The sequence below is a fragment of the Eschrichtius robustus genome, chromosome 18, assembly GCF_028021215.1.
Source record: "Eschrichtius robustus isolate mEscRob2 chromosome 18, mEscRob2.pri, whole genome shotgun sequence".
Lineage (NCBI taxonomy): Eukaryota > Metazoa > Chordata > Mammalia > Artiodactyla > Eschrichtiidae > Eschrichtius > Eschrichtius robustus.
In genome coordinates, this window is record NC_090841.1 from 30,034,523 (window position 1) to 30,106,611 (window position 72,089).

The following is a 72,089-nucleotide window of genomic DNA, read 5'->3' on the forward strand; positions in this document are numbered from 1 at the left end:
TGAATCACTTAAATGCATGCAGTTTTTCTATTTCTTTATTTTGCTTTATGGATTATTTTTATTATAAAGTTAGCACAGTCCTTTAATGGCTCTTCTCAGGGCCCTCATATGTGTAAGAGAAACCTATTATGTTCTCAATAAGAAAACATATTGGAATGAACTCACCCACACTTTATATGTTTTATAAATTAGAAGCATAAAAACAAAAGTGACTGTTTCAAGACAGGCTCTAAGACACATCATTATGGGACCTGCAAATGTTACTACAAGCAATGACCTACTACGAAGAAATTCATAACTAACTAGAAAGAAGTCATGCTTTTCCTAATCAAATTTAAATAGAATCTTACTGGGATTTAGCTCATTATTATATGAAATCAGATATGCAAGGGTCAAAACATGTGCTTGAAATACAAATATGTTTAGTAAATGCTATAAAAATAATCTTTTGTTTTTCTTAATGTCTACAGACCATGTTTACACATCCTTACATAAAATTTTAAAGGCAGATATAATCCTGTTTAATTGTCCTCATTTTCCTATTTAAGAAACAAGATTTCCTAGGTAAACGAGATCACATAGCTTGCATTAGGCAAACAAATTCAAGTCTCATATCCAAGTTAGCTGTCTTTAACCACTTCATCACACAGTTTCAAAAACAAACAAACAAAAATGTATAGCAAATCTGAGACATAGCTACTATCACACAAATCACAAAAGAGATAACTTTGAGTACCACTAAAAGTGTTTGTCATCCAAGCAAAGAAATTGGGAATAATTTCTCAGGATTCTGTTCTTAAATCGTTTTCTTTTAACTTCAACATGGTGAAGCTAGCCATTCAATCATTTTCTTTTGCTCTTACATTCCATTAATATTAAGTCACATAGGGTGAAGTAAATTAAGAAATAAAGGAATGAAGGCAAAAGAACAGTTGGGACTGATATATTTTGAAGCATGTTTGTTAGCTGATGAAGACTTGGAGGTACAACACCTCTAAGTAAACTATGTTATAGTTTGTATAAGAAGAGAGAGGATGGAGGAAGCCAAAATAAAGATATTTCTTCTATCAGATATCACAGCTGGGACTAAGAATAAAGGAAGAGGACAAACCATGTAGATAAAAAGAACCATTCATTAGATTGATTTAAAATGTAGTATACTAGGTTACTGTCTCTGTCCTTTGTGCCACTGTACATGATACCATATATGGTTATTGTATGACATCTGCAACAGGTTGCATTTAAATAAATGTATAACTTCATAATTTGTATAACTTCATTCTAGAATTTGAGATGCCTTAATTTTTTTTGAAGTTTCAAGGAAAATCTTTAGGTGTCTTGATGCTATAGCTATCTAATCTTTTCCAGGAGTTCAGACAAAAATATGAAATGATACTTCCTTTCATATTTGAGCAAATTAGCCTCTCTTTGCCTTCCTTTTCCCTCTCTAGTTTCTCAAGAAGCTTTTGATATGTAATCCTCATTTTTCTATCTCTATATATTGTTGTGCCAAAAGGCCCATCGCTTTCTGGATAAAGCTCACTTCCCAGGCCCGCTCACCCAAGAAAATAATTTCAAATCCTATCTAGACAAAGATGACTCTCCCCATATTTATCTATTTCCAACTTCTTCCATGATCTCAGACTCATATACATTTAACATGGGCAAAATCTAATTCTCAATCCCCCTCCCAAACCTGCTCTGTAAGTAATGTTCCCCAATTCAATAAGTGTTACCTTCACTCATTCATTTGCTCAGGCCCCTAAACTTGGAGTCATTTTTAACTCTTCACTTTTTCTTATTCTTACTTTCCATTCAACAATACATCCTGTCTGCTCCACCTATAACATACATCATTCCACCTTTCAGTTCTTACCTCTTCTACTAATACCATTCTTGTTTGAGACACCATCATCTCTCACCTGGACCTCTAAAATAACCTAAGAGCTTGATTACCTGTTTTCATTCTTTTTCTTCTACATTATTCAGTACACAAAAACCATGGTCATTGTTTAAATATTTGTAAATAATCACCTCACATCTCTACTTAAAAGTTCTCAAAGGCTTTCTATTACAGTTAGAATAATAATCCAAATTTCTTACAGGGAAATCTCTAAAAGGCTCTTGTGACCCTCTTGACATCAATCTCACACTGTTCTTTCTCATTCCGTTTAAGCCACATTTAGCTTCTCATCAAAAACAGCATGCCTGCCCTGGACTCTATGCCTTGCACTTGGTCCCTCCATATGGAATGCTTGCTTAAAAAAAAATCCATGTTTGTCTCTCCCTCAGTTCTTTATCTGCTCAAGTTTTACCACATAAGAAAGGCCTTATCTGAACACCCAATATAATATACAAGGTTGAACCATATGAGATTGCCAATAGTCACTGGTTTTTGATTTAAGGTCTGTTCAACCCATGGTAATCTTTGCTCTCCATCTCTCTCTGTTCCCCCCCCATATGTTGTTGTTTTTTTTTTTTTTTTAAATTTTATTTATTTATTTATGGCTGTGTTGGGTCTTCGTTTCTGTGCGAGGGCTTTCTCCAGTTGCTGCGAGCAGGGGCCACTCTTCTTCGTGGTGCGCAGGCCTCTCACTATTGCGGCCTCTCTTGTTGCGGAGCACAGGCTCCAGACGCGCAGGCTCAGTAGCTGTGGCTCACGGGCCTAGTTGCTCCGTGGCATGTGGGATCCTCCCAGACCAGGGCTCGAGCCCGTGTCCCCTGCATTGGCAGGCAGATTCTCAACCACTGCGCCACCAAGGAAGCCCCCCCCCCATATGTTTTTATTGACATTGCAGCACCTAATAATTACCTGACCTTACAGTGAGTTTTCACTTGTTTATAGGTTTACCATCTGTCTTTCTTCACTAGATATGAATATAAGCTACACAAGAACAGGACTTTGTTTTATTTCTTTCAGCAGTGTTTAGCATAGGAAGCAATCAATGAACATTCACTATATCAATTCTCATTTTATAGATTGAAAGTAATAAGTAATTTAACTCTCTCCTTTTGTGGGGTAAAAATTGGAATATCTGTGATAAAAATCACTGATTTATACAATTGCAGACTTTAAACTTTATTATAATTTTCATATGTTTCATATTTGATTTTTTATTTCAGTGTTTATTGTTACATATATTGGTGTTTAAATATGAAGTTAATATTTATTCTATGAAATGTATGGAATAGAAGCATAGCAAATGTAGCTATGAAAAAATATGTGTTTCCAAATTTTCTTAGTAAATCATACTGTGTATGAAGCACACTGTCCTGGTATCTGGATGGAAAAAATAAAATCATATACTCTTCATCCAGGACAAGTAGCTTCCTAGCATTTCAAAAGCTCCATTTTAGTAGTAATATTAAATTCAAAACCCAGGATAAAAGGAGAGTGCTGAAGGTCATTTATCTAATATTTCAAAACCTTCTGAGTAAATCATAACACACATTCTCTCTTTTTTCTTTAATTTCTTAGTTTGTTTCTATATTTCCAATTTGTTCCCCATATTTTTCCCTCTTTATTTCCATGGGTCCAGTATTGGGATTTAAAATTAAAATTTAAAGTAAATATGTAATTGTGAATGAAGTTTTATATTTTCAATAGTAAGTTGAACATTTGATGATTTACTTTTTTAACCTTACATATACAACTTCCTATCACACTCCTCAATTAATTTTTTTAATTGAATTATTGCAGAGGGTTTATTTTCTGTTATTAAATTTCAGGTTCAAAAAACAAAAGAGATTACCAAGTAGTTCTAAAGGAATAACGTGCTTTGGCTTGCTTAATCTGAGACTGCATATATCACTTTAAAATGTAATGCTTTACATTTATATTTCCAATTAAAGATCAAGTGTCAGTTTTCTCCTTCTCAGTGTTAATTTCTCTCTAGTGAAATTGGTGTTTTACAAGCTTGTCTAGTAATTGTCATTGTTCCCTTTATTTTTGTAATTGACCCAAACTCTTGTCCTTTAAATCCTCTCTGTTGTACTATCTTTAAAATGGCTCTGGACAGAGAGGGTGAGAAATTGATGTGGTGTGGTTTCACCTCTTTATCTAACACTACCCCTCACTTTCCTCCATCAAAGCACTAGAAAAAGTCATGTGGGCAAATCTAACCATACTGAAAGGTATACCAAATTAAACATGTCTTCACTATTCTTCTTCAGCCCTCTTCAGACATCTGAGGACAGATAAATGAACAAATACTTGGACAAATAAGGGAAGAAATAGCTGAGCCTGAAGGATACCATACCCAAATTTCATCCAGGCATTTGGATATATAAAGTAAAAACAATATCAGAATATAACAAATTTTTTTTTAGTATTTACAGATGTTGACATTTTAATATCTTATAATGGAAAATCTCAAACATAAACAAAAACAGAGAAGATAGCAAAAAGAACCTTCATGGTAGCATCAACCAGCTTCAATAATTACCAACCATGACCAATTTTTTCCTATCTATATCTTTCAGTGATCACTTCCCTTCCCTGCTGGATAATTCTGAAACAATTCTCAAATCCCAAACATCATGGCATTTGTTTTGTATAAGTAAATTTTAACAACATATAGAGCATATACACACACATATTAACATGTACAAATGAGCAAATTTAACAAAGAGGAAAACTCTGAATTAGTGTGAATAAATATTGAATTTGCCATTTCAGAATGATTATAGATACCTAGACAATAATTGAAAGTTTGTTCTGCTCCTTGACAATATTGCTACACTTAATATATTATGAATTGAATTAATCTAGTAGTTCAGTTCTTCTGAATTTGTTGAATGGGTGATTATGTTTCTGTCTCTGCTTCTTTGCTTATCATGTGGAACAATACTAAATCATATGCAACCAAAGATGAAATAATTGAAAATCTTGATGAACATGATCACCACCAAATTTTCAAAACAAATAGCACTAAAAAGATAAATTGTAGAGGTATTAATTCACTTGTTTATTTGTATATCGTTTATCTATTCATATATATATGCATGCACACTCAGGCTCTTATACTGTGAGTCAGAGTCTGCGCTACATTATGCACTGAAGTGAGAAAGAGAAATATAAAATGTTTCTGATTTTGAGAGAGATAGTCTAATGCAAATGTACACTTACAACACAAAATAAAGAATACTACGAGGCATTTTACATGCTCTTAATAGGTAAAGAGAAATAATATATTAATATTAGAAATAATAACATTAAGATTTTATAACCATTTTGGGGGTTGTTCTTAATTATAGTTTTTGAAATCATTCTTGCTTATGATCTTGCTATAGAAGCATAACTTCTATAATTATTTTGAAGATAGGTTGCCATCAGTCTCAAGATATTTGGTTCCTGTACATCAATAAAATTTTACTTTTTTTTTTTTTTTTTTTTAAATAGGCTCCTTTCTTAAGAAGCATGTGGTGGAAAAGAGAAACTAACTTCAAAAGTAGTGACAAATTGTATATGTGAACCATAAGGGTTGGGTTAGCCAAGTAGTAGGAAATATATTCAGAAAGACAAATATTAATAGGGACATAAGTCGTAGTATTTATTTCTCATAAGTCATTATCTTATTTCTTTGTGATGTATTCCAAGTGGGTCAACCAAATAGTATAATTCTAAGGTTAAGGTTATCTTAAATAGAGGAAAAATACATTAAATTATCTTAGATAGTATATTAAAATCACACAATGTGCTTCAGTAGAGTGAATAATATGGACACTTTTATTAATTTCTACTTAAGCTTTGGCATGTTCTTGTTTTTGTCCATTACTGTCTATTGTATCTATTGTCCAACTCCCAACACACACACATAGTCACACACTACAATGCAAGTTCCAGCAGGCAGTGATTTTGATTTTGGGGGGTCACTAATGTATCTCTGGCACCTAGAAGAGCCCTTGCATTAAGTGTGTTCATTAGCGATGTCATGAGAATTGAGTGTTTTAGTCTATTCAATACACCTGCAGGACGGATAGGACAATTAGGTGGCCACAAAAGACCCACAAAACAGAAACAAACAAACAAAAATCTTCCATGTAATATGATTTAGAGATAATGAAAAATAAAAGTTTCTCTCTTGCTTTTGGATCACAAATTGAAAAAAAGAAAAACAGTTCAGAGACTTGTCAAAAGCTTTCTCCTATATCCCATGAGAGATCCCATCAGCAGCAAAATGGAAAGTCGGCAAGCCAACATAAACATAGATATTTCAAGAGAAGGAGAGAGAAAGAGACAGGGCCATGAGAGAGAAAGCTAGATATTCTTGGATACAAAGCAACAGGCAGGTGTGAATTTTCTTGACATGCATATTCAGGTGGAATGTCCAAACTGGCTTCACACTGGTGCTCAAACTGTGTTAACAAAAATGTTCCAGTTGGTTAACATGAATGCTCAAATTATCTCCAAAATTTTTTTCATCAAAAAGTTACCACAGAAAATTCTTAATTTCTAATTTTACTACTTCAATTCACTATTTGAATCTTTGATAGTATTAAGCACAAAATTTAACAATATTTAACATTTCTTTTTGACGTTAATTTTTGTTTCCCAAATTTCTAATTTGTTCTTCTGGGTATATGCCTAATCTTGTCTTCTCAGTTTCTAATTTTTTTCTTCTGTTTGTTTAAAATTAAAATTATGGCTTCATATTTTTTTTTGAAAATCCAAACTTTATTTTTAAAATGTATATATAAATAAATTTTGTTTGTAGTGAAATCCCATTCCCATTACTGATTCATTCCTGTTTTTCACGGTATTAGTTTTTATTTTTTACTACGTCAAATTTTTACTTGCAAACTCACTTTAAATTGGGAGTTTCTCTCTCCTCTCATCTCTGTCTGTCTCCTTCTGTTTATTCCCTTTCCTCTCTCTGTCAAGGCCATCTTACTTTCACTTTTTGTACACACTCTCCCCTCTCTAGCAATATTGCAGTTGCTCCCCCACACTCCCTAGACCCTAACACAGAATCAGATCCTATAAGCATGTTTATAAGTTAATGCTCTCCAGGGATATTGGTGATTCTGCAGATTCTCCATGAGGTGAATGCACAGCATGGCTCCCATAATGGTTTCCTGGCTATCTTTCTTTGCCAACTTTTTTGGACCATAGTTTTTAATGAAATCTTAACCCAAGTCAGTATATTGTTAACTTTTTCTTTTCAGCAGTCTTTTATCACAAGAAAAGCTTCACTCCTGCCTTTTCTTTCCTAATCTTACATGGATAATCGTTCCCCCCTTTTCCCAGGGGAGTCATATTGTCTGGTACCACTGCCTATTTATCAACCAGAGATCAGTACCACTCAACATTTGGTGATTTCATCTTTTAATTTTCATAAAGATATTTTGCTATATTTAAACTCAGTTATGTATTCCTGGTTTCTTCTTTTCATATATGTTTTTTTCATTCATTGCTATGTATTTGGAATAGTGGGTGTTTTCTCTGTATATATACTCTTGGGACGTGTAAGCAGGAAGCTAAACTTGTTTTGCCCAACAGAATGTTAAAATTTAACAATAATCGCAATGCATAGTGTTGGTGTGTGTATGGCAACAAATGTGAAAAAATAGACTAGCTAGTATTTCAAAACAGATAAGTGTTTTACGAACTTGTTGATGCAAATTCTTTCCTAGTTAGACTTTCCTTACGAGCTCTGTTACACTTGTTTAACTCAACCTAATGGGATTTCCAGTAGTCACAGGTGAAGGCAGACAAACAAATGCACCTGGAGAGAAATAAAGAACCATATGACAGCTGTTGAAGACAAATTTTGACCACCTGTTATAGAGTGACTACAAAAGGAAGAATAGGGATATTTGAGAATGTGGATTATGTGAGACTATCATAGTACAATATGTAATTTATAAAAAATATATATATTTAGTCATTTAGATGACCAAACTATATTTCTTATATATATTGGGTTGGCCAAAGGTTCATTCGGGTTTTTCTGTAAAACCTTACAGAAAATATTTGGTCTCAGTCCATGGTTACTGGCTCACATCTCCCAAAACTCTTGGAACTTCCTGAGTGATAAGAGCAATTAAAGCATCTTTTGTCATAATATTTGGTCTCTTGTCTTCAGTTCCTAAAATTGCTTCAGAGCCATAAAGGTAAAATTGGTGTCCTGTTATTCAGTTGGGTCTGGTGTTTATGTTAATGAGGTAACTTTCAGAAAGCACCTAAGTATGAGAGGTGGTTGACAGGAGAATCAATCATGATAGAGGGGTGGAACTTTTGGTTCCACCCCCTGATTTCCAGGGAGGGGAGATGGGGTGGAGGTTGAATCAATCGCCAATGACCAATGATTTAATAAATCATGCCTATGTAATGAAGCCTCCATAAAAACCCAAAAGGATGGGTTCTGAGAGATTCTGAGTTGATGAATACATGGAGCTCCAGGGAGATGGCATGGAACCTCTGTGCCCTTTCCCCATAACTTGCCCAATGCATCTCTTCCTTTTTCTCTTACTGAGTTATATCATTTTATAATAAATAGGTAATCTAGTAAGTAAAATATTTCTCTGCGTTCTGTGAGTGGCTCTAGCAAATGAATTGAACCCTAGGAGGGGTCATTTGAACCTCCAAGCTATAACTGGTTGGTAAGAAACACAGGTGACAACCAGGCTTGCAAATGATGTCTGAAGTGGGAGAGGGGCAGTCTTGTGGGACTGAGCTCTTAACCTGTGGGATCCAATGCTATCTCCAGGTCCATAGTGTCATAGTTGAGTTGAATTGTAGGGCACCCAACTGGCATCCAAGAACTGCTTGGTGGTGTGGGGTCTAGAACTCAAAATACATAGCAATAATTTATTAATAGAAAATAAGTTAGATAAGCAAAACAAAACAAAATTAACCTTAAGAGAATGATATTACTTTAAAATAACTTTAAAAATAATACCACCAAAGTCAAGAGGATTTTTTTTTTTTTTTTGTACCAGAAATCAATGTAGTGAAGAAAATACTCAAACCATTTGTGTTCAATTATGGGAAAAATTTTTGAGGTCGTAGAAAATTGAATATTTAATAATAATGCAAGATAAAATAATGCAAGATAAAAAAAGAAATACCTTTGGGAAAAAACAGAGCAGTACCAATACCCTGACAACTGCTAAATACATCAGCAATTGAGAGGCTGCTAGAAAATCAAAAGCAAATGGGTGTTTATTAAATAAAATATTTCTACAATGACTCATTCAGCTTTAAGTAAATTTTTGGTTTCAATGTCTTTATAGTGAAAAAATACTTTAGAAATTAATTTTAGTGTGTTTCACATATTCAGGAATTGTTTCAGTATTCCACTTTTTTATTAGAAAGAGTTTGAATATTTTGAAGACTTGAGTGAAGTGATATACAATAAATGTTGAGTGAATTCTGCCAGACTGTTAATATGAGACCCAACTGTAAAATGTGATTGAATCACACTTCTGCCTCCCAAGAAAACAGCATAATGGTATAATGGAAATTAAGAGACGTTCAGGACAAGAGAAAGAACTGAACTTGCCCATGTTGTGAGATGATTTTCTGTGAGTCTCCTGCATGTCTACATGTCTTGTGAGTAGAGTCATTCACTGTATTTGTTGTGAACTGTCTTTTCAGATATATTTGTATAACTAGCATCTTGGAAAAAAGAACTAGAGCCTCCCTGTAGAGAAAAAGGCAGGCTCATTTACTGTTCAGGATAATATAGTGTCTCTCTCCAGTTCAAAAGTCAGATATACTTGCTACTTGCTGCCTATTATAAAAGATTCAGCTTTCTTATGCTCAGGGTTCCCCTGCTACAATGTATCAGGGTATGTGCAGCCATGAGCTTTTCCTCTTCATGTTGCCTTATGCGAATTGGGGCTCCAGGAACTGGTGAAAATACTAACATTGGCTACTGTTAGTTGCAAAGTCCTTTCCTTTTACCCAGAAGTCTTTTGTACTTTGTCATCATTTATGAAACTGTGGCAGGCAAATTTCACAGTGCTTGAGAGCCAAAGTTTGTTTTAATTGCAAAATGTGGTAGCATTTGGGAGAGGTATTAGGAGAAAAGACAGAAATATTCATGATTGTACTGCATTTCTACGATCAGGCTACTTTATAATGGGGTAAAATCACCCAAACGGGAACATTTTGGTGAATTACAAATGAAACCCACCCCCATAATCAGATAGAGAATAAAATCAAGTGTACTATAGAAGGGATAACTTTCAGCCAATAGTTGGAATATTTTAGAGACATGTCAGGTGTTGATAAAGGAGATACTTTCATAGTACACCATAAATCCTGCAGGATGGTAGGACTCGTCTTTGACAAAGCTTTCCAAAACTTGCTATTGCAAATACATCTAAATTTAAAGAAGCATATTCTTGAACACAAAATATACTTCATCAACATGAAGTTATAGCCATAAAAATCAAGGAAAAGAGGAGAAATAGATAGTGTTAAAAGGTTAACTGAGGCACATTAAAAATTTGAATTAATTATTTGAGCAAACATGGGTTTGAATTGGGTAGCGCTAAACCAAAAGTTGTGAGGAGTGCTCCACCAATAAGAATTAGGCACAAGCTTTGTGTATAGAAGAGATGGAAGCAAAGCAAGTCAACTATTTGATTGGTTATGACTTACATGGTTGCCTTATTTGGGAAAACCTAGCTGGCTGTTTGTGATTGGCTTTTCTTAAGCTTCACTTTCTCAGATGTGGGTGCATTAACTCTGGCTTAGGTTTATGTTTGTTTACATAGGCTACCAAGGCATTAGGGTGACCACAGTCTAAAGGTCACTGTGTTAAAATACTTTAATGATGAATAGATAGATGATTGATAAATACTTAGATTATGTAGATTGATCTATTTTTATATTTATGTCCATCTATCCATCTATCTATTTCTCTATCCTTCAATCTGTCATATCTCCTATAAAGTGATAATTTTGGCAACCATTAAGAAAAAAGTGAAATGAGACATTTTTCTGATGATTTTTCATATTTCCCTTTGCTTAGTATCTTATTTCCAAATAATGTAATGTATAAATTGATATTAAATAACCCAAACCTAATGTTGAATACCTAAATGGAAAGAAAGAGTGGTGTTCATTGGCATATTGAACTGGCCTGAGACTCCTGCTCTAAAATAATTATTAACATTATTGTTATTTTCTATTATTGTTTAGGAAATTAACAATCTTGACTTAATTTAAGAGAAGTTGAATATGAAAATTAAACAAAAATAACAAATGAAAAGCACATGACTCCAAAAAATTTTTTTGCACAGTGAAGATTCTAATAATGTATAAGGGATAGAGAAAAAAAGAAAACAGGAGAAAAACGTAAAACATTGAAACACACTTAAAAGAAAAAATAAACCTACAAATATACATTTTTAAAGAATCAACTGCTGAAGGGAGCATAATGTAAATTGTGAATGCCAACAGATGAGTATTTTAATGTAATTTATGAAAAGGACATGGTCATTTTAAAATAAGAGATGAAAAATTATCAATTCATAAGAATGCTTGCTGTAACAGAATTGATTTGGCAGTTCTAAGATAGAAGTTAACAATTCAAGCCCTGAAGTCAGATTATTTGGATTTGAATTCCAGTTCCTTCACTAACTATGTATGTGATTTTAGGAAAGTTTCTTCCTCTGGAAATAGAAATAACAGTATGTCTAATATATATTTTATTGTTTTGCCCTCAAATATATTATTTATCCTAACACAGGTTCCATTCTTGATCACAAGATGACTGGCAAGAGTTCTGAAATTTGTATACAATACTTTCGAGATTATATCTAAAAAAAAACCTGTGAACCTGTTTGTCTTATAAAAATTTTGGCTCACTCTTGATATATTTTATTTTGCATGCTTTTAATCAATTTGGGCTGCTATAACAAAGTACCTTAGACTGGGTAGTTTATAAACAGCAGAAATTTATTTCTCTTAGTTCTGAAAGCCTGAGAGCAGGATGTCAACATGGTTGAGTTTTGGTGAGGAGCCTCTTCCTGGTTGCAGATTGTCATCTTCCTGTTGTATCTTCAGATGGCTAGCTCTCTGGCCTCTTCTCACAAGGGCACTAATTCAACTTACAAGAGCCTCACTCTAATGATCTAATTACCTCTCAAATGTCCCACCTCATAATCACATTGGAGATTAGATTTTAACATATGAATTTTTGGAGAATACAAACATTCTGTCTATAACACATGTTCACTACTGTAATATTTGTCTGTCCTGCTCAAAAGAATTTACTATTTGGCTTTCCTTGTCATAACACATAGACCTAAGGGTGAAACCTCCAAAACAAATCAGTGAGATGCCCCCAAATAACTTTTAGATTAGTAGGAGGGAGAAACTAAAGAAAAATGGATGTTGAAGAAGCAAATAACTTCATGCATGCTATAATGATATTAAAAAGTGTTCAAGGTGAGCTAATTATGCTTCCTGATCTTACAGGTTGTCATTGAGACACATAAGATGTTATTGAGTATATATAAGACTACTTACCTAAACTGCATGAACCAAATGGGTAATTGAGAAAAACTGGCAGAAACTTTTCCCTAAACGGTCATAGAAAAATAATGTATGAACTATATGCATAACTTTTAATGCAGGGACCCACTACCCATCTATGAAATATTGCCAATGAGTATGAAATTCTGACAAAACAGATTAGAAACAAAGTAGGAGAAGAATAGAAGGATGATGAAAGAGAAGGTCTGGGAAAAAGGGACAGAATTAAAATATGAGTGGAGGGGAGCAGTGTTATATCAAAGGGGGAACAAAAAGGGTATCACTGTCTCTAGAAAATTTAAAACCAAAATAAATCTGAGCACAGCTTATTAGTAGTTTTTTCTAGTACTGTGTGCTGGGACTTCTAAATAATGTCTCCCTTGGTGATCCACTGAAGGAAAAAAATTCTGTATTATTTCTCCCGATTTTCAGTCTTTTTTTTTTTTTTTTTTACCTAGTACTGAGTTAACCGATCTATAGCCAATCTGGGAGTGTATGGCCCTCAGAGATGAAGAATTATGCATCCTTCTTGAACTACTGAACCTGAGGTGTTTTCATCAGGCAGAAACAAAGCTACCTTAGCATCCTTAGAATCATTTCAGATACCACAATTTTCAAGTATTTTACTCTTCCAAAAAGTCTAAGAATAAATGAGCAACTTAAGAATACTGCTGCAACCATCTCATTTCCACAAAATGATTGAATAAAAAACAATTTCACCACCTGTTATAGCCATCCTTGCTTCTTAGCAAGATTTGATGTTATCAGGTGGAAAGGTGATAGACTAGAAAGCGAACAAAATAGGAAATATTGATTTCTTTTTAGTACACCAGTAATTTAATCAGCATGAGAGTTGTCAACCGTTTACCAACTTTAAATATTTGAGAAGATTCACTTACCAAGGGTTTGTGGCACTCAACTGTCCATTTCCTACGGGAAATTCCACCTACTTATATCATTCCATCTCTCAATGGGTAAAATAAAAAGTGCTCCTATTTTGCAAATTTAGAAATGTACTCTAACATGTGGTGCTATCCAAAAGTGTGCCTTGATGCTTATGAATTTTTCATGCTTTCAGTACTGGCAGTGGAAACAATCCTTTCTTGTATATCCTATAATGTAGCATTGGGACAGGACTCTAGTTTTCTCTCTCTCTTTTTTGAGAGTCTAGCTTAATCTTTAGCAATTCTAAGGTTAGTGGTATTGTTTCTCTTCTCTACTTGTCAATCATAAATTTATTTTTTTATCTGTTTGGGGAATTTTTCTTCCTCATGTTTCATCTCTTTTTAGAGAGTCCCAAACATTTGCTTTCCCAGGCTCCTGCCAAAAGTATTAAATTTCCAAAGAAATTCTAAAGACCTTCAACTAATGAGTTGAGAAGTTTCATCCACTGCTCTTCCTCATAATGCCATGAAAATCTTCTCTGTATTCAAAGTATTTTGAATTTGCCTGACTTCCTTTAATACCTGTTATTTTTTATGTACTTTCTCTTAAAGTCTTTATACAATTTTCCAACATGTTTCCTCGTAGCATGTGCCAGGCTTACTTTTTTTTTAACAATAACTTAGTTGTAGTAAAATTCACCAGCAGGAGAGTACACGGGGAACGCATTCCTGAAGAGTTTTCTCACTCACTGTGTCAATGACATATTGGGTCTGAGGCATATAAATTAGGGAGCTTCATGTCTGATTATTACATGGCCAATTCCAGGGTTGTTGCTACCCTTCACTTCTCCTGCTTTTAAGGAGGCATTTTATTAAATAGCCCATGAAGAGAGGAGGCACTTTCCTTTCTTAGTATTGACTCTTCTTACTTAAGCCTTCATCTACTCCAAAAGAGACATTGATACTACACTGCTAGTTACTCTTCGGTGGTGGTTTGGATTAAATAACATCAATCTCAGTGTACTGACCTATCTCATTTACATTGTAAGCCCTGTGTCACCTGCCCATCACCATCAGACCCTTGAATGATGGCTTTAGTTACCAGTGGTCATAGATATGTGAAAACACTATTAAATACAGCAGCATTAAAAGTCCAACTGGGTTTTATGTTTACAATGTGAATATTTTTTCTGTCTCATTCACAGGCCTTGGTGCTTTTTGTTTTATATCCTCTCAATTCTCTATCTCTCCTCAAAGCATTTTCAGTTTCATGAAGATAGTCATTAGCAACCAAGGAATATATATTTTCCTCTGCTGAATCATCCCATTTTTCAATTCTCTGGGAGATTAACCGTGGTATCCAGACTCCACTGGTCTTTATACCTAGCTATATTCAATTATTTGCTTCCCAAATCATTAGCAATTTGATGCCTTAATAAATCAACCTGTTTCCAGGTTTGAAAAGTTGAATCAACTCAACCACACCTTTGCTGGAATGTTTCTGTCACCTGAAAAAATAGAAAGTTTGACTTTTTTTCTCATTTTAACCAAGTGATGGGAAGTAATATTGAATTTGAATGAATACAAAAATTTTGAGAAGTGATGCAAATAGATTCTGAGTTATTAGTATACCAATAAGTATATAAACTATCAGCTAATTTTATAAATACCTCAAAACAACTATTTTGAATAAGGCTTTCTGACCCATCATCTGGCATTTGTTTTCAGATAATACTGTTATCATTGAAGCACAGCTATCACCTATTGAAAAGGTATTGATAAGTTAAGATGGAATGGATTTTTTTAATAATTATGATAGAAAAGACTTCTCAAACAGTGGAGAATGCCACTTCCTTTAATCCCCACACCGTTGCTTTTGTTTATTCTATGCTTTACTTCCATCATCTCTTATTACTGACTTTCTTCACACTTTCTTCAGCAGGCTAACTATTAATCTTTCAAACTCTGATATCACATCCACTGGGGAAAAACAAACAAACAAATATATCCCCCAAAACATTGGTTACTAAACCCATGACAAAACGAGATTAGGTATCCCTACTCTTTGTTTGTTCCCGTAGTACATTGCCCCATACATGGATCTCAGCACTCATCACAATTAAGGACTTGGGTTTCTTCACTTAGTTTGCTCCCTTAAAAATCCCTTGAGCAGTCTCACTTCTGTCGCAGTATTCCTAGAACCTAACCACGTACCTCTCTTGTGGTATAAGTTCAAAGAATCTTAGTTAAATGAGTAAGTGCCCAAATTGATTTAGTCTTATGAATATTAGAAGCCGCTCAAGTATCTTGTAACAATTACAGAAATAGGAACCATCCTATGTGGTCAGTGGATAATAAAACTATGCACAACTTCTCCTACTGCTACATAAACTTAACCTGAACTTAAACTTGAATCTGCCCATTGGTGTGCCTTTCATTGTAATATGCAAAAGCTGAAAACATTAGTTTTATGTTCCAATGTGATATACAAGTTCATCAGCATATATTTTAAAAATAGCAAGGAAAACATTAAAAAGACACAGAGTTGTTTTTATATGTGTTTTAAAAACAATTTTGCATTGTAATAAAAAAAAAAAAAGAAAAACACTGAAACAATTGTCATAATTGTGAAATATCTACTGTTTTTCCAGGACAGTTGTTTTAGAAATCAAGATGAAGAGTAATCATTAGGTCCCATTTAGTTGTAGACAAGTTAATTTTATTTTATAAATATTAATTTTCTATTTACCATATTTTGTTTTACCTAACTAAATTTGGAGAAATTAAGCCATTAAGCCACAGTAACAAGAACATTAAGGAATAACAGGGGGAGAGGTAAATATGCAAGTCCTATAGGATGAGCAGTGTTGGAGCTCACAACTCTGTTTTGTAGAAGCCTTAGCCTGAGTGGGAGCAACAGGCATCTCTAAAGCTTTTGACATACATCTAATGTAACTGGCTCTCTCTGTATGATGTGGACTTGTATATCTAACCTTTTCAGGACAACTTTATATTTCCTTACTAACTGACTGTACTCACTGGCTATATATTTGTACATGCTGCTGCTTGCTCCTCTAATTTTAAACCTTTTTTACCCAGGGTTAAATTAGAACATTTAAAAGATAATGCTCTCCCCATTCACAATTAAATTAAAATTTAAATTATTCAATTATAGTAATTCTAAACAATAAGAAATATATATAAAGAAGCAAAATGATGGCAGAAGGTTGAGTTAATTATATTCTGTAGTTCACAGCACATTATTACCTAGAATATTAAAACAAGAGGATTATGTGTGTTTTGAGGATGAGTCTATATAACTTGTAAAGTTTATTAATTAATATTTAATTTTTGATATTAAACAATATAAAGTTAGTAAAGTACATTTATTAAATAAGTACTTAAGCTCCCACAGTGAATATACTTGTGACATACCAAAAACATCCAAAATATTTTTTGCACTTTCACTTTCATAAGTTTAACAATGGCACACAAGATAGTTTAGCCCATTAATCAAACATCCAGTGATCCATCATTGTTTCTCTCTCTATGCTCCATTTTTGCCTTCCCTTATAGTCTTAATTCCATACATTTCTTGACCATGTTTCTTAGGTTATAAAAATAAATCCTGTAACCTCACCCACAATAAAATTGTCACTTTGTAGTTTATCAAGCAATCTGTGAGGTGGTAATGCTGATATTCTGAATCTTTTCTCCTGAAATTTCTCTAGATTGGTTATACTTATTTTAATCTTTTAGATGTACCCCTATTCTTTTTCCTCTGGATTTTTCAGTTCTTGCTTTAAGAGATCCCCTCTTCATAATTTCCTGCCATCTGGTCACCTCTAAATAAATCATCTCAGTAAGTTCTCTGAGACTCTGAACCTCATGCTTGGTCTGATTTTCATAGGGTCCCATCAGTTTGTGGTCTAGTAACATCTAAGGCAGCTTCCCTTTGTTGCCTTCTTAAAAACAGTAAGATTCAGTGCATTTTATTTTATCTTTTATATATGTGTTTCAGGACCTTTCAGATATCATTTTCCCTTTCATATCTGAAGAGCCTCTCCTCTAAGATATAATGTATTATCTCAAGAAAAGCTTAATGTCTTTTCTTCTAACTTAATTTGTATCCCCTTTAAAATTTTGTCTTTGTTCTATCACTGTACATATTATCAACCTATTCCATGTTCCCTTTGGATTCTGTAGAAAACACAATTCCTAAAGACAGGTTATTCCAAAGAGATTTTAAAATTACCCCAAATAGAAGAAAATATGGAAGGCCCTCTCTGCTCTGCCTATCTAGGCCTGGCACAAATATCTTAAAGTCAAAATTCACAGACTTATGTTCCTTACTTCACATGGGGCTTACTTGCATTCTAAAATTTAGATATGGATAGAAAAAATAGTGAAAATTGAAAATGAATTTTCGTGCCCTTTTATGTACAGATGTACTATATACAGAAACGTTTCTTTCGCCAATAGTTGAATCATTACCGCTTACAGGGAAAATAACACCTGGATGATTCGAGATTTCCACAAAGCCCCATGCAGCTGGTGTATGCTGACTTTCTCACACTTGCTTTAGTCATGAGGAACCCAAATTCCTGTGTTTAAGTCCAGATGGCCCAGACATTGGCTGAAAGATGTCTCCACAGGCAGATGAGAATGAGGACTTTTATGGATAATTCCTTAAACAGGAAAGAAGAAAGAAGAAAAGGGCTGAACAATTATTTGTCTATTCTGCATCCAGAATCACTCATAACATTTTTTACTCTTTCTTCAGTACTAGGAATGAGTGAGGTTTCTGAGAGAGCCTGGAATTTTAACTGTGATAGGAGCCCCTCCCCAATAGAAATAGAACCACAGTATGCAAGACAACTGATTGTGGAAGGCAAGTCATAAGACGAGCAACACATCATTTCCTTCCTAAGATGACTGAGGTTGATATCTATCTCACATCTGCTTTGATTGGCAAGACAGAATTCTATCCTATTACACTCAAATGTCATACTTGTAAGAAACATCTTCTTTAGAGTTATTTTAGAACATTAGAAAACCACTTGTGATATTTTTTATTTCAAAAAGCACGGACACACGCAGCAGCAATCCTGCATTTGTTATCACATCTACATGTGCTATGTATGTTCCCTGCAGGGAATTTTCCTAGGTTGAAGATTGCAAGCTGCATCTATGTGTTTGGGACTGGAATATGCAGTTTTATTGTCATAAGTTAAGTTTCTCAAAGTCCAGAAAGTGACAGTAGCAATAAGGTAAGTCAGATTTACTTCAAATATTTTTTTAGTGATTTCTAAAACAAACAGGGGGATGTTAACATAGAAAATAACTTTGCTTAGAATATTTCAAAAAATGAACTTCATGTCATTAATTAGGTGGGAATCAGCTTATTCTCCTAATTTTATAACCAGTATATAGCTAGGGAACAGAAAGAGAGAATTGAGAGAGACAGTGAAAAAGGTAAAATATTTGATATAAGAGAATACATGTAATGGATTAAAGGGAAACAAAGTGGGGTGCTCTATGAAAAAGGAATAGAGAAAAAAAGAAGCCACTGGAAATGGTTACCTTGGGGAAAAAACAGAATGAAATATGTCTTCAATATTAATATTCTATTATAAGAAAATAAAGATTTGACTTCCTTTCCATGATTATAGGTGTCAGAACTAATTGCAAAGATTTAATTGCAAAGGGGAAAGTTTGACATCCCTTTAAAAGTCTATCATAACTCAATGGAATTTATGAAGTCTTGAAAAATTTTAGAATTTGAATATGCAAGTTGGAACTATGAATAATACTTGGGCTATTCATATATTGAACATGGACATATTTATTTGCTAAATTAATTTGTAAAGAATATTAAAAGTGAGTTCCTTGCAAAACTTCATTTGTATTAGAGTTTAATAGTATTTTTGATTAGCTTTTCATTTAAATTTAGACCCTATCCTCTTCTTTAGACACCTTCCATGTTCTTCTCCCTTCTCAGTCTTTATGAAACACGTAAACCAGCCTTAATTTACTCTCTAGATGTGTTCATTCTTCCTCTAGCTTCTAGATCCTCTTTTAAGGGAAAGTTAGTTCCTCCTTCGAGCAACAAAATTTACTCCAATTCTTTTTTTGGAAGCCTGATCTCTTTCTTCCTTGCTGGTCCACAAATACTATGTGGAAAATTACCAAATCTTATTTTCCTTTTATCATCCCTATAACTAAGATAAGTTGCTAATTAATGATATTTTCTGAATTAATTATATGTAATTCAGATGTGTTCTTCTTTGAATGTTCAAAACTAGTAATATACTTTAACATATTTTAACTTTCTGTCCATATATATATATATATATATATATATATATATATATACACACACACACATAATATGTGCCAAAGTTTCAGCAGTATACAGTTTTTATTTTATTCAGTCTTATTTATTGTAGTAAAATGACATGCAGTGACTTTACGTTTTCTCTCTTCTTATAAAATGTTGGAATATGACATTTAACCATTCATATCCGTTGGTTATTAAATATGAGGTTTTATGGTCAGGGTTAATAGACCATTCTCCAGTTGTTATTTCCAATGTTATTGAAAACAAAGTAAGGTTAGATCATAATTAAGTGTAGAACAGGCAACTAAAATCATTGACTATTGATGAATTGGGAGATTGAGATTGACATATATACACTAATATGTATAAAATGGGTAACTAATAAGAACCTGCTGTATAAAAAAATAAATAAAATTCAAAAATTCAAAAAATAATCATTGACTATGATTATATATATAAAAGACACTTTTTTAATCCTTAATTATTGTTTCACATTGAAGATTAGATTTTTATTTCCATATCTTCTAATCACTAAAATATTTTTATTTCTATTAGATATGAATTTATCTCAATTAAATATTCATCAGAGTCAATATTTGATTTACCTTTAGATTTATATTGTTTTGGAATACCCTAAATCTCTGTTCTGATAATAACAATAAAATTATTTATATAACATTATGAATTAAACAAATTATACTAGTAGGTTATAAAAATCAATGAGCCAGAACACTTTTGAGACTGGCAACATGACATGTTTCTCCAACTATAATTCATTATAGTATGCAACTGAAATTTTATGAGGTAATTTAATGTATATAAGTGAATAAGAAATGAACATTCATTAAAAAATAATAACAACAAGTCATTCTTACAGTAAAAGGAACTTAATAAATTGAATGCCAGTCAAATTTTCCAAAAGCATTATTAAGGCACAAGTATATTTAGAAAATATTTCCATGTATTTTTTTAATTAATTAATTAATTTATTTATTTATTTTTGGCTGTGTTGGGTCTTCGTATTTATGTACAAAAGCTTTCTAATTCACTCTCTTTATGTTTCAAAATGATCTTTCACATATTACTTTCTTCTTTTTGTCTATTGCTAGATGTGAACCTACAATTTTAGAGGTTTTAATACTATTGCTATAAATACCCCCATTTTAATTTCTTAAGTATTGTATAAGAAATTTTTTTCAGTTATGAGATCTTATGCTTATGGTGATTTTAAAATCAATGTCATAAAATTAATTCCTAAATATTAAATGATATTTAAAGCAAAAGCATTAGTAAGCAATATTGAAAATATTAATTGAACAACTTAATGTTAATTGTATCAATCATTTGGGGGGTATTTATTACTTTTTTTTTCTTTTTAGTTTTTACATTCTAATTTGTATTTAAATTCACCTTAAGCAATTAATAACTTTTCAGGATATTATTAAAGATACAGGGAGACAAATATCCTCTAGAAAATATAATTAATGTTTTATTACATTAAAATGGGTATAAATAAATTATTAACTTTATTCAAACTAGATGAGGAGAAATGTGAGGAGTTTGTTAATTGACATAAGTGTACCCAGGAAGAAAAAAAATGAAATTTGGAAAAGAGTAACTAGTTAAAGAAAGGTAGCTGCTGTACATAAAAATGTTATTATAAAGCTGTATTACTTCACATTATGTTAAAAGTTTTAAGTAAAAATTTAAAAATTGTATATTTACATTTAAAAGTAAGAATGGCTATTTAATTGAATGTGATAATCAAATATTTGTTAGTGTAAATAGATCATAGAGGTTCATATTCCACATGTACTTTCTAAAGTTTATGTTGATGAACACATTTTTATTTGTACACACATGGTCAAGTAGGAAATTGCATGTTATTGTTACAGAAATGTATCACAATATATGTAAAAGAGATGAATGTTTCTAGGGAAAAAATAAAAACAAAATAAAATTACTCAAGCCCTATACTTATCTTTATTCCTAAATTTATACGAATCTCATTCTTGTGAATTTTCTTCTATTTAAACTTTTTGCTTTGGCCCTGTCTTGGGATTATATATCTCTACCTATGAATGCCAGTCCACTACATTTATGCCAAGATCACTAGTTATGTTTGTGTCTTGTTGATTCAATGATGCACAGTCCAATTATCCAGTATTTGGTCACTCTTATGTAGTTAGCCTTGGTATCTTATGCAAATCATATAATCATATCTCTAAGTCTCAGTTCTTATCTGTATAACGGCCTTAATAGAGAAAATGCACGTAAAGTGATCGACTTTCTACCTGTCACATAATTTTCCACAAGTTAGTAACTTAAAGACAAAGATGATCATTTACCTCTCAACCAATAAAATACATACTATATTTTTGGTTTTGATATAATAATAGATAAAAATACAACATAAAATATAACAAAACTATACAGTATTCCATGGAAAAAACTAAATACAAGTAGCAGATCAAATAAACTTCACAGAGAAAGCAATGATGCAAATAAAGTGATAGTTGCCTTATTCTTAAACTATTTGAATTAAACCGAAGTCAAAGTGTCCTATGATCTTGTTGAATGTGTAAGGGAGTCAGCAAAAACAAAAGCAAAAAAAAAAAAACAAGAATGAAAGAAGAAAGAGTGAAATAGAATAAAAGTAGTTAATCTCTCATCTATTATATTTCATCAAGGAGACAATTGTGTCCATCTTTATATGTAGACATGACCATGCACAGCTTGGGTCAAAATAACGTTTCTGAAATTACAATCACCTAAATCTGTGACTCAGTGGGAATGGAACTCTTGGAAGTGGTTGATTTAGTTTAATCATCAGTAAATATTTAATTTAATTATCAGTAACTAAATACTTGCCTACTTAAACTTTCAGTTCATTATAACCTCAATGGACAAGCCTCATTTAAGTTGAAAGCTAAAGATAGAGAAAACATCAGTGCTTAAGAAAATCATGGCCATCATCTCAGTTTATTGGCTTTAAACCAGGGAATCAAAACTCCACACATTACCTCTTTCTATCAGTAAGGTGGAGAACAGAGGGCAGAGCATGGAAAGTTAAACATCTCTCAAGATATAATTATTATGACAGTATATGAGAAATTGAATGACTATTGCAAGTCTTGTAGTGAAATATTGACATTCTACAATTACATCATTTTAGATTTGTATAAAGTCTTAATGTATCTATTATTATTGAAGCAAAAATAATAAAATAGACTTGTTCATTGGTCATACACAGTTCATTGTGAAATAGGAAAGATGATAATATTTCATTGTTTCTTATTAAACTTTAGTCATAGTAAGAAAATGCCATAATTCTATCATTTTACTTTCAGTGTCTTTACCACAAATGACAGGATAGTGAATAATATAAAAACTATAATTTATATTCTCAGTTCTACCCAGTAACTTGGTTTTGCAGTACTTGAATTCATGGATGGTTAGTTGACTAAAGGCATAAAAATCTATGCAGTTTTAACATATATACTATTTTTTAAATAAAATAATCATGTGGATAACAATTCTTGTACTTAAGTTACAGTTGTCTTTTCCAGCCAAGAAGTTAATTTCAGTTTCTTTCAAAATCAAATATGCTATTTGTTTATTTGAATTAAAAGTAAAATGTGTAAACTAATAAATTATTTGGAAGAAATATGTTTATAAACTATGCACAACATATCTATAGCACTGGAAACATCTGCCATGCAACAGATGTGTGCCCTATTACCATTCAAATGACTTGTGATTTCTTTTAAATTAGAATATAATTCATTGAATTTAAGAGAAGGCACAGCCATCATATGGAAGTCATTAGTAAATATCATGAAGCATTGGGTTAAAGTTTATGGACAACTATAAGAAATTCTCTCACTCTTCATGTATTAGAGTCTTCAATCAATCATAGGGGATCCTTTCAGATACCTTTCAAACCTTTTTGCAAAGGTGCTTCAAGTCCTTAGGAGAGGGTTTCTATACTTCTACCGTCTCTGTCTCCTCATTTACACATTCTTTTCTTGTGCCAAGATAATGTTTAGATAGAGAAAGAAAATCTCTGTCTCCTCATTTACACATTCTTTTCTTGTGCCAAGATAATGCTTAGATAGAGAAAGAAAATTACTATACACTTTCAAAATGGCTTGGATTTTTGTTTATATGTTTGTGTATTTTGTTTATTAGAAGTCCAGTAGAGAAAAATTTAACATACCTCAGAGAAAAACACCTAATAAAGTAGAATAAAAAACGTTCTGTCAATTTTGTTTTGCAAACAAGAAAGTATATTCCAACCTTCCTTGTGAACACTTAAGAAAGAAAATAATTCAGGTTTAAGGAAAGCCACCACATCTTAATTGGTTGAATTTTGGGACAAAAAGTTATTTCTCATAGGAATGGAATATATATACACTAATGGCACTATACCTGCATTATTGTGTATATATATATATATATATATATATATATATATATATATATACACACTATATATATGTATATATGTATATACATATATATATGATAAAGGTTATCCAAAGAATGTCCCTTGATGCAAAAATGCAGCAGACAACTCTTTTAAATAACTTTTGGGAAAAGGAGTCTGATATGACCCCATCAACAGTGTCAGGGTATAAATGGAATACAATTTGTTTTATATTTTGACAAATCTATATTTATTGAAAAGCTATAGCATTCAAGATTATCAGGAATTGTAAGTTTTCCCTCTTGATGATACTATCCCAGATAAACTATAATAATAATATTATCATTATTGCAAAATGGCGAACAGGTGCTCAGTTTGGAAGGATTACCATTTCTACTTCCATTCCCACGCCCAGGAGCCCAAGTCTGGTTCATCTGCTGTTGTCATTGCTGTTACTAGCACAGGATTTTCCTAGTATCTACTCATCCTATGTCCCAAGGTGCAGACCAAGATGGCTTCAATGTTCCCCTCACCCTGACTAAAATTTAGACAGGTTTTTTTCTCAATATACGTCCCTTCCTATTCTTAGAGCGTATATTTAGAAAATTTGGAATTATAAACTCTCTCTCTGTCCCTTGAGATGTAAATCTTCTCTCAACCTGTTGCCGATTTTGCAACCCAGGAATGCCTTTCTCAAGGACCTGTGAAACATTCCTTTGAAAAGTAATCTCCTTTGGAGGGTAGGATACTAATTTTGATAAGTGCCAATTAGCAAGTTAGCAAACACAGACAGTCTAATCACATTAGCCAAGGTTCCACCTAATGTCCTCCAGTGCTTTTCCTCTGGTTTACCCAAACACTTGAAAAACCTCCCACCTCTTTTTTCAGAGGAGTTAAACTAGTTCTAGATGGAAGTTTCTTTCCCCTACTGCAGTGGTCTGAATAAAATCTGTCTTGTTCTTTTTTTTTAACAATTATCCTTTGAAATTATTCTTTGGCAGTCCTTGATTTTATGTTATAATCTTATAAGATTATCTTTCAAAACCATTTAACAGCTCGGGGAAGTTAGGATAAGGTTTGTATATGTATGGCAGACCTGGATAAAATTTCATAAAGAAAAGCTTGCTGAATTACTTTATGTCTTTATTTGAGTTTAATGGCTTTTTAAAATTTTTATTTTATTTTATTTTCAAAAGTACATTTTATGTTCATTGGCTTATTATCACAGAGGCGGAAGAGAAAAATTCTGACATTGAAATATATCTTAGTAGTAAGTTGGATGGAAGGAAATGCTATTGTCAGGGAAAAGATCTCAGTAAAGTATGTTGGAAAGGCCACTGTACTTGCATTTCTCTTTTAAATCCAAAGCCATCTTAATGAGAAATTTATATGTTAAGTCAGATAGCTGAAAAAAGAGAGTTAGACATTATCTTGAAAGTTGAGGAAAGTACAACCTCTAAGAAGAAATAATCTGCCAGCTTTCTTACACTCATGTAATTAATAGGAAAGAATAAATTGGCTGTAGGAAAATTCTTAATCTGGGAGTAATTTCATTAAATGGCAATGTTAAAAAATTATGAAACAAAATATATGGAAGTGCTTGATAAAACAAAACTTGATAGGAGATATAATAATAATGATCATAACAATGATAATATATTAATGATGATGTTGATAATAGTAATGCTGTTTATTGTTTACTAATTGCAGAAATGTGGTAATATAGGCATATACTGTCTCATTAAACCTTCATATCTGAAAACTCTTTTATCAATCTAGCTTTGGATGTAAAGGAATGTGGTGTGTAGACGACTCTGAGTGAAAATGTCTGTCTCCAGATCTCCAGAATGACATACTGTCACATAATGTCTGGAATGTTTCTGAATACAATTAAATTATTGACAGTGTTTTCTCCATGTTGTATACTAGCCTGTTCTTGACTTGGTGTAAGTAGTATTTTAATTTGTTGACATGTGAATACTATTTTGGTCCACATAAACTCTCTTCTTGTTTCTTTGAGTAATTTATGTGTTTATTAAACTCTAACATAAATTTAAAAATAACAAATGACAAAGAAAAACCTTAAAACAAAAGCATGCTGAGAACTTTTTTAGACCCATGAGGTTTCCTGCCTTATTTAATTACACATTTTAATAATAATCTGTAATTTACTTATTATTTTTGTTGTTGGGTTTTATTTTGCCTGTTGAGCAGATACAGATATCTTTGCTACTCATGCTTTAATAATGCTACAGATATTCAAATCAAGTAAGTACATTTTATTTGCATTTCTCTGATGATTAGTAATATTGAGTACCTTTTTATATACCTATTGGTCATTTGTATGTCTTCTTTGGAAAAAAATTTCTATTAAGGTCTTTTGCTAATTTTTAATTTTGTTATTTGTTTTTTTGCTATTGAGTTCTTTGTGTATTTTGGATATTGACTCCTTATCAGATTTGTGATTTGCATATATTTTCTCCCATTACATAGATTGCCTTTTCATTTTGTTGATGGTTAACTTTGCTGTGCAGAAGTGTTTTAGTTTGATATAATTCTGTTTATTTATTGTTGCTTTTGGTGTCAAGTCCAAACGATCAATTGCAGGACCAAGGTCAAGGAGCTTACCTCTTATTTTTTCTTCTAAGGTTTTTATGTTTTCAGGTATTACATTCAAGTCTTTAATCCATTTTGAGTTGATTTTTATGTATGGAGTAAGATAGGGGTACAGTTTCATTCTCTTGCATGTGGCTGCCCAGTTTTTCCATCATCATTTCTTGCAAAGACTGCCCCTTTCCCAATGTATATTCTTCATTCTTTGTCATAAATTAATAAACATATACAAATGAGTTTATTAACCATATATACATGGCATGTCTTTCTATTATGTTTCATTGATCTACACATCTGTTTTTATGCCAATACTGTACTGTTCTGATTAATATAGCTGTGACATATAATTTCACACCTGTTAGAATCTCTATCATTAAAAAATAAGAGATAACAAATACTGATGTGGATATGGAGAAAAGAAAACTCTTGAATACTGTTGGCAGGAATGTAAAATTGTAAAGTCACTATGGAAAACAGTATGGAGTTTCCTCAAGAAACTGAAACAGATCTACCATATCATCCAGAAATTGGACTTCTGAGTTTACATCCAAAGGAAATGAAATTATTATACCAATGAGATATCTGTACTCTCACCTTCATTGCAGCATTATTCACAGTAGCCCGGGTATGGAAACAAACTAAGTTTCTGTTGATGTATGAAGGAATAGAGAGAGTGTGGTAAATATATATACAATGTATTAGTATTTACCCTTACCAAAGAAGAAAATCCTATCACTTGTAACAATATGGATGAACCTGGAAGACAATATGCTAAGTGAAATAAACCAGACAGTAAAACAAATACCACAGAGTATCACTTATATGTAGAATCAAAAAGGAAAAAAAAAAAGAAAGAAAGAAAAAGTAAAAGTCAACTCATAGAAATAGAATGTAGGAAAATGGTTTCCAGGGGCTGAGGATGAAGGAAATGGGAAGAGCTAGGTAAAATGGTACAAACTTTCAGGTATAAGATGCATAAGTTCTGAGAATCTAATATATAATACGGTAACTATAGTGATGACACTATTATATAAATGAAATTTGCTAAGATAGTAGAATTTATATACTCTCTCTCTCTCTCTCTCACACACACACACACAAAAGGTAAGTATGTGAGGTGATGGATGTGTTAATTATCTGGATGTGAGGAATCTTTTCAGTATGAATACATATATTAAATCATTACATTGTACACTTTAAATGTCTTACAATTTTATTTGTCAATTTTACCTCAATAAAGTTAAAAAATAGTAAGTCCATTTTGCTTCCTAATTAAATTGAGAAATATGACATTTATCTTTATGGATGCTTTTCTATCAAAAAGATCTGGAGGGAAAAAATAGATATTTTCAAAAGAGCAGAAACATTACAAAATTCTAATTATAGTAGCCATAGTGAAATAAAATATCTAATTTTTACTTTTTATCTTTGTTTTAATGTACTATATTTAAAATTATGATATATTTTCTTTTAAAATTATTATGCAATACAATATTTTTGGTGTAAAGTTCTATGAATTTTGACACATAAATATTAATTTATGTAAATTCTAGCATAAACAAATGCTAAACAGCTTCATCTCCCCCAAAAATCTTTTGTGTTATCCCTTTTTAACAAAACCCTACCTTCATCCCTAATCCAAGACAATCACAGATCTCCAACACTATACACTTTATAGCACTATAGTTTTGTCTTTACAAGCGTATATAAATAAGATCATAAAATATGAAATAATACCATAAAATATGAAAAAAATCATATTATGAAATAATATGAATAATAATTTACACTCCTTTCCCTCAGTGTATCAGTAGTTCATCCCTTTTTCTTGTTGAGTAACATTCTATAGCATGGATGTATCACCGTTTATCCTTCAGCCATTGATGACATCTGAGTTAAGCCCACTTTTGCCAATTATGAATAGTGTTGCTATAAACAATCATGTATATAATTGTATGTATACCCAAATTTTTATTTCCCTTGGGTAAATACCCAGGAAGAGGATTGTTGGGTCATTTGATAAGTGTATATTTAACTTTACAAAAATTACCAAACTGTTTTCTGGAGAGGCTATACCATTTTGCTTTCCCACCAGCAATACATGAGAGATCCAGTTGCTTTACATCCTAAATTATGGTTTTAATTTGTTTTGATCCTAAATAGAGTTGGCTCTTATAAATAAGAGAAAACCATTGTTTACATAGAAATATATCCTTTATAGTCAGCAATTTCATTATATTTAAAAATATAGATAATATGATGAAACACAATTTTTACTTTTCTAGCTATTAAGAAAACAAAAAATGCTAGAATTAGCTTTTATGTCATTCACACATTAGATTTCAAATTCATATTTAAAAAACATAATAAATTTCCAAACTATAAAAATATAGGTGTTTTTGTAGTCTGTTAGGACATCACCACTGATCTTGTAGAAATCTATTTTATACTAACAAATTTGACAATTTGGATGAACAGAAAAGCTCCCCAAAATATGCAATTTACCAAATCTAATAATAGGATAAATAGAACATTTGAATAGTATATCTAGGACAAAAATTGAATCATTTTTTAAGTCATTTGACAAAGAAATCCCAGGCTCACCTTGCTACTGGATGCATCAGGAAATTCTTCTAACTATTTAATCTTATTTCTAAACTTAATTCAATTTTATGCAAGTCATTTAAAGAATAGAAAAATTTAAAAATCACACCCAACTTTTTTGAGACTAGCATAAATTTGATTCTGTCTAACTTTCTATTAGACAGGGAAGAACTGACAGGATTTGTTTTGGAGTAAGAGATCTGGTTTCGAACATCTCTTCTGTCACTTCCTGCTATGACTAAGATCAAGCTATTTTACCTTTTGAAAATCATGTCTCCAAATATTTATCTGATGAATAATGTGATTTTATATATATATATATATATATATATATGCATTATATGTATGGAGAGAGAGAGAAAGAAAAAAAGAGAACATATTTATTCACATAGTACTTGGAATATACTAAATGCTCTTATATGATAGCAGTTTTAATAGTAACATATTTGCTAAGTACCTCTATTTGATAATAATTATTATTACCATCATTTTTTTTCAAATACAATTATATCTAGATGCAAGAAAAGTGTTTCAAATTGTCTTTTAAAAAAAGCTCCTCCCTTTTCTTTATATGTTTAATAACAGGCATAAGATGTATGAATAAAACTTCTTTGATAAATATTTCAGTCACTTATTTGGACAGACATTTTAAGCATCTTACATCCCATTTGCTAATATTATATATTTACTATATTCTCTTATTTGAATTTTAAAAATCTATATTTGTAAATTAAGGATATATTATTTCATTCCTTAAACAATAAACTACACCAGTCCTCAAACAAATTTCATGAAGTTCTGATCATTATATGTTTTTGCTTGTCATCTTTCTCCACCCCTCCTGGAAGCTCTGTGGCAAGTATTAATGATTTTTCTCTATGGAAAGGAAATGGTAAGTAGTAGTTCTTTCTAGACCTGGAATCTATCAATATATGACACATGACTCAGATATTGTCACATGTGCTATGGTAACTATCTGAGTATAAACTGGAGATGTGCTATGGCCAAAACACCTCCATGTGTGTAAGTTTAATGAGCATTTACACTACTTAGAGTCTTTATATGCGAATCTGGGCCAGAGTGTTTCCTGTTTTGGCCAGAAAGGACGTACGGAGCACTTTAGAAGTCTTAAACCTCTCTCTGCCTTTTTCTCCTCTGTCTCCTTGAAAGCTGTAGCAAAGTTTCCTACTGGCTAAGTCCTCTGAATTCTGTGAGTCTGATATAACCACCTTATCCTTGTGCTGTCTCACATTGGTATTGTTAGCAACATTGTCTTCTAGACAGTTTTAGCTGCTCTAACAGAATACCATAGACTGGATAGATTATAAAAAACAAATATTTATTTCTCACAGATCTGGAGGCTGGGAAGTCTAAGATCACGGTACTGGCAAATTCATGTGGTGGCTGGTAAGGGCACACTTTCTGGTACATAGATGGAGCTGTGTCCTTGCATGGTTGAAGGGGGCAAGGGAACTCTCCTTGGTCTCTTTTACGAGGGCACTAATCCCATTCATGGCAGAGCCCTCTTGACCTAATCACCTTTCAAAAGTCCCACCTCCTGCTACCATCACCGTGGGGCATAGGTTTAATCATATGAATTTAGTGGGGGACACATTCAAAACATAGCACAGACCCATCAATCATAATGGCTGAGGTATTTTCTGGCAGACAAAGCAGAGGATAAAGAGAAACATGGTGAGGACTTGATTCTAGAATGACTGTTTACACAATAAAGTGGCAAAGGCTTGGAGTGGATTATAGGTGATAAGTTTATGAAGAGAACTTGGAAGAAATAGAACTAGACCAGTCAGAGATTGGTAAATGCAAGAAATGCAAGGAAGACGTTAAATAAGAAAAACATTCCAATCCCTGACATTTGTTAAGAGCCCTGGTAAAAGCTAGATTTCTAAAATAAGAGGCTATAGTAGTTCTAGAAAAATCCTTTCTCTGGAAGCCTCCTTAAATTTTGGCTGTCTGGGAAGATGGTACCTTAATTCACAAATTAACTCAATTGAAACTGATTAAAATAATCTGAAACTAACAAAACAAAATTAAACAAAACAAACAAACAAAAAAAACAAACTGTATAGGTAGGTGGAAACCATGACCAGGTAACTACAGAATGCAGAGAGTATCTTGTTATAAAGTTAAAATGTTTTTTTGAAGAAATGGTAAGCTGAAGTATGCTGAGTCATTACTGATTTAGTTTTAGCAATAACAAATAGGACCAAATTATCATATGGCTAATTCCAGATACTATTGAATGAAAAGGATTATTGAGGCTGTTGATGGGTTCCCAGGTGACTGCAAATTTTATATGCAGAAAATTTAGCGTGGTATTACAATATTACTGCTGCAGAAGGTGAAGGTGGGGATTGGGAAGATCTACAATGAAGATGAAAATTGGCCCATTTCCTTGTTGACTTAAAAGTAGATTTTTTTTTTTTTTTTCGCACATTGATGGAAAAATGGAACACAAACAGATCTAGGCTGGCTGTATTGTGGCTAATCTATCACAGTTATTTTCATGTTCATGACGAAGATAGTGTTAAAAGATTGTACATATCATGGACATGATGAAAACAGTAGAACCTGTATGCTACCATAGTTACACTTGAGAATGTCATTTCACTAAGACACCCTTACCCTCCTTCTGGAGTTCAGATTTCACAGGACTTGTCAGTAATGCTTCTGAGACTGTACTTATCCTTTTCCATTAACTTTTTTGTTTGTTTGTTCTCCCTTTCTCTGCTCTCTTTTAAAATCTTTGTTCTATGTGATAGGTTTGAAGTAGGGAAATGTACTTTTTGTGCTTTTAATATCGTTTATTTCACCAAATCAACTGGAGTCCAAAGAAAAACATCTTAGTTTTGTTTGTAATATCATAATTAATTAATGTTTACACTACCAGAAACACCTTTAGTGAGCACTTTATATTCTCTCTGGCTGTACCCACTCATTTTGTATCTTTTCTCCTACACTCAATTGTATCAGTTTGAGATGAGACTTTCATAGTGCCTTACACATGATATGCCTTTAGAAGAGTTGATGAAAGTAATGAGAAGAGGGAAATAAATACACCATAGCTTTTTAAAAAGATCACCTTATATGTGTATGTTGCAAATCTGAAGCAACCTCTTTCTGGCCTTCTTTTCCTACTCTTTTACATTCCAACAGTCCACTTGCTTTCTGGAACTGTTTTAAAGGTGAACTGTCTAATTTCTGAAATGTGAGTTGCTGTGCTCTTTTCATTTTGTGTCCCTAAGCTGTAGAAGATGGGAGTGACTATGCGTACATAGCTAGTGGTAAAAAAATACCATATTTATGGAGTTTTCAATTCTATTTCCCTAGAGATGCTCTAGAGAATTTACATTGCCAGAACTGTCAAGAACTCCAATGAGATGGTGATCCTCTATGGCTGAAAATTTGGTTGCAAATCAGTACAGTTGAAAAATGATTAGGGGGATGGTTTATTACTGTCCATGGAAAAGGGGACTGCATGATTTCTTTAATTTTGAAAAGGCTTTGGGAATTCCTTTTAATGTAACATTATCACAATTGAGAAACTAGAGTTAAGGAAGGATTTATTATATCATCAATGTCACTGACAAGGAATGCCTGGTTATTACTGCTGGAAATAATTTTCCTCTATTAATATCCCAGTGACTAGATTAAGTTTTTTTCTGTAATGATTCACAGGAGACTTATGAATGGCACATTTTAATATTAAATTAGTTGAAATGTTACATTAAAAACAAACTAATTAATCATGGAATTAAAAAGCTTTTTATACCAAGGGAAATTATTAATATCCTGTTTTGTTTTACATTTTCTTAGAGATTATTCATAGGTTAAACTACAAGTACATCACATATAGACACCCACATCTATACGCACATCTACATATACATACAGTGTAACATTTTTGTGTTCATTGGCTTGTCTTTGCTGACTGCTTTTCTTTTTTTTTTTAAAGGACTTGATCATTTTTTTTTTTTAATTTATTTATTTATGGTTGTGTTGGGTCTTCGTTTCTGTGCGAGGGCTCTCTCCAGTTGCGGCAAGCGGGGGCCACTCTTCATCGCAGTGCGCGGGCCTCTCACCATCGCGGCCTCTCTTGCTGCGGAGCACAGGCTCCAGACGCGCAGGCTCAGTAATTGTGGCTCACGGGCCCAGTTGCTCCGCGGCATGTGGGATCTTCCCAGACCAGGGCTCGAACCCGTGCACCCTGCATTGGCAGGCAGACTCTCAACCACTGCGCCACCAGGGAAGCCCCTGACTGCTTTTAATATCAGTTTATATCTGCTTTTTTTTTTATGCCATATCTATGTAAAGCCAGGCAATTGATTTTATCAGTTTGCTTTGTGAACATTGAATTAGAAAAAAAAAAAAAAGTTGCGTTAATAAAGGGTTAATGGCAATTAACCAAAATGTGGTGTTTATAAATTTACCCAAGAATGGATATTATACTGTACTGCTTCATGAACAATGCTTGGTTGGACATTTAACATTATTTTTTTCTTGTAACCCTTATTTTAATATAATTCATTGGTTAATAAATACTTAACCTCCTGTTTTATTTGTTGTTCTCATTCTTTGAGACGAATAATTTAGATAGGTGAGGATATCTTTATATGATTGTAATGAAGTCCTACTGCACAAGAATCTAATTTTAGCTTTAAGTTTTCTCTGGTTTATTTCATCATTTGTTAATTTTATAATTTAATTTTCAGAGGACCATCACTTATCCTTTATTATATAGTTTTTTGCAGGAAGTAGTTCTATAATTTTATATTCCAAACATCATGTATGTTTCATTTTGTCTTTTAAAATAATTCATATAAACTATTTCCCCTTTGGAAGCTTAATGTAGTATTCAATGAAAGCAGCAGGTTTAATTCACATCTATATATATTTTCCTGAACTTTTGACAAATTCTTAAAGATCTATGTGGAAGTTACTTATAATAGATATGAGATGATATTAACACAGGCCAAGAAAAAAAGGCTGAAGTTGTATGTGAATATACATAGAAATATACTGTCCAAGATGCAAATTATTTTATCCTAATTATTTGTAACTATGAAACATTTATTGACTGACCACTGCTGTATTTAAGATATCTTAGTGCACGTTAAAGACATAAAAATGTGGGAAAGGGATCCCTGATTACAATACAAAAATACAAAATGGTTGTATTTATTTCTATAGAAAGCAAATTTGTATTTACTTTTATTACATTAGATAATGCAAATAAAAACCAAATTTATAAGTAAGACGTCTAAATGTGGAAGTAAAGTTGAAGTTAGAGTATGTGTTCTGAGTTTATATGTGATAAAGAAACTTTGCATTATTGAATGAGGAGAGATTTAATGAACCATAATAATATATATGAAACATTTATTTCTCCTTATAATCATCCTCAAAATATGTAAAATAAAAGGAAATATATAGATACTATGGTTTAATTGAAAAAGCATCTATTTTGGAGAATGAAAGTCTGAGTTGAAAAAGTCCATGCTGTCAATTCCTTTGAGCACCATGCTTTAACATTTTGAGACTCAGCTTATGATGCTTAAAAGGTCATAATTATATTTAGCCCAATACCTTGCCATGATTAGATAGTACTTATATTCAAGCCCAGATTGCTCTTATTTTAAAAGGACAAAACTCCATAGTAGCAATGGAAATTGAATAAAATTTAATTTTCTGCTAGTTTGAGAAATATTTCTTAATTAGCACACTGATTTGAAATAAATTGTAATAAGTAACAATATTTTATTTTTAAAAAATCTGAGTCCTGTCTGGAATTATATTTGATCAGGTTCTGATGCTCCCCCAGATCTGCTACTGAAGACATTTGTCAGCCATACCGCTCTGCCAGGATGCTGTTTACTGAAGGAAAAGATTTCTCTATTGTTTCAGCAATAATGAACTCAAAGTAAACATACCAGTGGGGAATAGACATGTAAAAGATATAGCTATAAGATCAGAAAAGGAAGTCACCAAGGGAAAAAAGCCATTCTAGGGATTAGGAGTTTTTCTTTTTTTAAGTTTATCTGAAAAATCTTCATAATATCCATTCTGTCTGTGATTGCAATAGGGATGCTGTAGGGAACATTACCACAATCCATTAAAGCCAAATTAAAAGAATTTCTGATTAACCCTAGAAATTAGGCCATGGATTGTGAATGACTATCTTCTCTTCTCTTTGTTTCAGAGAGAAGGACTCGAGTTAAGTCAATGTGGACACTGAGAATAGATAAGCTGCCTGTTGATAAGTTATGGGCCTAGAGAGATGTCTTGACTCCTGCCAAGTTACTTAACATTTATGTGTCTCTATTTCTCCATCTGTTTTTTGTAAGGATTAAATGTAAAGTCTTTAGAATAGTGACACATATAAAATACACATATAGAAAAGCTTATATTCTATAGATGTTCCAAACTGTGTCTTCTAAGCCAAATAGAGCATGCAGTTGGGTTTTGCATAGTCTATACTTGTAGCACCACATAAAGCTTTTAGATTGAGTTTAATATCATCATTGATATTGGGATATTTCACTCACAAAAAAACGTATATTTTGTTGAAAAATCGGATTATATATTAATTATATGTTCATAATCTTTTTTTCCAATATAATAGTCTAGATTTAAGTAAAAGCTGTTCCCAGTCTAGACAGGGATTGACAATCTCCAGGTTTACATAGATCTAACCATTCACTGTTATCATTATACTTAGAAGATGTTTATTTATAATGTCTCCTACAACCCACTCTGTTGTTGAGTCTATGTTACCTTTTCTGGTCCCAGGTGGCATGCAAGAGTTGAGGCCTGGCACAAACATTTAACTTCAAGGCCCTTCCAATTATGCTTCAGCTATGATGCCCCCTCCCACATTTTTAACCTCTTGTTCTCTATTGTTTACAGTTTTACATGCTGGAAACTATTTTGTTTGACTATTGTACCACAGAAGGGGCTAGAAGGAAATGAGTTAACAATTCTGTCTCTGACAGGTCTAAAATATATTTTTAAATTATTTTAGAGGGAAATCCACCTGTTGTTTTTCTTTTCTATGCATTTCTTGGGAGGGAAGAAGTTTTGTTTTCATTTTCATCTTTGCAGCCTCTGCACTCTAGATTTATGCGTGGGTAATTGGTGGAGTCAATTACATCAAACTCCTCTTGGTTCTGTCTCCCTGTTCTGGTTAAGCATATGGCATGTTATGAGTAATCAAGACTGCATTCTATATTCAATCTTTTCTATCATTCATTTAGTGGAAAACTTCTCCAGGCAAGAGCAAACATTCAGTGTTTTTGCCAGACTTTGATTTTTCTATATTCTCACGGATATTTTAAAGGGAGATGGAAAATTTTCGTATTTAGAAAATAAAAAAAGACTGTCATGATGTTACTATCGGCAGAAATTATCTGTTTACCTGTCTATCTGTGCTACTCTTTCCTAACTTCTTTGAGATCTGGTCTTTGAGTCCCTAAAGCCTAGAACAGTTACTGACATACAATAGCCCTTCAGTATACATTTACTGAATGAGCTTTACCTCTGAGAATTGCACCTGCTCTGAATTGATTTAATGTCTATCTTCGCGATGCTTGTGTTAGTCTGTGAAAGCAATAAATATCTTAGATCTTCTAGATCAGTATCCCCAGGGCAATGTTTGATTTTGCTTTATAAACAAAAGTAAAAGTTAAAAGGTGTACAAGAAAACAGAGAAGGGAAAGAATAATCAATGACTCCTTTCACATAGAGGAGATTGTGTTTCCCCTGACAAAGTGGTACACAAGCTAGTCAAAGTTATCAAGTTCCTTTCCTGTAGAACATTGCATTGGTGTAATTGTCAAAATTTTAATAAGGCAATATATTCCCTGACTAGTGGTAAAATACGAACTTTTAACAATTCTTAGGAAACTGGAAATAAAATTATTTCTGAAAGAAATTGAACTAATGTAGCTCCCTTCTTAATTTCCAAGACTAAAGATATATGTTTGCAATTTGTGAACAAATAAATGTTAAACTTCTCCTGAAAAACTGAGAAAAACTTGGATAGTTAATCAGAAGATAAAACTGGAAAATTAGAAATCCAGAAAGGATGCTGTACACATTGCATTTATAACATAATTTAGCTTGCTGCTTTAAAACACTTGAAACAGTAATTCCACACTTTTATCTTTTTTAATATGTTTATTGGAGTAAAATTGCTTTACAATGTTGTGTTAGTTTCTGCTGTATCACAAAGTGAATCAGCTATACATATATATATATCCCCATATCTCCTCCTTCGTGCATCTCCCTCCCACCCTCCCTATCCCACCCCTCTAGGTGGTCACAAAGCACCGAGCTGATCTTCCTGTGCGATGTGGCTGCTTCCCACTAGGTATCTATTTTGCATTTGGTAGTGTATATAAGTCCATGCCACTCTCTCACTTCATCCCAGCCTACCCTTCCCCCTCCCCGTGTCCTCAAGTCAATTCTCTACATCTACGTCTTTATTCCTGTCCTGCCCCTAGGTTCATCAGAACCACTTAGTCTTCTTAGATTCCATATACATGTGTTAGCATACAGTATTTGTTATTCTCTTTCTGACTTACTTCACTCTGTATGACAGACTCTACATCCATCCACCTCACTACAAATAACTCAATTTCGTTTCTTTTATGGCTGAGTAATATTCCATTGCACATATGTGCCACATCATCTTTACCCATTCATCTGTGGATGGACACTTAGGTTGCTTCCATGCCCTGGCTATTGTAAATAGTGTTGCAATGAATATTGTGGTACAAGACTCTTTTTGAATTGTGGTTTGCTCCAGGTATATGCCTAGAAGTCGGATTCCTGGGTCATATGGTAGTTCTATTTTTCGTTTTTTAAGGAACCTCCATAATGTTCTCCATAGTGGCTGTATCAGTTTACATTCCCACCAACAGTGAAAAAGGATTCCTTTTCTCCACACCCTCTCCAGCATTTAATGTTTGTAGATTTTCTGATGATGCCCATTCTGAGCAGTGTGAGGTGATACCTCATTGTAGTTTTGATTAGCTTTTCTCTAATGATTAGTGATGCTGAGCATCCTTTCATGTGTTTGTTAGCAATCTGTATATCTTCTTTGGAGAAATGTCTATTTAGGTCTTCTGCCCATTTTTTGATTGGGTTTTTTGTTTTTTTTGATACTGAGCTTCATGTGCTGCTTGTATATTTTGGAGATTAATCTTTTGTCAGTTGCTTCATTTGCAAATATTTTCTCCCATTCTGAGGGTTGTCTTTTCATCTTGTTTATGGTTTCCTTTGCTGTGCAAATGCTTTAAAGTTTCATTAGGTCTCTTTGGTTAATTTATGTTTTCATTTCCATTTCTCTAGGACATGGGTCAAAAAGGATCTTGCTGTGAAGTATGACATAGAGTGTTATGTCTATGTTTTCCTCTAAGAGTTTGATAGTGTCTGGCCTTACATTTAGGTCTTTAAGCCATAGTGACTTTATTTTTGTGTATGGTGTTAGGGAGTTTTATTCTTCTACATGTAGCTGTCCAGTTTTCCCAGCACCACTTATTGAAGAGATTGTCTTTTCTCCATTGTGTATACTTGCCTCCTTTATCAAGGATAAGATGACCACATGTGTGTGAGGTTTTCTCTAAGCTTTCTACCCCGTTCCATGAACTATATTTCTCTTTTTGTGCTAGTACCATATTGTCTTGATTATTGTAGCTTTGTATTATAGTCTGAAGTCAGGGAGCCTGATTCCTCCAGCTCTGTTTTCTATCACAAGATTGCTTTGTCTATTCAGGGTGTTTTTTGTTTCCATACAAATTGTAAATGTTTTGTTCTAGTTCTATGAAAAAGGCCATTGGTAGTTTGATAGGGATTGCACTGAATCTGTAGATTGCTTTGGGTAGTATAGTCATTTTCACAATGTTGATTCTTCCAGTCCAAGAAGATGGTATACCTCTCCATCTATTTGAATCATCTTTAACTTCTTTCATCAGTGTCTTAAAGTTTTCTGCATACAGGTCTTTTGTGGCTTTAGGTGGGTTTATTCCTAGGTATTTTATTCTTTTTGTTGCAGTGGTAAATGAGAGTGTTTCCTGAATTTCTCCTTCAGATTTTTCATCATTGCTCTATAGGAATGCAAGAGATTTCTGTGCATTAACTTTGTATCCTGCTACTGTACCAAATTCTCTGATTAGCTCTAGCAGTTTTCTGGTAGTATCTTAGGATTCTCTATGTATAGTATCATGCCATGTGCAAACAGTGACAGTTTACCATCTCTTTTCCAGTTTGGATTCCTTTTATTTCTTTTTCTTCTCTGATAGCTGTGGCTATAACTTCCAAAACTTTGTTAAGTAATAGCGGTCAGAGTGGGCAACCTTGTCTTGTACCTGATCTTAGTGAAAATGGTTTCAATTTTTCCCCATTCAGAACAATGCTGGCTGTGTGTTTCTCATATATGGCTTTTATCATGTTGAGGTAAGTTCCCTCTATGCCTACTTTCTGGAAGGTTTTTATCATAAATCGGTGTTGAGTTTTGTCGAAAGCTTTTTCTGCATCTATTGAGATGATCATATGATTTTTCTCCTTCAATTTGTTAATATGGTGTATCACAATGATTCATTTGTATGTACTGAAGAATCCTTGCATTCCTGGGATAAATCCCACTTGATCATGGTGTATGATCCTTTTAATGTGCCGTTGGATTCTGTTTGTTAGTATTTTGTTTAGGATTTTTGCATCTATATTCATCAGTAACATTGGCCTGTAGTTTTCTTTTTTTCTGACATCTTTGTCTGGTTTTGGTATCACAGTGATGGTGGTCTCATAGAATGTGTTTGGGAGTATTCCTCCTTCTGCTATGTTTGGAAGAGTTTGAGAAAATTACGTGCTAGCTCTTCCCTAAATGTTTGATAGAATTTACCTGTGAATCCATCTGCTCCTGGGCATTTGTTGTTGGAAGATATTTAATGACAGTTTCAATTTCAGTGGTTGTGATTGGTCTGTCTTTATTTTCTATTTCTTCCAGGTTCAGTCTTGGAAGGTTGTACTTTTCTACGAATTTGTCCATTTCTTCCAGGTGTCCATTTTATTGGCATATAGTTGCTTTTAGTAATCTCTCATGGTCCTTTGTATTTCTGCAGTGTCAGTTGTTTCTTCTCCCTTTTCATTTCTACTTTTGTTGATTTGACTCTTCTCCCTTTTTTTCTTGATGAGTCTGGCTAATGGTTTAGCAATTTTGTTTATCTTCTCAAAGAACAAGGTTTTAGTTTTGTTGATCTTTGCTATCGTTTCCTTCATTTCTTTTTCATTTATTTCTGATCTGATCTTTATGATTTATTTCGTTCTGCTAACTGTGGCTTTTTCTTTGTTCTTCTTTCTCTAATTGCTTTAGGTGTAAATTTAGGTTGTTTATTTGAGATTATCTGGTTTCTTGAGGTAGGATTTTATTGCTACAAGCTCCCCTCTTAGAACTGCTTTTGCTACATCCCATAGGTTTTGGGCTGTCACGTTTTCATTGTCATTTGTTTCTAGGTGTTTTTTGATTTCTTCTTGATTTCTTCAGTGATCTCTTGGTTATTTAGTAGCATATTATTTAGTCTCCATGTGTTTGCATTTTTTACAGTCTTTTTCCTGTAATTGACATCTAGTCTCATAGCATTGTGGTTGGAAAAGATACTTGATTCAATTTCAATATTCTTAAATTTACCAAGTCTTGATTTGCGACCCAAGATATGGTCTATCCTGGAGAATGTTCCATGAGCACTTGCAAAGGAAGTGTATTCTGTATTTTGGATAGAATGTCCTATAAATATTAATTAAGTCCATCTTGTTTAATATGCCATTTAAAGCTTGTGTTTCCTTATTTATTTTCATTTTGGATGATCTCTGCATTGGTGAAAGTAGGGAGTTAACATCCCCTACTATTACTGTGTTACTGTCAGTTTTCCCTTTTATGGCTGTTACATTTGCTTTATATATTGAGGTGCTCCTATGTTGGGTGCATAAATATTTACATTTCTTTTATCTTCTTTGGGATTAATCCCTTGATCATTATATAGTGTACTTCTTTGTCTCTTGTAATAGTCTTTATTTTAAAGTCTATTTTGACTGATATGAGAATTGCTACCCCAGCTTTCTTTTGATTTCCATTTGCATGGAATATCTTTTTCCATCCCCTCACTTTCAGTCTGTATGTGTCCCTATGTCTGAAGTGGGTCTCTTGCAGGTAGCATATATATGGGCCTTGTTTTTGTGTCCATTCAGCCAGTCTTTGTCTTTTGGTTGGAGCATTTAATCCATTCACATTTAAGGTAACTATCAATATGTATGTTTATATCACCATTTTCTTAATTGTTTGGGGTTTGTTTTTGTAGGTCTTTTCCTTCTCTGTGTTTCCTGCCTAGAGAAGTTCTTTTAGCATTTGTAGTAAAGCTGGTTTGGTGGGGCTGAATTCTCTTGGCTTGTGCTTGTCTGTAAAGTTTTTAATTTCTCCATAGAATCTGATTGAGAACCTTGCAGTGTAGAGTAATCTTGGTTCTAGATTTTACCCTTTCATCACTTTAAATATGTCCTGACCCTCCCTTATGGCTTGTAGAGTTTCTGCTGAAAGATCAGGTGTTAACCTTATGGGGATTCCATTGCACATTATTTGTTTATTTTCTCTTGCTGCTTTTAATATTTATTCTTTGTATTTAATTTTTGATAGTTTGATTAATATGTGTATTGGCAAGTTTTTCCTGGATTTCTCCTGTAAGGGATTCTCTGATCTTCGTGGAATTGATTGACTCTTTCCTTTCCCTTATTAGGGAAGTTTTCAACCTTAATCTCTTCAAATATTTTCTCCATCCCTTGTTTCTTCTCTTCTTCTTCTGGGACCCCTATAATCTGTATGTTGGTGCATTTAATGTTCTTCCACAAGTCTCTGAGGCTGTCCTCAATTCTTTTCATTCTTTTTTCTTTATTCTGCTCTGCAATAGCTATTTCCAGTATTTTATCTTCCAGGTCACTTATCCGTTCTTCTTCCTCAGTTATTCTGCTATTGATTCCTTCTACAGAATTTTTAATTTCATTTATTGCATTGGTCATCATTGCTTTTTTTGCTCTATAGTTCTTCTAGGTCCTTGTTAAACGTTTCTTGTATTTTCTCCATTCTATTTCCAAGATTTTGGATCATCTTTACTATCATTACTCTGAATTCATTTTCGGGTAGACTGCTTATTTCCTCTTCATTTGTTTGGTCTGGTGGGGTTTTCCCTTGTTCCATCAACTGCTGTGTATTTCTCTGTCTTCTCATTTTGCTTAACTTAGTGTGTTTGGTATCTCCTTTTCACAGCCTGCAAGTTTGTAGTTCCTGTTGTTTTTGGTGTCTACCCTCAGTGGGAAAGGTTGGTTCAGTGGGTTGTGTAGGCTTTCTGGTGGAGGAGACCAGTGACTGTGTTCTGGTGGATAAGGCTGGATCTTCTCTCTGCTGGCAGGGACGTATCCGGTGGTGTGTTTTGGGGGTGTCTGTGAACTTTGCATGATTTTAGGTAACTTCCCTGATAATGAGTGTGGTTGTGTTACAGTCTTGCTAGTTTGGCATGGGGTGTCCAGCACTGGAGCGTGCTGGTCATTGAGTGGATCTGGGTCTTAGCGTTAAGATGGAGAAATCTGGGAGAGGAACTGCCAATTGATATTACATGGTGCTGCGAGGTCTGTGGTGGTCCAGTGTCCTGAACTAGCCTCTCCAACTTCAGAGGCTCAGGCCTGACACCAGGCCGGAGCACCAAGACCTTTTCAGCCACCTGGCTCAGAAGAAAAGGAAGAAAAAATAGAAAGAAAGAAAAATAAATAAAATTAAATAAACTTATTAAAATAAAAAAATTATTGAAATAAAAAAATAAAAAAAGTAATAAAAAAATGAGAGCAACCAAACCAATAAACAAATCCACCAATGATAACAAGCACTAAAAACTATACTAAGATAAACATAAAAATCAGAAACAAATCAGTCACATACAACAAGCCCCAAGACTACAGTTGCTCACAAAGCCCATAGCCTCAATTTTGGGATGATTCGGTGTCTATTCCGGCATTCCACAGTTGCAGGGTACACCAAGTTGATTGTGGCGATTTAATCTGCAGCTCCTGAGGCTGCACAGAGAAATTCCCTTTTCTCTTCTTTGTTCACACAGCTCCTAGTGTTCAGCTTTGGATTTGGTCCTGCCTCTGCATGTTAGTCGCCTTCTGGCATCTGTTCTTTGCCCAGACAACAAGGGGTTAAAGGAACAGCTGATTAGGGGGCTCTGGCTCACTCAGGCTGGGGAGAGGGAGGTGTATGGAATGCAGGGTGAGCCTGCAGCAGCAGAGGCCAGCATAACATTGCAACAGCCTGAGGTGTGCTGTGTGTCTCCCAGGGTAGTTGTCCCTGGATCAAGGGATCCTGGTAGTGGCAGGTTGCACAGCCTCCCTGGAGGAGAGGGGTCGATAGTGACCTGTGTTTGCACACAGGACTCTTGGTGGCTGCAGCAGCAGCCTTTGTGTTTCATGCCTGTCTCTAGTGTCCATGCTGATATCCACGTCTTGTGCCACATCACTGAAACTTGTTTATGTTGTGGTCTGAATCCCCTCTTCTTGCGCACCCTGAAACAATAGTCTCTTGACTCTTAGGCAGTTCCAGACGTTTTCCCAGACTCATTCCTAGTTAACTGTGATGCACTAGCCCCTTTCAGGCTGTGTTTACACAGCCAACCCCAGTCCTCTCCTTGGGATCTGAACTCTGAAATCTGAGCCTCAGCTCCCAGCCCCCACCTACCCCAGTGGGTGAGCAGACAAACCTCTCAGGTTAGTGAGTTCTGGTCGGTACCAATCCTCTGTGTGGGAATCTCTCTGCTTTTCCCTCTGCACACCTGTTGCTGAGCTCTCCTCCATGGCTCCGAAGCTTCCCCCCACTCACCCCCGTCTCCGCCAGTGAAGGGGCTTCCTAGTGTGTGGAGACTTTTCCTCTTTAGAGGAAAACCCTAGAGCTGTTATACCTCAAAAATACATCTACATATGGAACAACTCCTACAGAACACCTACTGAACGCTGGCAGAAGACCTCAGAATTCCAAAAAGGCAAGAAAATACCCACATACCTCGGTAGGGCAAAAGAAAAAAGAAAAAACAGAGACAAAATAATAGGGATGGGACTGGCACCCCTGGGAGGGAGCTGTGAAGGAGGCAAAGTTTCCACACACTAGGAAGCCCTTCACTGGCAGAGACCACAGGTGTGCAGGGGGGAACCTTTGGAGCCACACAGGAGAGCACAGTAATGGGTGCAGAGGGAAAAACGGAGAGATTCTTGCACAGAGGATCAGTGCCGACCAGCACTCACCAGCCTGAGAGGCTTGTCTGCTCACCCACCAGGGCGGGTAGGGGCTGGGAGCTGAGGCTTGGGCTTCGGAGGTCAAATCCCAGGGAGATGACTGGGGTTGGCTGCGTGAACACAGCCTGAAAGGGGCTAGTGTGCCGCAGCAAGCCAGGCAGGAGTCCAGGCTAAGGTCTGGACCTGCCTAAGAGGCAAGAGACCATTGTGATGGGGTGTGTGAGGAGAGGGAATTCAGAGCAGCACCTAAACGAGCTTCAGAAATGGGTACGAGCCATGGCTATCAGCTCGGACCACAGAGACAGGCATGAAACACTAACACTGCTGCTGCAGCCACCCAGAATCCTGTGAGCAAGCCCAGGTCACTATCTACAGCCCCCACATCCCTGGGAGCCTGTGCCACAAATACCAGGGTCCCATGATCCAAAGACAACTACCCCAGGATAATAAACAATGCACCTCAGGCTGTTGTAATGTCATGGTGGTCTCTGCTGTCACAGGCTCACCCCACATTCCAATTATAACTACCATACCCCTCCGTCCCCCAGACCTGGGCATGCAAAAACCCTGTAATCAGCTGCTGTTTTTACCCCCCTCCTGTCTAGGTGGGGAACAGATGCCTGAGGGCGACCTACATGCAGAAGTAGGACCAAAACCACAACTGAACCCAAGGAGTTGTGCAAACAAAAGAGAGAATGGGAAATTTATCCATGCAGACTCAGGAGCAGTGAATTAAATGTCCACAATCAACTTGATGTATGCTGCATCTGTGGAATGACTGAATAGACAAAGAACCATCCCAAAATTGAGGCAGTGGACATTGGGAGCACCTGTAGACTTGGGGTTTGCTGTATGCGACTGACTAGTTTCTGATGTATATGCTTGTCTTAGTTTAGTTTTTACTGCTTGTTATGATTGCTGGATTTGTTTATTGATCTGGTTTCTCTCTTCTTTTTTTTATTACTATTTAATTTTTTTTTAATTATAATAATATTTTTTTAAATTTTTAATTTAATAACTTTTATTTTCTTTCTTTCTTTCTTTCTTTCTTTCTTTCTTTCTTTCTTTCTTTCTTTCTTTCTTTCTTTCTTTTTCTTATATTTCTCACTTTTCTTCTGAGCTCTGTGGCTGACAGGGTCTTGGTGCTCCAGCTGAGTGTCAGGCCTGATCCTCTCAGGTGGGAGAGCTGAGATCAGGAAACTGGACCACAACAGACCTCCCAGTACCACGTAATATCAATCAGTGAGAGCTTTCCCAGAGACCTCCATTTTAATGCTAAGACCCAGATCCACCGAACGGCCAGCAAGCTCCAGTGCTGGATGCCCTATGCAAAACAACTAGCAAGAGAGGAGCACAACCCCATTCATTAGCAGAGAGCCTACCTAAAATCATACTAAGTTCACAGACAACTCAAAACACACCACTGGATGCGTCACTACCCACCAGAGAGAAAAGATCCAGACCCACTCACCAGAACACACGCACCAGTCCCCTCCACCAGGAAGCCTACAAAACACACTAAAACAACCTTGCTCACTGGGGGCAGACACCAAACACAATGGGAACTACAAACCTGTAGCCTGTGAAAAGGAGACACCAAGCACAGTAAGTTAAGCAAAATGAGAACACAGAGAAATACACTGCAGATGAAGGAATAAGGTAAAAACCCACCAGACCTAACAAATGAAGAGGAAATAGGCAGTCTACCTGAACAAGATTTCAGAGTAATGATAGTAAAGATGATCCAAAATCTTAGAAATAGAATGGAGAAAATACAAGAAACGTTTACAAAGACCTAGAAGAACTAAAGAGCAAAAAAACAATGATGAACAACACAATAAATGAAATTAAAATTTCCCTAGAAGGAATCAATAGCAGAATAACTGAGGCAGAATAAAGGATACGTGACCAGGAAGATAAAATAATGGAAATAACTACCACAGAGCAGAATAAAGAAAAAAGAATGAAAAGAATTGAGGAGAGTCTCAGAGACTTCTGGGACAACATTAAATGCAACAAATTCGAATTACAGGGGTCCCAGAAGATGAAGAAGTAAAGAAAGGGACAGAGAAAATATATGAAGAGATTATAGTTGAAAACTTCCCTAAAATGGGAAAGGAATTAGTCATTCAAGTCCAGGAGGCTCAGAGAATCACTTACAAGAGAAATCCAAGGAGAAACACACCAAGACACATACTAAGCAAATTATCAAAAATTAAATATAAAGAAAAAATACTAAAAGCAGCAAGAGAAAAGAAACAAATAACATACAAAGGAATCTCCATAGGTTTAACAGCTTATCTTTCAGCAGAAACTCTACAAGCCATAAGAGAGTGGCAGGAATATTTAAAGTGATGAAAGGGAAAAATCTACAACAAAGATTACCCTACCCAGCAAAGTTCTCATTCAGATTTCATGGAGAAATCAAAAGCTTTACAGACAAGTGAAAGTTAAGAGAAATCAGCACCACAAAAACAGCTTTACAACAAATTCTAAAGGAACTTCTCTAGGCAGGAAACACAAGAGAAGGAAAAGACCTACAAGAGCATACACAAAACAAATTAAGAAAATGGTAATAGGAATATACATATTGATAATTACCTTAAATATAAATGGATTAAATGCTCCAACCAAAAGGCATAGACTGGCTGAATGGACACAAAAACAAGACCCATATATATGCTGTCTACAAGATACCCACTTCAGACCTAGGGACACATACACACTGAAAATGAGGATATAGAAAAAGATATTCCACACAAATGGAAATCAAGAGAAAGCTTGAGTAGCAATTCTCATATCAGACAAAATAGAGTTTAAAATAAGACTATTACAAGAGACAAAGAAGAACACTACATAATGATCAAGGGGTCAATCCCAGAAGAAGAGATAACAATTGTAAATATATATGCGCTCAACATAGGAGCACCTCAATACATAAGGCAAATGCTAACAGCCATAAAAGGGAACACCAACAGTAATACAGTAATAGTAGGGGACGTTAACTCCCCACTTTCACAAATAAAACATTAAACTAGATGGACTTAATTGATATTTATAGGACATTCCATCCAAAACCAACAGAATACACTTTCTTCTCAAGCGCTCTTGGAACATTCTCCAGGATAGACCATATCAGTCACAAATCAAGCCTTGTTAAATTTAAGAAAATTGAAATCATATCAAGTATCTTTTCTGACCACAACACTATGAGACTAGATATCAATTCCTGGAAAAAAACTGTAAAAAATGCAAACACATGGAGACTAAACAATATGCTACTAAATAACCAAGAGATCACTGAAGAAATCGAAAAATACGCAGAAAAAATGACAATGAAAATATGATGCCCCAAAACCTATGGGAAGCAGCAAAAGCAGTTCTAAAAGGGATGTTTATAGCAATACAATCCTACTACAAAAAACAAGAAAAATATCAAATAAACAACCTAAATTTACACCTAAAGCAATTAGGGAAAGAAGAACCAAAAAAAACCCCAAAGTTAGCAGAAGGAAAGAAATCATAAAGATCAGATCAGAAATAAATGAAAACGAAATGAAGAAAACAATGGCAAAGATCAAGAAAACTAAAAGCTTGTTCTTAGAGAATATTAAAAAATTGATAAACTATTAGCCAGACTCATCAAGAAAAAAAGGGAGAAGACTCAAACAACAGAATTAGAAATGAAAAAGAAGAAGTAACAAATGACACTGCAGAAATACAAAGGATCATGAGACATTACTACAGGCAACTATATGCCAATAAAATGGACACCTGGAAGAAATGGACAAATTCTTAGAAAAGCACAACCTTCTGAGACTGAACCAGGAAGAAACAGAAAATATGAACAGACAAATCACAAGCACTGAAATTGAAACTGTGTTTAAAAATCTTCCAAAAAACAAAAGCCCATGACCAGATGGCTTCACAGGTGAATTCTATCAAACATTTAGAGAAGAGCTAACACCTATTCTTCTCAAATTCTTCCAAAATATAGCAGAGGGACAACCACTCTCAAAAACATTCTATGAGGCCACCGTCACCCTGATACCATAACTAGACAAAGATGTCACAAAGAAAGAAGAGGCCAATATCACTGATGAACATAGATGCAAAAATCCTCAACAAAATACAAGCAGCAGAACCCAACAGCACAGTAAAAGCATCATACACCATGATCAACTGGGGTTTATCCAGGAATGCAAAGATTCTTCAATATATGCAAATCAATCAATGTGATACACCAAATGAACAAACTGAAGGATAAAAACCATATGATAATCTCAATAGATGCAGAAAAAGCTTTCAACAAAAGTCAACACCCATTTATGACAAGAAACCTCCAGAAAGTAGGCTTAGAGGGAAGTTACCTCAACATAAAAAAGGTAATATATGACAAACTCACAGCCAGCATTGTTCCAAATGGGGAAAAAATGAAACCATTTCCACCAAGATCATGGACAAGACAAGGTTGCTCACTGTCACCACCATTATTTTACAGTTTTGGAAGTTTTAGCCATAGCAATCACAGAAGAAAAATAAATAAAAGGAATCCAAATTGGAAAGAAGAAGTAAAACTGTCACTGTTTGCAGATGACATGATACTACATATAGAGAATACTAAAGATGTTACCAGAAGTCTACTAGAGCTATTCAATGAAATTGGTAAAGTACCAAGATACAAAATTAATGCACAGAAATCTCTTGCATTCCTATACACTAGTGATGAAAAATCTGAAACAGAAATTCAGGAAACACTCCCATTTACCACTGCAACAAAAAGAATAAAATACCTAGGAATAAACCTGCCTAAGGAGACAAAAGACCTGTATGCAGAAAACTATAAGACACTGATGAAAGAAATTAAAGATGATACAAACAGATGGAGAGACATTTCATGTTCTTGGACTGGAGCAATCAACATTGTGAAAATGACTATACTACCCAAAGCAATATACAGATTCAATGCAATCCCTATCAAACGACCAATGGCCTTTTTCACAGAATTACATCAAAACATTTACAATTTCTATGGAAACATAAAACACCCTGAATAGCTAAAGAAATCTTGAGAAAGAAAAGCAGAGCTGGAGGAATCAGGCTCCCTGACTTCAGACTATACTACAAAGCTACAATAACCAAGACAGTATGGTACTAGCACAAAAAAAGAAATATAGATCAACAGAACAGGATAGAAAACCCAGAGAAAATCCCCTGAACATATGGACACCTTATATTTCATAAAGGAGTCGGGATTATATGATGGAGAAAATACAACCTCTTCAATAAGTGGTGCTGGGAAAACTGGACAGTTACATGAAATTAGAACACTCCCTTACACCATAAATAAAAATAAACTCAAAATTGATTAAAGACCTAAATGTAAGGCCAGACACTATCAAACTCTTAGAGGAAAACATAGGCAGAATAATCTATGACGTACATCACAACAACATCCTTTTTGACCCACCTCCTAGAGAAATGGAAATAAAAACAAAAATAAACAAATGGGACCTAATGAAATTTAAATGCTTTTGCATAGCAAAAGAAAACATAAACAAGATGAAAAGACAACACTCACAATCGGAGAAAATATTTGGAAATGAAGCAACTGACAAAGGGTTAATCTCCAAAGTATGCAAGCAGCCCCTGCAGCTTAATATCAAAAAAACAAACAACCCAATCCAAAAATGGGCAGAAGATATAGACATTTCTCCAAAGAAGATATACAGATTGCCAACAAACACATGAAAAGATGCTCAACATCACTAATTATTAGTGAAATGTAAATCAAAACTACAATGAGGTATCACCTCACACCAGTCAGAATGGCCATCATCAAAAAATCTACAAACAATAAATGCTGGAGAGGGTGTGGAGGAAAGGGAACCCTCTTGCACTGTTGGAGGGAATGTAAATTGATACAGCCACTATGGAGAACATTATGGACTTTCCTTAAAAAACTAAAAGTAGAACTACTATATGACCCAGCAATCCCACTTGTGGGTATCTACCTGGAGAAAACCATAATTTAAAAAGAGACATGTACCACAGTGTTCATTGCAGCTGTATTTCCAATAGCCAGGACATGGAAGCAATCTAAGTGTCCATCGACAGATTAATGTATAAAGATGTGGCACCTATATACAATGGAATATTACTCAGCCATAAAAAGAAACGAAATTGAGTTATTGCAGTAAGGTGGATGGACCTATAGTCTGTCATACAGAGTGAAGTAAGTCAGAAAGAGAAAAACAAATACCGTATGCTAACACATATATAAAGGATCTATTAAAAAAAAAAAAAAAAAAGGTTCTGAAGAACCTAGAGGCAGGACAAGATAAAGATGCAGAGTTAGAGAATGGACTTGAGGACATGGGTGGGGGAAGGGTAAGCTGGGATGAAGTGAGAGAGTGGCAGGGACATATATACAGTACCAAATGTAAACTAGATAGCTAGTGGGAAGCAGCTACATAGCAGAGGAAGATCAGCTCGGTGTTTGTGTCCACCTAGAGGGGTGGGATAGGGAGGGTGGGAGGGAGATGTAAGGAGGGGACATGGGGATATGTGTATATGTATAGCTGATTCACTTTGTGATACAGCGGAAACTAACATACCATTGTAAAGCAATTATACTCCAACAAAGATGTTAAAAAAAAAATCAAATCTCACTACAGAGCTACAGTAATCAAGACTATATATGTACAAGGATAGACATATAAATAAATGGAATAACACTGATTGTACAGAAATAAACCCTCATATTTATTGACAGTTAATTTTCAATAAGGTTGCCAAGACAATAAAAGGGAAAAGAATAGTCTGTCAGCAGATGATGCAGGGAAAACTGAGTATCCACATGGAAAAGAATGAAGTTGTGTCTCTTCCTTACATCAAACAACAAAATTAACTTTAAATAGATTATAAAGCTATATGTAAGCATTTAAATTACAAAACTCTTAGAAGAAAACATAGGAATACATCTTCCTGACATTGGGTTAGACAATTATTTGCAATGAGTTTTGCAAATAATGTGGCAAACAAGAGATTGATTTCCAAAATATACAAACAGCTCATATAGCTCAATATCAAAAAAGCAAACAACCCAATCAAAAAATGGGCAGAAGATCTAAATAGACATTTCTCCAAAGAAGACATACAGATGGCCAACAGGTACATGAAAAAATGCTAAACTTCGCTAATTATTAGAGAAATGCAATTTAGAACTACAATGAAGTATCACCTCACACAATGATGATGGCCATTATCAAAAAGTCTACAAATAATAAATGCTGGAGAGGGCATGGAGAAAAACGACTTCTCCTACATTGTTGGTGGGAATGTAAATTGGTACAAACACTGTGGAGAACACTATGGAGTTTCCTTAAAAAACTAAAAATAGTTACCATATGATCCAGGGATCTCACTCTTGGGCATATATCCAGAGAAAACTATAATTCAAAAAGATACACGCACCCCAATGTTCATAGCAGCACTATTCAGAATAACCAAGACATAGAAACAACCTAACTGTTCATAGACAGATTAATGGGTAAAGAAAATATTGTATATAAACACAATAGAATATTATTCAGCCATTAAAAAGGAATGAAATAATGCCATTTGCAGCAACATGGAGAGACCTAGAGATTATCATACTAAGTGAAGTCAGGCAGACAAAGACAAATATCATATGATAATGCTTACATATGGAATCTACGGAGGAAAAGATCCAAATTGTCTTATTTATAAAACATATTGACTCACACACAGAGAAAACAAACTCACGGTTACCAAAGGGGAAAGTGTGGGGAGGGAAAAATTAGGAGTTTGAGATTAACATATACACACTGTTATGTGTAAAATAGATAAGCAAAACGGACCTACTGTATAGCACAGGAACTATACTCAATATTTTTTAATAACCTATATGGTAAAAGAATCTGAAAAAGAGAAGATATATATATATGTTTAATTGGATCACTTTGCTCTAAACCTGAAACTAACACTATACTGTAAATCAACTATACTACAAAACAAATGGGGCAATGAAAATAAATAAATGAATAAATTAAAAAATACACATATTAATTAAATGTATACATATTAAAAGCTTTATATATTTATATATTAAATATGTATATATATAAAAGCTTAATTTAACTTGATTTAGTGCTATTTTTAAAGTTTTCATTCTTATATACACAATAAAAAAACTAATTCATTAATCATTTATTCTTTCATCAACCTTGCAAGCATTCATTTATTCAACAAAATAGTTATTGGAGGCCAACACTGTCCTAATCTCAACACTAGGCATTACAAGTAAAATTGTGAATAAGGCATCTGCTCTTTCTTATCATGACGTTTACATTCTAATTGGTTAGAAAGTAGACAGAGGATTAAATTATTTCCTTATGTTGGGGACACAAAAGTATATATCCATGAGGCATTTCAACTAATCTATGAAAAAAATGCCTTTGACATATTTAAATGGTGTTTACAAGGCAAAGAAATAATTAAAACAGTGTAAGAGATAGGAATACACATCAATAATAAGTGTGCGAAGAGCACATACACTAGTAGATTTTAGTTGAGGATAGAGCTAGAAATGTGGTTTTGGACAGTCTTATAACAGCCATCAAAAACAGCTGTTTTGGTATTCTTCTAAATATACATGGGTGGGATAGCTTCAAGATGGTGGAGGAGTAAGACGTGGTGATCACATTCTTCCCGAAAAATACATCAAAAATACATCAAAAATACATCTACATGAGGAACATCTCCTACAGAACACCTACTGAATGCTGGCAGAAGACCTCAGACTTCCCAAAAGGCAAGAAACTCCCCACGTAGCTGGCTGTGTGGCTGACAGGGTCTTGGTGCTCTGGCCGGGTGTCAGGCCTGAGCCTCTCATGGGAGAGAGCCGAGTTCAGGAAATTGGTGTACCAGAGACCTCCTGGTCCCACATAATATCAAAAGGCAAAACCTCTCTCAGAGATCTCCATCTCAATGCAAAGACCCAGCTCCAATCTACGACCAGCAAGCTACAGTGCTAAACACCCTACAGCAAACAACTAGCAAGACAGGAACACAACCCCACCCATTAGCAGAGAGGTTGCCTAAAATCATAATAAGGTCACAGACACCCCAAAACACACGACCAGACATGGTCCTGCACACCAGAAAGACAAGATCCAGCCACATCCACCAGAACACAGGAAGTTTCCTCCACCTGGAAACCTAAACAACCCACTGAACCAACCTTACCCACTGGGGGCAGACACCAAAAACAACAGGAACTACGAACCTGCAGCCTGCTAAAAGGAGACCCAAACACAGTAATTTAAGCAAAATGACAAGACAGAGAAATACACAGCAGATGAAGGAGCAGGTAAAAACCCAGCAGGCCAAACAAATGAAGAAGAAATAGGCAGTGTACCTGAAAAAATAATTCAGAGTAATGATAGTAAAGATAATCCAAAATCTTGGAAAGAGAATGGAGAAAATACAGAAACGTTTAACAAGGACCTAGGAGAACTAAACAGCAAACAAACAATGATGAACTACACAATACAATAAATGAAATTAAAAATTTTCTGGAAGGAATCAATAACAGAATAACAGGCAGAAGAATGGATAAGTGACCTGGAAGATAAAAGAGTGGAAATAACTGCTGCAGAGCAGAAAAAATTAAAAAAGAATGAAAATAATTGAGGACAGTCTCAGAGACCTCCGGGACAACAATAAAGGTAACAACATTCGAATTATAGGGGACCCAGAAGAAGAAGAGACAAAAAAAAAGGACTGAGAAAATATTTCAAGAGATTATAGTTGAAAACTTCCCTTATATGGGAAATGAAATAGTCAATCAGGTCCAGGAATAACAGAGAGCGCCATACAGGAAAAAATCAAGGAGAAACATGCCAAGACACATATTAATCAAACTATCAAATATTAAATACAAAGAAAAAATATTAAAAGCAGCAAGGGAAAACAACAAATATCATACAAGGGAATCCCCATAAGGTTAACAGCTGATCTTTCAGCAGAAACTCTACAAGACACAAGGGTGTGGCAGGACATATTTAAAGTGATGAAAGGGAAAAATCTACAACCAAGATTACTCTATCCATCAAGGATCTCATTCAGATTAAAACAGTGTAAGAGATAGGATGCCATTTGCAGCAACATGGAGAGGACCTAGAGATTATCATACTAAGTGAAGTCAGGCAGACAAAGACAAATATCATATGATAATGATATTCAATCTCATTGAATATCATTCAATGAGATATCATTGAATATCATTCAACATGAATCTCATTCTCATTCAAGTAGGGTTTATCCTAGGAATGCAAGTATTCTTCAATATACGCAAATCAATCAATGTGATAAACCATACTAACAAATTGAAGGAGAAAAAGCATATGATCATCTCAATAGATGCAGAAAATCTTTTGACAAATTTCAACACCCATTTATGATAAAACCTCTCCAGAAGGTAGGCATAGAGGGAACTTACCTCAACATAATAAAGGCCATATAATACAAACCCACAGCCAACATCGTTCTCAATGGTGAAAAACTGAAGCCATTTCCACTAAGATCAGGAACAAGACTAGGTTGCCCATTCTCACCACTATTATTCAACATAGTTTTGGAAGTCTTAGCCACAGCAGTCAGAGAAGAAAAGAAATAAAAGGAATCAAAATTGGAAAAGAAGAAGTAAAACTGTCACTGTTTACAGATGACATGATACTATACTAGAGAATCCCAAAGATGCTCCCAGAAAATTACTAGAGCTAATCAATGAATTTGGTAAAGTAGCAGGATACAAAATTAATCACAGAAATCTTTTGCATTCCCATACACTAATGATGAAAAATCTGAAAGAGAAATTAAGGAAACTCTCCCATTTATCATTGCCACAAAAAGAATTAAATACCTAGGAATAAACCTACCTAAGGAGACAATAGACCCGTATGCAGAAAATGATAAGACACTGATGAAAAAAATTAAAGATGATAAAAATAGATGGAGAGATATACCACGTTCTTGGATTGGAAGAATCAGCACTGTGAAAATGACTCTACTACCCAAAGCAATCTACAGATTCAATGCAATCCCTATCAAACGACCAATGGCCTTTTTCACAGAATTAAAACAAAAAAATTCACAATGTGTATGGAAACACAAAAGACCCCAAATAACCAAAGCAATCTTGAGAAAGAAAAAAGGAGCTGGAGGAATCAGGCTCCCTGACTTCAGACTAAACTACATAGCTACAGTAATCAAGAGAGTATGATACTGGCACAAAACCAGAAATATCAATCAATGGGACAGGATAGAGAGCTCAGGGGTAAACCCACGCACATTTGGTGCCCTTATCTTTGATAAAGGGGGCAAGAATATACAATGGAGAAAAGACAGCCTCTTCAATAAGAGGTGTTGGGAAAACTAGACAGCTACATGTAAAAGAATGAAATTAGAACACTCCCTAACACCATACACAAAAATAAACTCAAAATGGATAAAAGACTTAAACGTAATGCCAGGCACTATCAAACTCTTAGAGGAAAACATAGAACACTCTATGACATACATCACAGGAAGATCCTTTTTGACCCACCTCCTAGAGAAATGGAAATTAAAACAAAAATAAACAAATGGGACCTAATGAAACTTCAAAGCTTTTGCACAGCAAACAAAACCATAAACAAGACGAAAAGACAACCCTCAGAATGGGAGAAAATATTTGCAAACGAAGCAACTGACAAAGGATTAATATCCAAAATATAAAAGCAGCTCATGCAGCTCAATATCAAAAAAACGAACAACCTAATCCAAAAATGGGCAGAAGACCTAAATAAACATTTCTCCAAAGAAGATATACAGGTTGCCAACAAACACATGAAAGGATGCTCAACATCACTAATCATTAGAGAAATGCAAATCAAAACTATATTGAGGTATCACCTCGCACCGGTCTGAATAGCCATCATCAAAAAGTCTACAAACAATAAATGCTTGAGGGACTGTGGGGAAAACGGACCCTCTTGCACTGCTGGTGGGAATATGAATTGATACAACCACTATGGAGAACAGTATGGAAGTTCCTTAAAAAACTAAAAGTAGAAATACCATATGACCCAGCAATCCCACTCCTGGGCATATACCCTGAGAAAACCATAATTCAAAAAGTGTCATGTACCACAATGTTCATTGCCGCTCTATTTACAACAGCCAGGACATGGAAGCAACCTAAGTGTCCATCATCGGATGAATGGATAAAGAAGATGTGGCACATATATACAATGGAATATTACTCAGCCATAAAAAGAAATGAAATTGAGGTATTTGTAATGAGGTGGATGGACCTAGAGACTGTCATACAGAGTGAAGTCAATCAGAAACAGAAAAACAAATACCGTATGCTAACACATATATATGGAATCTAAAAAAAAAAACAAAAACTCGTTCTGAAGAACCTAGGGGCAGGACAGGAATAAAGACACAGGCATAGAGAATGGACTTGAGGACACACGGAGGGGGAAGGGTAAGCTGGGACGAAGTGAGAGAGTGGCATGGACATATATACACTACCAAATTTAAAATAGATAGCTAGTGGGAAGCAGCCACATAGCAGAGGAAGATCAGCTTGGTGCTTTGTGTCCACCTAGAGGGGTGGGATAGGGAGGGTGGGAGGGAGACACAAGAGGGAGGAGATATGGAGATATATGTATATGTATAGCTGATTCAGTTTGTTATGCAGCAGAAACTAACACAGCACTGTAAAGCAATTATACTCCAATAAAAATGTTAAAAAGAAAAAAGAACAAAACAGATGTTTTAGTTTTTTGTTTACGTTAGCATTTAAAACTGAAATTTTTGGGGGGATCATTTTAATAACAATTTGATAGACAAAATTAGAGTCAGAGGGTAATTTAATAGTCAGTGTAAAAGTTAATTAGGGAATTAAAAAACCTGAGAAACTTCAATGATTCCTATTTTGGTCACTGTTACCAAAATGAAATCCTCCTTTACTTGACTGAAAAAATCTTATCAGAGCTATTTCTCTTGTTTATTTGCCTTCTGTGACACTTGACAGACTATAATAATTACTACTTTCTACAAACCCTCAGATTCGGAGCAGTAGGATATGAAAAACAACAAACAAAACACTACTTTTACAAAAATTCTAGTTGATATTTTAGGTATTCCCCCTTTTCAGAATTCAGGGAATTTAACTGTGTAAGTCAACTATTGAAAAGAAGAAATGAGAGACATTCTGTGTATTTACTTGGCTAACTCAGGACCTGAATTACAATTCTACTGCTCATCCTACTACATTTTAATTAGTAGGAAGCAGCTGCAGAGCACAGGGAGATCAGCTTAGTGTTTTGTGACCACCTAGAGGGGTGGATAGGGAGGGTGGGAGGGAGATGCAAGAGGGAGGGGATATGGCGATATATGTATACGTATAGCTGATTCACTTTTTTATACAGCAGAAACTAACACACCATTGTAAAGCAATTATACACCAATAAATATGTTTTAAAATATATATAAAAAACATTTCACAAAATTTTTAAGAATTTGCCTTGAGTTTAGAAAGAGATGTTGGCCTGGGACCTTAACTATACATTTGGATTTTCCAGTTTGCTGAAGGTTAATAAAATGCTGGTGAAGTAATAATATTACTACTTCAGGTGCTTCCTTCTAAATCTTAGCTACACATTTATTAGTAAATGAGAATTATCTCTGACATTATGAATTTGTTCATATTCTATGCATTCACCCTAAGTGCAGAGCTCTGACAATTATATGATTATTTATTTATTGTTTTTGCTTTCAACTATTTATTGAATAGCTGTGTGTCAAGTTCAGAGGATACAGAAGTTAAATTGCAGACATAGTAATATGCATTTATAGAACTTTCAGTTAAGTAGTAAAGTTAATGGTAATTATAATATTAATTTACTTCATTTGTGATTCTCTTGTGAGTAAATTTAAAATGATCCAAAATTATATATTTATCCAATTTAGTCTGTACTTTCAAGAAAGGTTTTCCTGTAGAAGTGACATGTAAAGTGAAAAATGAATGATAACTAGGGATTGTCTAGGAGAAAGTGGGAAGGAGAGAAAACCAAGCGAATAAAACAACACATGGGTTAAGGTCCTGAGATGAGAGGGTGAGGTATGATGGAACAGGGAAAAGACAAATGTAATTTAATTGGAAAGACCATGAGTTACAAAGGCAAAAGTTGAGGCTAAAAATTTATATAGGCCTATGTTCATTCAGGGCCTTATATGAAATATTTTTATTTAAGGTGCAAAAATATCCCAACTAATGTTGAGGGGGGGATAAGTTAAAAAATTAATTCATTTAAGTAAAAGTTGAGGTGTGGTGCCAGCTTCATATATGGCTGGATCCAGTGATTCAATAACATTATGAGAACTCTATTATTCTATCTCTCAGAAGAGGTCTCTTCTAGAAGGCAGAATATTCCCTTTCTTGATAAGATACCCTACGTAATGCCTCATCACCTCTCCCTTCCACTCCCCACTTTCATCAAATATGTTCACTCCCTAATATCCAGAACTTGTGGATACATTACTTTATATGGTAAAAGAGACTTTCAGATGTAATTAAGTATTTTGAGATGGAGAGGTTATCCTGAATTATCTCAATAAAGCTGATATAATCTACAAAGTTACTACAAAGAGGAAAGCAAGAGGATCAGCTTCAAAGAGATATAATGACAGAAACAAAAAGGTGGAGGGGACATGAGGCAAAGAATGCAAATGACCTTCGGAAGCTGAAAAGGGCAAGGAAACAGATTCTTCCCTGAAGCCTCCATATGGAACACAGACTTGCCAATAACTTGATTTTAGCTTTATAAACTCCAAAACTATGCAATAATAAATCTGTGCTGTTTTAAGCCACTGAATTGGTGGGAACTTGTTACAACATCCATAGGGAGCTAATTATGTGTGATTTCCAGTTTAGTCACCCTAATGGAAAGAGACACTCTTTTTCTATACATCAGGTAAAAATTTCTACAACAGACTCTAATTAGTCCAACTTGAAGCATGTGGGCTTCTTTGAAATGAGCAATAGTTTGTTTGACCGTCATCAGAGGAATGGAGTATTCTTATTGGCCTACTTGTGTCATGTTCTAACCTCTTCCTCCAAAGGAAAAAATGTGGGAGAAGTTGTTCTCCCTTTTTGATCCACATGGGCAGTCTCCCATGAGGAATATTGATTTGTTATTTTTTTAATGGACAAAGGATATTAGGTGAATAGCATCAGGGGGGAAGGGAGAGAAACGGAGACAAAAAAACAGAAAGAGAGAGAGGAAGAGTGAGTGAGAGAGAAAGAGAGAATGAGTGAATGAATGAATGAATATAAGGATAAAGACACTCTGACAGAGAAGAGAAGAATCACATTAAAGAATAGCTCCAAACATTTTATTTTGACACTCAGGAATCGCATTCACACACTTCATATGAAAGGTGAATCAGCTTAACAGTAAATGTGTATAAGTTAAAAACTCATTAAAAACGTAAATACATTAACTACAGAATATTCTTGATTATTATATTTTCAACATTCAATCTGAAACATCACTATCAATTGCTCCAATATTTAGCTAAAATCAATAATGAGAATTTTCATGTTTACATATAATTCTACAGTATACATATAATATTTCAATATAATGTTTTCATTTATTAAATATAAAGGTAGAATGCAAAAGTAATATGAACTGAAAAGAGTACACAAAGTACCTGCTGATGTGTGCTTATTATGTATACATGCATACATGAATATCTAAATACATAGATCAAGAGATCATCACCTGAAGCTTTGCTCACCATTGATATAACTTATTTAGTCTTGTAAGTTTGCAACTGGCCCTATGCTGAACTTTGTATGTAAAATAACCAGATCTGTGAGTTAAGTATTGTTTTCTCAAGTGTTCACCTTACTCATAAATCAGAGGCAAGAAGCAAGACTGTGGATGAGGGAAATTCAGACTACAAGCCAAAATCTATAAAATTGGGTAAAATGGGGGCATAATATATTCCCTAAAATATTCCAACATGTTTACATGTGTTTTGAGGGCTGTTTTATAATCAGTTTATCTGAAGTAATGTAATAAAGAAGTGAGGTACATAATTACCTGCGTTAATTAATATGTTACGTTTTCCCAGCTTTCTCATTCAGAACCTATTACAACCTGACAATCATGGAGGCAAATAAAAATTTATAACATCAAAACACAAGAGACAATAATCAAGAAATCAAGTAAATATTGTCTTTTCTACAAGTAACTGTGTATTTTACCCCTCCGAAAAAAGTATTGAGCTATAGCCGGATATTACCAGCCCATTTTGCATATCTTTCTCTGATAGACATACTTTTCTTTGAATGTGGAAATTATTACTATTGCCACAAGAAGTAAATGAAGAACACATAGGGTAATTGTTTCAATGTGGGGAGAGTAGCAGATTGTTTCACAGCATCCCTCAAAACAGAAATGACAGTCAGTGATGAAATCCAACTGGACATTTTTTTTTCCCTTCTACAAAGCACAAATAGGCAGTTTTTATTTTATCCATTTCCAAAATTAAATATTAGGAGAGCATATATTTCCCTGATACACTATATTTTCCTATTTTTCCCTATATACCATTGTCCATGCCCCTTAATCATTTTTTCCATTTTACCAGTCAAATGTCTAAATGTTTATAAAGCAGACATTTTCTCCTTTCAATCTACACTCATTTGTGTTGTGATATAATCAAATAGAATTTTTATTAGTTTTCCAGGGCTGCCATAACAATAGCAAAGGCTGTGTAAATTAAACAACAGTTACTTTCTCAAAGTTCTGGAAGCTGGAAGTCCAAGATCAAGGTGTTGGCAGGTTTGGTTTCTCTTGAGCCTCTGTCATTGGCTTACAGATGACCTTCTGCTTGCTTTATCCTCACATGATCTTTTATTTGTGTGTGATCATCCTGGTATCTCTTCCTCTCTTCTTAAAAGGACACATGTTATACTAGATTAGGGCCCACTCATAGGACTTCAGGTAACCTTATTTACATTTTTAAGGTCCTGTCCCAAATACAATCACATTCTGAGATACTGATCCCAATTTTGCTCTTTATTGCTTCATGCATTTTCTTTCTTAACTGAAAATATCATTATGCCATCATTCAGAATCCAGACTCTTGCAAAGCATAGAAAATCTCATTCACAATGCCACCCTCATTCACTTTTCCAACCTTATCTGCTTCTTCAACAGTAATCTAAATTCAAGCTATACTATATCATGAGTGGTTTCTTGAATATCCTAAGATATTCTTTGGGGGTTCTTTACATGCAAACATGGTATACTGTCTATGTAAAATATACTTCTCAACTTTCCCATTACTTTTCTTTCTTCATTCATTTTTTTTTTCATTCATTCTTTCAGTCAAAGAGTTTTTTAGTCCCTAATATATGCTGAGAACTATTCTAAATTTGGGAGATGCAACAGTAAAAAGAAATGACAAGATTTCCTTATTGAATTTACTGTCTTCATTGAAAGACTCTCATTCTTATACAGCAGTCTATTTAATAAGATATGCCCACACCCTCCATGCGTACTGCTCCTGAAACACTGCACAATACTAACCTCAATGTTGGTTCATATTTTGTTGACAGTATAGCCATTTTTATAGAGTTAAGGTTTCTTAAATTCTAGCAGTATGTATGAAATATGGGAGGATACTATATGAAATATTGTCAGTAATTAATATATTTTGGTTGAATAAATAAAAGTATTTATGAATAACCCATTTTTATGAGCCCTTATATACTAATAATCAAAACATCACATTATTTTAAAATGCTGCATAGCCTTAAGGATATTCTACATTTTTAATTTTACTAAGAAAAATTGACACCAGATAGGTTCTCTGATTTTCTTTCCTTGTTCATAAAGAGTATTATACAATTTATTAAGAGCAACACATATAACTGCTTTATAAAATAAGCTAGATTTTATGACAAAGTTTTAAATATGCTAGTTTTCAGAATCTAACATTTGTATTCTCTTTTTTTTCATGGAAACTTTCACAGCTAACTCTCACCAATAGTCTGACATCTAGTATATTTTGGGGGAAAACATACACTATTCTTCAGGTTATATTAGCCTCGAATCCTCCTTTTCATGTGTTTTCCCTTGTGTAGGGATTATTACGTTGCAATTAATTTCACATAGCTTGGAAGTCTTCTCCATTGATCTCATATAAACAGATATGCAATCCCTCTCTGCTGACAGTGAAATATGAGCAGATGTATTAAGAATACGTTAATTTGAAAAGCCAACTTAAATTTTATTTTAATGTGTCATTGTAAAATGACTTGTTATCAAATAAGATCTATATCATATATGTATGTATAGATTTTAATAATAGAAAAGATAGATGGGTTTGCTCTGTTTTGCATGTTGTTTTGTTGTAGCATTGGTTAGTTCTTCTGTTATATGTCCTGCATAAGCATGTTTCTTTCTTATTTATTTATTTATCTATTTCTTTCTTTCTTTATAACATCTTTATTGCAATATAATTGTTTTACAATGGTGTGTTAGTTTCTGCTTTATAACAAAGTGAATCAGTTATATATATACATGTATCGCCATATCTCTTCCCTCTTGCATCTCCCTCCCTCTCACCCTCCCCATCCCAACCCTCTACATGGTCACAAAGCACTGAGCTGATCTCCCTGTGCTATGTGACTGCTTCCCACTAGCTGTCTATTTTACGTTTGGTAGTGTACATATATGTCCATGCCACTCTCTCAATTTGTCCCACCTTACACTTCCCCCTCCCTATATCCTCAAGTCCATTCTGTAGTAGGTCTCTGTCTTTATTCCCGTCTTGCCCTTAGGTTTTCCAGGACCATTTTTTGTTTTTGTTTTTGAGATTCCATATATATGTGTTAGCATACGGTATTTGTTTTTCTCTTTCTGATTTACTTCACTCTGTATGACAGACTCTAGGTCCATCCATCTCACTACAAAAAATTCAATTTTGTTTCTTTTTATGGCTGAGTAATATTCCATTGTATATATGTGCCACAACTTCTTTATCCATTCATCTGTTGATGGACACTTAGGTTGCTTCCATGTCCTGGCTATTGTAAATAAAGCTCCAATGAACATTGTGGTACATGACTCTTTTTGAATTATGGTTTTCTCAGGGTATATGTCCAGTAGTGGGATTGCTGGGTCTTATGGTATTTCTATTTTTAGTTTTTTTAAGGAACCTCCATACTGTTCTCCATAGTGGCTGTATCAATTTACATGCCCAACAACAGTGCAAGAGGGTTCCTTTTTCTCCACAGCCTCTCCAGCATTTATTGCTTGTAGATTTTTTGATGATGGCCATTCTGACTGGGGTGAGATGATATCTCATTATAGTTTTGATTTGCATTCCTCTAATGTATAGTGAGGTTGACAGTCTTTCATGTGTTTGTTGGCAATCTGTATATCTTCTTTAGAGAAATGTCTATTTAAGACTTCTGCCCATTTTTGGATTGGGTTGTTTGTTGTTTTGATATTGAGCTGCATGAGCTGCTTGTAAATTTTGGAGATTAATCCTTTGTCAGTTGCTTCACTTGCAAATATTTTCTCCCATTCTGAGGGTTGTCTTTTCATCTTGTTTATGGTTTCCTTTGCTGTGGAAAGTTTTTTTAATTAGGTCCCATGTGTTTATTTTTGTTTTTATTTCCATTTCTCTAGGAGGTGGTTCAAAGAGGATCTTGCTGTGAAGTATGTCATAGAGTGTTCTGCCTATGATTTCCTCTAAGAGTTTGATAGTGCCTGGCATTACGTTTAAGTCTTTTATCCATTTTGAGTTTATTTTTGTGTATGGTGTTAGGGAGTGTTCTAATTTCATTCTTTTACATGTAGCTGTCCAGTTTTCCCAGAACCACTTATTGAAGAAGCTGTCTTTTCTCCACTGTATATGCTTGCCTCCTTTATCAAAAATAAGGTGACCATACGTGCATGGGTTTATCTTTGGGCTTTCTATCCTGTTCCATTGACCTAGATTTATGTTTTTGTGCCAGTAGCATACTGTCTTGATTACTGTAGCTTTGTAGTATAGTCTGAAGTCAGGAAGCCTGATTCCTCCAGCTCCATTTTTCTTTCTCAAGCTTGCTTTGGCTATTCGGGGTCTTTTGTGTTTCCATACAAATTGTGAAATTTTTTGTTCTAGTTCTGTGAAAACTGCCACTGGTAGTTTGATAGGGGTTGCATTGAATCTGTAGATTGCTTTGGGTAGTAGATTAATTTTCACAATGCTGATTCTTCCAATCCAAGAACATGGTATATCTCTCCATCTGTTTGTATCATCTTTAATTTCTTTCATCAGTGTCTTATAATTTTCTGCATATGGGTCTTTTGTCTTCTCAGGTAGGTTTATTCCTAGATTTTTTTTTTTTTTCCTTTTTGTTACAATGGTAAATGGGAGTGTTTTCTTAATTTCACTTTCAGATTTTTCATCATTAGTGTATAGGAATGCAAAAGATTTCTGTGAATTAATTTTGTATCTTCCTACTTTACCAAATTCATTGATTAGCTCTAGTAGTTTTCTGGTAGCATCTTTAGGATTCTCTATGTATACTATCCTGTCATCTGCAAACAGTGACAGCTTTACTTCCTCTTTTCTGATTTGGATTCCTTTTATTTCTTTTTCTTCTCTGATTGTAGAGGCTAAAACTTCCAAAACTATGTTGAATAATAGTGGTGAGAGTGGGCAGCCTTGTCTTTTTCCTGATCTTAGTGGAAATGGTTTCAGTTTTTCACCATTAAGGATGATGTTTGCTGTGGGTTTGTCATATATGGCCTTTATTATGTTGAGGTAAGTTCCCTCTATGCCTACTTTCTTATCATAAATGGGTGTTGCATTTTGTCAAAAGCTTTCTCTGCATCTATTGAGATGATCATATGGTTTTTCTCCTTCAATTTGTTAATATGGTGTATCACATTGATTGATTTGCATATATTGAAGAATCCTTGCATTCCCGGGATAAACCCCACTTGTTCATGGTGTATGATCCTTTTCATGTGTTGTTGGATTCTGTTTGCGAGTATTATGTTGAGGATTCTTGCATCTATGTTCATCAGTGATATTTGCCTGTAGTTTTCTTTCATTGGGACATCTTTGTCTGGTTTTGGTATCAGGGTGATGGTGGCCTCATAGAATGAGTTTGGGAGTGTTCCTCCCTCTGCTATATTTTGGAAGAGTTTGAGAAGGATAGGTGTTAGCTCTTCTCTAAATGTTTGATAGAATTCGCCTGTGAAGTCATCTGGTCCTGGACTTTGGTTTGTTGGAAGATTTTTAATCAGTTTCAATTTTAGTGCTTGTGATTGGTCTGTTCATATTTTCTATTTCTTCCTGGTTCAGTGTCAGAAGGTTGTGCATTTCTAAGAATTTGTCCATTTCTTCCAGGTGTCCATTTTATTGGCATATAGTTGCCTGTAGTAATGTCTCATGATCCTTTGTATTTCTGCAGTGTCAGTTGTTACTTCTCCTTTTTTATTTCTAATTCTATTGATTTCAGTCTTCTCCCTTTTTTTCTTTAGGAATCTGGCTAATGGTTTATCAATTTTGTTTACTTTCTCAAAGAACCAGCTTTTAGTTTTATTGATCTTTGTTATAGTTTCCTTCATTTCTTTTTCATTTATTTCTGATCTGATATTTATGATTTGTTTTCTTTGGCTAACTTTGGTGATTTTTTGTTCTTCTTTCTCTAATTGCTTTAGGTGTAAGGTTACGTTGTTTCTTTGAGATGTGTCTTGTTTCTTGAGGTAGGATTGTATTGCTATAAACTTCTCTCTTAGAACTGCTTTTGCTGCATCCCATAGGCTTTGGGTCGTCATGTTTTCATTGTCATTTCTTTCTAGGTATTTTTTGATTTCCTCTTTGATTTCTTTAATGATCTCTTGGTTATAAAGTAGTGTATTGTTTAGCCTCCCTGTGTTTGTATTTTTTAAAATTTTTTTCCTTAATTGATGTCTAGTCTCATAGCTCTGTGGTCGGAAAAGATACTTGATATGATTTCAATTTTCTTAAATTTATGAAGGCTTGATTTGTGACCCAAGATATGATCTATCCTGATGAATATTCCATAAGCACTTGAGAAGAAAGTGTATTCTGTTGTTTTTGGATGGAATGTCCTATAAATATTAATTAAGTCCATCTTGTTTAATGTAACATTTAAAGCTTGTGTTTCCTTATTTATTTTCATTTTGGATGATCTGTCCATTGGTAAAAGTAGGGTGTTAAAGTCCCCTACTATGGCTGTGTTACTGTTGATTTCCTCTTTTATGGCTGGTAGTATTTGCCTTATGTATTGAGGTGCTCCTATGTTGGGTTCATAAATATTTATAATTGTTATATCTTCTTCTTGGTTTGATCCCTTGATCATTATGTAGTGTCCTTCTTCATCTCTTGTAATAGTCTTTGCTTTAAAGTCTATTTTGTCTGATATGAGGATTGTTACTCTAGCTTTCTTTTGATTTCCATTTGCATGGAATATATTTTTCCATCCCCTCACTTTCAGTCTGTATGTGTCCCTAGGTCTGAAGTGGGTCTTTTGTAGACAGCATATATACGGGTACTGTTTTTGTATATATTCAGCCAGTCTATGTCTTTTGGTTGGAGCATTTAATCCATTTACATTTAAGGTAATTATCGATATGTGTGTCCTATTACCATTTTCTTAATTCTTTTGGGTTTGTTACTGTAGGTCTTTTCCTTCTCTTGTGTTTCCTTCCTAGAGAAGTTTCTTTAGCATTTGTTGTATAGCTGGTTTGGTGGTGCTGAAATCTCTTAGCTTTTGCTTGTCTGTAAAGGTTTTAATTTCTCTGTCAAATCTGAATGAGATCCTTGCTGGGTAGAGTAATCATGGTTGTAGGTTTTCCCCCTTCATCACTTTAAATATGTTCTGCCACTACCTTCTGGCTTGCAGAGTTTCTGCTGAAAGATCAGCTCTTAACCTTATGGGTACTCCCTTCTGTGTTATTTGTTGTTTTTCTGTTGCTGCTTTAAATATTTTTTGTTTGCATTTAACTTTTGATAGTTTGATTAATATGTGTCTTGTCTTGTTTCTCCTTGGATTTATCCTGTATGGGACTCTCTGTGATTCCTGGACTTGATTAACTATTTCCTTTCCCATATTAGGGACATTTTCAACTATAATCTCTTCAAATATTTTTTCAGTCCTTTTCTTTTTCTCTTCTTCTTCTGGGACACCTATAATGTGAATGTTGTTACGTTTAATATTGTCCAAGACGTCTCTGAGACTGTCCTCAATTCTTTTCATTATTTTTCCTTTATTCTGCTCTGCAGTAGTTATTTCCACTATTTTATCTTCCAGGTCACTTATCCATTCTTCTGCCTCAGTTATTCTGATCCCTTCTAGAGAATTTTTAATTTCATTTATTGTGTTGTTTATCACTGTTTGTTTGCTCTTTAGTTCTTCTAGGTCCTTGTTATACGTTTCTTGTATTTTCTCCATTCTCTTTCCAAAATTTTGGATCATCTTTACTATCATTATTCTGAATTATTTTTCAGGTATACTACATATTTCCACTTCATGTGTTAGGTCTGGTGGGTTTTTACCTTGCTCCTTCATCTGCTGTGTGTTTCTGTGTCTTCTCATTTTGCTTATATTTGGGGTCTCCTTTTTGCAGGCTGGAGGTTCATAGTTTCCATTGTTTTTGGTGTCTGCCCCCAGTTGCTAAGGTTGGTTCAGTGGGTTGTGTAGGCTTCCTGGTAGAGGGGACTAGTGCCTGTGTTCTGGTGGATGAGGCTGGATCTTGTCTTTCTGGTGGGCATGTCCACGTCTGGTGGTGTGTTTTTGGGTGTCTGTGGCCTTATTTTGATTTTAGGCAGCCTCTCTGCTAATGGGTGGGGTTGTGTTCCTGTCTTGCCAGTTGTTTGGCATCGCATTTCCAGCACTGTAGCTTGCTGGTCGTGGAGTGGAGATGGGTCTTGGCATTGAAATGGAGATCTCTGGGGGATTTTCACCATTTGATATTATGTGGAGCTGGGAGGTCTCTTGTGGGCCATTTTCTTGAACTTGGCTCTCTCACCTCAGAGGCACAGCCCTGATGCCTGGCTGGAGAACTGAGAGCCTGTCATCCACACAGCTCAGAATAAAAGGGAGAAGCAAAAAAAAAAAAAAAAAAAAAAAAGAAGAAGAAGAAAAAATAAAATAAAATACAGTTATTAAAATAAAAAATAATTATTAAATTTTTTTTTAAGTAATAAAAAAAAAAGACAGAAAGAAAGAAGAGAACAACCAAACCAAAAAACAAATCCACCAATGATAACAAGCGTTTAAAACTATACTAAAAAACAAAACAAAACAAAACAAACAACGGACAGAGATAACCCTAGGACAAATGCTAAAAACAAAGCTATGCAGACAAAATCACACACAGAAGCATCCACATACAAACTCACAAAAAGAGAAAAAGGAAAAAAAATATATATATATATATATATATATATCGTTGCTCCAAAGTCCACCTCCTCAATTTGGGATGATATTTTGTCTATTCAGGTATTGCACAGATACAAGGTACATCAAGTTGATTGTGGAGATTTAATCCGTTGCTCCTGAGGCTGCTGGGAGAAATTTCCCTTTCTCTTCTTTGTTTGCACAGCTCCTGGGTTTCAGCTTTGGATTTGGCCCCGCCTCTGCATGCAGGTTGCCTGAGAGCATGTGTTCTTCACTCAGACAGGACGGGGTTAGAGTAGCAGTTGAGTAGGGGGCTCTGGTTCACTCAGGCTGGGGGGAAGGAGGGTTATGTTATGCGGGTCGAGCCTGCGGTGGCAGAGGCTGCACAATGTGTTTTCCCAGGGAAGTTGTCCCTGGATCACAGGACACTGGCAGTGGGGGGCTGCACAGGCTCTCGGGAGGGGAGGTGTGGATAATGACCTGTGCTTGCACACAGGCTTCTTGGTGGATGCAGCAGCAGCTTTAGCGTCTCATGCCCGTCTCTGGGGTCCACTCTGATATCCGCAGCTCACACCCGTCTCTGGAGCTCCGTTAAGCTGCGCTCTGAATCCCCTCTCCTCACGCACCAGGAAACAAAGAGGCAAGAAAAAGTATCTTGCCTCTTCGGCAGCTCCAGACTTTATCCCGGACTCCCTCCCGGCTAGCTGTGGTGCACTAGCCCCCCTCAGGCTGTGTTCATGCAGCCAACCCCAGTCCTCTCCCTGGGATCCGACCCAAGCCAGAGCCTCAGCTCCCAGCCCCCACTTACCCCAGCGGGTGAGCAGACAAGCCTCTTGGGCTGGTGAGTGCTGGTCGGTACTGATCCTCTGGGCGCTTGCCCTCTGCATCCCTGTTGCTGCAGTCTCCTCCATGGCTCTGAAGCTTCCCCCTCCGCCACCTGCAGTCTCCACCCATGAAGGGCCTTCCTAGTGTGTGGAAACATTTCCTCCTTCACAGCTCCCTCCCACTGGTGCAGGTCCCATCCCTACTCTTTTGTCTCTGTTTATTTGTTTTTCTTTTGCCCTACCCAGGTACATGGGGAGTTTCTTGCCTTTTGGGAGGTCTGAGGTCTTCTGCCAGCGTTCAATAGGTGTTCTGTAGGAGGTGTTCCACATGTAGATGTATTTCTGATGTATTTGTGGGGAGGAAGTTGATCTCCATGTCTTACTCTTCCGCTGTCTTGAAGCTCCTCTCCCAAGCATGTTTCTTACATCTGCTTTTTAAATAGTTTTTTCTCAATTCCACTTATGTCTCAGAAATATTCCAAAGATTGTTTATTCTTAATTTATTAAGCATGATCCCTGTTTTGAAATACAACTTGATCTTATTTATTTAACGAAAATCTATATAGCTTTACTATGCTCCAGATTTTTGATGCTTTTCCAATAATAACTGAATCAATACTTAAAAAAACATGTAAGTAGCTACTTCTTTTATCTAAATATACAGATTAAGAAGCTGAGTCCTAAATAGATTATGTAACTTTCCAAAGTACCCACAGCTTGTAAGTGAGAGAGAATTTGGAGTGAGATTCCAGAGTCTATGCTCTTGTATATGTTATCTCAGTTAAAAGCAGGATATTTTATTGATTTGCATTTCCTTCCCCAAATTTAAAAATTCAATTATCCCTTTAATATGCATCAAAGTATAAATTAAACATATAATCTTAAAAACCAGTATCATTTTTTCAAATCAAGTATTTGTATCTGTATTAGCATGTAACATCGTGGAGGCCATGGACTGTATAGTTAACTCTGCTTATTAGGTGTCCAGGATGCAGTTGGTATCAGCATGTGCAACTCAATGCTGAATGTGCAAGAATGCTTGGTATTCACTAAGTTCATGTAATGGCCTGATTTCACAGAGTAAATATGAAAAATTACATAGCCAAATGGCATTACTTATATAACAATGGTGTTTAAAATAAAGCATCATTTCAACTAAGTAACAGGGAGGTATCAATAAAATATTTATAAATATGCTAGGATGTTACAGCAAATTCCATATACATTACGACTTGTGGGTAAAATATGAACTAAAACTGATGTACATGTTTATTAATGTGACAAAATTTAAAGTATTTTATGTAAAATATGGTCCAAGGAAAATCCTTGGTAGCAATTAACCTGAAGAATTATGTATTTCTATTGGTTTGCTGTAAAAACGTCTTCCTAAATAAACATCTCAGAGTACCTTCATAATTAAGAGTAGACCTAATTATTACATTGGTTGACAATTTCATGATATCCCCTCATAAGATCACTGCTATGTTAAAGCATGTGTTATTTTATTTTTAATTATGTAACTCAATTATATTTTTTGTTCTTTCTTATTTTAAAACAGCTGTGTAGCTCAATACCAAAAAAAAAAAATTACCCAATCCAAAAATGGGCAGAAGACCTAAATAGACACTTCTCCAAAGATGATATACAGATTGCCAACAAACACATGAAAGGATGCTCAACATCACTAATCATTAGAGAAATGCAAATCAAAACTACAGTGAGGTATCACCTCACACCGCTCAGAATGGCTATCATCAAAAAATCTACAAACAATAAATGTTGGAGAGACTGTGGAGAAAAGGGAACCCTCTTGCACTGTTGATGGGAATGTAAATTGATACAGCCACTATGGAGAACAGTATGGAGGTTCCTCAGAAAACTAAAATTAGAACTACTATACAACCCAGCAATCCCACTCCTGAGCATATACCCTGAGAAAACCATAATTCAAAAAGAGTCGGGTACCACAATGTTCATTGCAGCACTATTTACAATAGCCAGGCCATGGAGGTAATCTAAATGTCCATCTAC